We start from the raw sequence: 53,524 nt of genomic DNA on the forward strand, positions 1-53,524 counted from the left end.
CATAAATCCAAAAATCTAATAGTTCAAGATAGGTCAAATATGGAGAAAATATTGACCCATAACATTTATCTATTATTAAATCCTATCCATGTTTTACATCTAATAATCTGCCTATCACACAAAATAAATGCTGAAGTTAATGAAACTTTATTTTCTCTCTCTAATTCATTGATGCATTAAAGTTTCATTAATTTTAACATTTATTTTATGTTACAGCGGGCAAATTGTGGATTTTTTTTTTTTTGAAGAAAAGACTGCCTTCTCATTGATTAATTCAAACCAGCTGGAACATATTGCTCCAACTGTAAAAGTTCAGAAATACATGCAGGTGGCTCATGTAGCCACAACTTATTCATAAAATTCTGAGTTGCTAATTTTGATAAAATATGGGCTCCTTGATTACCCTCCCCGCGAACAAAAGACATTTACCATTGTTGGAGAGACTGTAATTCTTGCTTTATATCATCCACCATCATCCCCAGGTTGCTCCAATCCGGGTCTGAAGAGTTAATGGCCTTAATTACCCCCTGTGCATCCCCCTCAAAATGAAGGCAATCAAGTCCCAAATTTTTGCAAAACTGGACCGCCATAAGCGCTGCCTGTGCCTCCGCCTTTAGAGAATTCAAACTGCCCACATAGGTTTTGCTCAAAGCTGCGATGACTAGACCCTGCTCATCCCTCACCAATACACCAAAACCCATCCAGCCTTTTCCAGATGCCAAAGAAGCTTCCCAATTTACTTTTTTCCAGCCCAATTGTGGATGTTGCCATCTTACCATAATTCCTTCATTGGGGTTGTCATGCGCCCCTGCTCCCAACTCGGTAGCTGCAGCAAAGTCTTCTATAGCCACCTTTGTTCGTTGAACCAGTAACGTGGGATGGGTCATAGAACCACCGTGCACCACGTCATTTCTTCGAAGCCACAACCGATGAGCTAGGCCAATAAATTGCTTGATTTCAGCTTCTGCACAAAGATTAAAAATATCCTCAACCAATTGGAGAAAAGATGAGGCATCTGTAGAACTTTTCTTCTGCAATTTTTGGCACCCCATACTCCAAGCATCCATAGCAGAAGGACACTCCCATAAAATATGTAAAGTCGTTTCTGGAGCAGTCCCACATAATGAGCATAATGAATCCTCAACAATTTTCCGCTTGTGTAAATTACTCCGAGTAGGCAAAATCTCATGACATGCCCTCCATAAAAAATTCTTTTCGACATTAGGAATTTTTTGCGCCCACAACTTGCTCCACACTGTACTATGTCCCACCTGTAATGAGCATGAAGCACCATTCTAAGCATCAATTTCCAGCTGCAGATGATAGGCACTTTTGACAGAAAAAATTCCATTTTTCGTGCCTCGCCATGTACACCTATCTTCTCTATTAGATAAACCAACTAGCACCGACTAAATGAGATCAATCTCTTCCTTTGTAAAGAGGTTGGCCAGCAGGGTAGAATCCCACCACCGAGAATCTTCGTTGATGAGTTCACTAATAGTAGCAATCGTGCTGTAACAAAATTGGCCGGGACTGCGCCATATACGTAGACGGCCTAGGAATCCATTTGTCCTTCCAAATTTGGATCTTTTTCCCGTCGCCCACCCTCCATATTAATCCGGCTTTCAATAAGTCACATGAGCTAAAAATACTCCGCCAAGCATACGAAGGTTGTGAACCAATAGAAGCCTCAAGAATATTGCCGTTTGGATAAAATTTACCTGGCATAATTTTTGAAAGAAAGTTGTTTGGGTTTTGCCAAAGTCTCCAACTCTGCTTGGCTAGAAGCGCTTTATTAAAACTCTGGAAGTCACTATATCCCATTCCACCCAATTTTTTTGTTGTCCCCAAACGATTCTAACTCATCCAATGCACCCCGAACTCCTTATTTGGTTTATTCCACCAGAATTTTTGCATAAGTGAATTAATTTCCGAACATAGAGCCTTCGGAAGGAGAAAAACACTCATGCAATAAGTTGGAATAGCTTGGATCACCGCTTTCAACAGGATTTCCTTCCCAGCTTGTGACAAAAATTTTAGGGGAAAATGCAGTTTACCCCCCTGAAGTTTCAGGGGTTTTTCAATTTTAACCCTAAAGTTCAAAAATTGGCAATCTACCTCCCTGAAGTTTAAAAAATTATCAATTTAAACCTTCCGTTATTAATTTCCGTTAAATTGGACGGAATTTTTTTTTTAAAAAAAGAGCCTGAGGGTAATGATGTAATTTCATAGATTTCCGTCCATTTAGACGGAAAAATTAAACGGATGGTTTAAATTGCCAATTTTTGAAACTTCAGGGAGGTAAATTGCCAATTTTTGAACTTTGGGGTTAAAATTGAAAAATCCTTAAAACTTCAGGGGGGGTAAACTGCATTTTCCCCTATCTTTCTGTCTTGCAATCTCTTCCAAACCCTATCAATAATCCTCCTAAAAGCAGCTGTACGAGATTTTTCAACCAAAGCTGATAGACCCAAATAAGTATCATAACATTGAATGGAAGGTATTCCGGCCACCTCAAGAATCCTCCATTTATCCACCAAAGAAGTATTCCGGCTAAAGAAAATAGTTGTCTTGTTGCAATTTAGGCACTGTCCCGATGCTTCTTCATATTTTTTTAAAAGACCCGTCAAATTCTCCCATTGTAAGATGTTAGCCCTACAAAATAATAAACTGTCATCTGCAAAAAATAAATGGCTTATACGAGGACCTTGTTTTGAAGTAGGGACCCCTGTTAAAGAACCATCTCGATTAGCCCGTGACAACATAGAGCTCAACACCTCTGCACAAATAAGGAATAAGTAAGGAGAAATCGGATCCCCCTGCCGTAAACCCCTCGTCGGATATATATGGCCACATGGAGTACCATTCACCACCACTGCATATTGGATAGACGTCACACACATCTTAATTAACTTTATCCCCCTTATATCAAACCCCATCCGCTTCATTGTTTCCTCCAAAAAATACCATTCCACCCGATCATACGCCTTACTCATATCCAATTTAACTGCCATAAAACTTTTCTTACCATTCATACTAGAATGCATGGTATGAAGAGCTTCATAAGCGGCTAAAACATTATCAGTTATGAGCCTCTCCGGAATAAACGCACTTTGAGTGGGTGAAATAATATGTGATAAATCTTCTTCAGTCTATTAGCAAGGACCTTTGAGATTAGTTTGTATAAAACATTACACAAACTAATAGGTCTAAACTCAGTAACACATGTCGAATTCTTCACCTTAGGAATTAATGCAATATGCGTCATATTTAAAAAAGATGGCATAATTCCAGAATTAAGAGTATCAAGAACAGCCTGACAAACCTCATCACCCGCCGTTTCTCAATGAGTTTGGAAGAACCCCGCAGAGAAACCATCCGGACCCAGTGCTTTAAGCGGTGCCATTTGGTACAATGCTTGTTCGACCTCCTCTCTAAAAACGGCTTCAGCAACTCGTCATTCATAGAGAGCAAAACTTGTCCTTCAAATTGCTGCAAGCATGGCTCCAAATCTCCTGCAAGACCAGCTGAAAACAAACCTGAAAAATAGTCAACAAAGGCCTGCCCAACCTCCTCCGTAGACTCCCATAAGACACCTTGCTCATCTTTAATTGAAAAAATCTGATTGGATTTTTTTCGGTGGTTTGCACAAGATGGTAAAACTTGGTATTCCGGTCGCCATTCTTCAGCCACTCGGCCTTAGCATGCTTTTTCCACCTTAAGTCTTCTTAGGTCAGCAAATTGTTTAGCTCTTGCTGCACTTTTTTAACTTCGCCATTTGCTGCCACGCCTTCCTCTCCATGCAACTCATTTAATTTTTTGGAAAGCTGCTGAATAGAAGTCTGTAGAAGACCACGGCCTACTTGTTGCCATTTCCAGGATGCACGTTTACATCGTAATAACTTAATGTTAATGCTCTCCCATCCAGTACACTGACGCAAATGCATATGCCATGTTTGCTCGATACAATCAATATAGCCCCTGTCAAGAGCCCATGACGCTTCATACCCGAATTTCCTGCCTCCCGTGCTGCCATTTTTTTGTCCAATTAAAAATAGCATTAACACTGCATGGTCCGAATTAACCGTATGATCCACCAATACCTCAGTAGCTGGAAATAAATTGCACCAAGTCGAATTTGCTACCCCTCTATCTAATCTCTCCTTCGTATAATCTTGCCCTTCTCGACCATTATTCCATGTATATTTAGGGCCGCGATATCCAAGGTTAGACAAGTCACATTCATTCAAAACAGATTGGAATTTTTTCATTTGGCCGCTAGACCTCCCACTGCAGCCCCATTTTTCTGATAAGGATACAATTTCGTTAAAATCTCCTATACAAAGCCATGGAGTCGGAGAAAGATTGCCCAACACCTTAAGTAATTCCCAAGCCTCTTGACGTTTTGCTACATCCGGATGTCCATAGAAACCTGTAAATTTCCAAGGAACATCGGAATATGTAGTTTGGATAACGCCATTGATGTGTCTTTGGCTAAAGTTTTGAATATCCACCATTATCTCTTCACCCCAAAACAAGGCCATACCCCCACTTTTCCCCACACTATCAACTACAAACATACTTGGAAAACCCAATTTATATCTTACCATCTCCATTTTTTCTTTTCGCATTTTAGTCTCCATAAGGAAAACCATCCATGGGCGCTTCTCCTTCACCATCTGGCAAAGGTCACGAATTATCCAGAAGTTCCCAAGCCCCCAACAATTCCAACTAATGATCATCATTGCGGTCGGCCAAGCTGCTCCGCAGCTTCTGCCATCCCCGAACCGTTAAGATTTTCTGTCATTGAAGCTAATTTATGTCCGCAAAATTCAAAACCAAGGCTTTGAACCACTCCCCATATTTCCTTCTGCTTCCATTGGCCTTGCTTTGGAGGTGACAGACTCCTCTCAAGCCTATCTTCCTCATCTCTAAATTTCCTCTTTACACTCGCCTCCTTCGTACCCTTCTCCGCTTGCATGGTTTTTGCCACATCTGCCAAAAGGGGTCCCATGTACGTTGAGTGTGAGTCTGCACGTGACATAGGACTAGGAGAAAGACCAGATTGTCCTTCATTATCAGCTAATCCCTTCCGTTTTTTGACCCCCTTGAAGACTCCACTGCCACCTCATGCTCCCCATTAAAATTCCCCCCAGCTGCCTTTCCTTTTGAAGAAGATTTGGCTGCATTAAATTCTTGTGAATCATCTCTCCTTTCATGCTCTCCAGCCCACCCATCACTCCTATCATAAAATCCATCCTTGCTTTGTTTAGGAAAAAAATCTCTCCCTTTATGACTCCCACGTTGCCCTCCATGCATCATGCCATAACTCTCATTTCTTTCCATCCGAGCATTGGGCCGTTTAGGGTTTGGGCATGATCCAGAGGAATCGCCGCCCATCTCCTTCTTCAGATCATCATCATCGACGCCATTATGCCGACCTCCTCCTACGGCCAGACGTTCATAATTTGCCTGCCCTGTCCACCCTGTTCGACCTCCCCTCTCAAATCGTCGTGTCGGCGATGATGCCCTCAGCACAATCCATACTCTAGGGAATTCTCTTGAAAACGCATCTTACTCTTAAAAGGACACCTTGTTTTATCATGGTCAAGAATTCCGCAATAGAAACAAAATTTTGGAAGGCGTTCATATTGAAATGCAATCCATTTTGATTTTCCTTGCACCTTCAGCATTCTCCCCCGTGCCAGAGGTTTCGCCAAATCAAGTAAAATTCTAACACAAAGGAATGCTCCCCATCCAATACCATCCACTCCCGTATCAACCATCTCCACTTCACCAACTGTGGATCCAATACATCGTCCAGTAGTCTGGTTCATACATGCCAAAGGAAGATTAACCATTCGCACCCAAAATGCAGCTTTCTCAAAAGTATATTCCAATGGTGAACTCAGCCCGTCAAAATCTTCAAGGAGAAAAAGGCTTCCTTAAAAAAACCAAGGTCTACCTTCCAAGATCCTCTTTTTATCCCCCAAATTTGTGAATACCACCAAAAACAAATTCTCTCCCAAAACTTGGAATGAAAGTGTTCCCGATGGTTTCCACCAACTCTGTAGGGTCATTTTAATGGTTTCCTTGCTAATCATCCGATCCGTGACTAGTTTCCCCAACACACAAAATTTCTCCCACTCTACTCCATCAAGCAGTTCTTCATCTGGCGTCTCCAAATCAAGGCTCTCTTCCTCAGTTAAAGAGAGATTCATCCACATTTTCGATAGATCCTCCATCACAGATTCTGCAACAAAAACGCTTATTTCTTCCAAATGACTCAAGTCATGGAATACTATCCTTCTCTACTAGGGTCTAGAGAGAAAACTCACATGTGGGTCTAGGATTTAATAATAAGATTAAGTAACTGTGAAAAGTAGCATTACTCATGCACGCTACATGAGCGTGCAGGCACATGCACTTGTTAGAGGCGCATAGATTGTAATCAAACATTGAAAAGAACAATGATTTACTGTATATGAGACTATATGCATGGAATGCCACTTATTTTCTAAAAGCTCTATTTGTTAAAATTTGCATTTTGTGTTAATTTTCTCTTCTTAAAATAAAAACATTAAGAAATAATTCAAACATAAAACATTCATAAAAACATAAAAACAATTTTCACATTTATATTGCATCAGAACACATTAACAATCAAAACCTAATTTGTCCTTTCATATATATATACATATATATATATATATATATATATATATATATATATATATATATTTCATGGTAGTAGAATCCGAATTTCTTGTTTTGGGTTTAGTTGTTCTTCATTGCAGTACAAATTTGTGAAATTATCCTTTCCCCATGAACTATCACTCAATTATCATATACCCCTTTCAATTACTAACTTTATATTACGACTCCATCAAACTACCATTTCGTTATCAAAACCTTCATTCCATCAGTCAATGTCGTTTAGTCTAAGTTAGTAAACTACTATTAATGAGGTTAAGAATTTAATATGTATTTTAAATGTTTATAGACACTTGACAGTTAACATTATTTTACATTGATTGGATGATATTTCCTCCAGACTGGTTTGGAGGAAATTTCCGTCCTTAAAGTATTTAACATGTATGGTCTTTGCTTCCTTTCCCTCATGCTTTCCAAGATACAAATTAATGGAGGGTAAATGCCTATCCAAAAAAGGTCCTCCGGACTCAGGGCCTGCCCAATGTATTTGAGGGCTTTAGGCGAAATTTGTAAGTGAGGCCTTATTTTATTTAATATTTAAATATATATTAAATAATATTTATTTTAATATTTTTATTTAAAAATAATTCTTCTTGTTTTTTTGGATGTAAAATTACTGATTAAGGTTTTATATTCAAGATTTTCTAAAATAAAATAAAATCACACTGACGCAGAAACAGCTTCCTGGATGCCTAATGCTAGTGTTTCTTGGATGGCTAAAGCATCCGTCTTGGCAACTAAGATTTTAGCATTCTGGTGAGTGACAATATTTTGAGTAATGGCAGCAGCCATCACTCCATTCTCCATGATCGAATTGGTCACTTTAACTAGATTACTAACGACATCAGATGTTGGCTGTCGAATGTGTAGAAGGTTGTCCAATGTTAATAGCAGCAAAAACAAAAAATCAAAGAAAAATAAAAAAATAAAGCGGCAAAAATTGGAAGAAAAAGAATAAAAGAAAAAGAAAAAGAATAGGAATAGGAATAAGAATAAGGGTAAGAACCAATTTCGTAATCATTTTTTATAACAATTTATCTTAGACCATTAACTAATCACATGGGAGTAGGACAATATATATATATATATATATATATATATATATATATATATATATATATATATTGTTTTACTTTTAGACCACCAATCTTAGACCACTGATCTTGAGGCGTAGCAAAACGTGAATGTACATGGCCATTGGATGTTTAACATAGGCCATTGAATTGTAGTAGAGCACCAACTACAATTGCATTTATTATGTGTTTTGTACGCACAGTTATGCATCTGTTTCAACAGCTATTATTGAATCATGGATTCACTAGATTTAATCAACACTTGAGATTTCTGCATCGAGTGGTGTGGAGCAAATCTTATGCAACTACACTTGCACATGATTATATGCAAAGTTTGTTTGTTCGATAGTGTGATACAACTGTAATGCAATTTTATCAAATAACAATTATATGGTGTGTGAATTGGCCATGGGATCATTCTTGTTGGTATGATCAACGTCTTAAATTGAAACTTATAATTGATGATCGATGCAAGAGTCAAGATAACACATGGTCATTTATGTTTCTACATAAGCTTGTAGAGGAATTGAGGCCTTATTAAATTGAGGCCTTTTTTAAATTATTTATTTACCATGATTAGATGCCTTAACTTTTTATGGAAAAAAATTTTTGGGCCTTATTAAAAAAAATTTCACAACAAATTTTTTTTTGGGCCTTATTAAAAAAAAATTCACCAAATTTTTGTTTTTTTTTGGAACTTATTAAAAAGTTTTTTTGAGCCTTACTAAATCGAGAGCCTTAGGCAACGGCTTAAGTCGCCTAGCCTTTAGGCCGGCCAGTCCGGACTTCACCACAAGCATCCTTAAAATTATGAGAGCTGCTGCCATACGGTTGTGGCAGAAAACATGGGTTTTCTGCCCACCAATCACAACATGACACATCAACATTTTAAGAAAAATGCAAAAACTTAAAATGAGAACAAAACACCAAAACAAAAAAAAATGAGGACAAAAATGAGGAACCACCAGCCCCATCTGGGTTAGGGGTGGCAAAATGGGTACCCATACACGACCCGATTACGACCCGCGGGTACCCGTTACACGATTAGCCTATACCCAGACACGACCCGTTTAGCTAAACGGGTAATCGGGTTTGACACGATTATGACACGAAAATAACCGGGTAACCCGACACGACCCGTTTTACCCGTTTAAAATAACCAGGTCTAAACGGGTAGACACGACCCGACACGACCCGATTACCCTAAACTATAAAATTTTTTTTTTAAAAAAAAATTAAAATTCAAAATTGTAATAATAATACTAATACATCAATATAGTCAATGCAAAAAATTGAGTTCTAAGAGATTAAAGGCTTTAATAAAGGATAAGGAAAAAAAAAAAAAATTTGGAAAGTGACCGTAATTGACAAATTGTACTCCAAAATAAATTACTAAACTCATAATTTCACCTAAACTTAAAAGTTAAAAGTTAAAACAAGTAAGTTCATTTATTAAAATAGTCCACTTATAATTTAGTCCCACATGTAACAAAAGTGTTAAAAAATTAATTTGAACAAATATACAAATTCTCAGACATTTTTTTTAGCATCCAACCCTGGGCCAAGACTCAATATTTTTGAATTCCATGAGAGTCATAGAAGACCAAGACCCTTATTTAATTGTGCAAATACATTTATCAAAATGTGTAATATAATAGAATAGTTATAATTTGAGAGACCAAGTGAGAGGGAGTCAGGAGAGAGTTAGGTTACAGAATAGTGAGAAATTGAGAATACACTAATGCAGGGAGTCAGGGACTGATTTTTTTGTTCAAAAATCAAAATGGTAAACAGGTAAGGTAAAGTAAGACTAGTAAGTTAAGTAAGTGAGTCAAAGACTCAAAGTGTAAAACTGACGTGAGCTGTGGGCAGTGGGCTGTGAGCCTGTGAGCTGTGAGTCAGTCAGTCCTCACGTGAAAAAAATCAGAAAAAAAACCGGGTCGGCACCCAGCGGGTCCAAAAAAAAAAAAAAAAAAAACCGGGTCTGGCGGGTCGACCCGCGGACCCGCCAGACCCGACGGGTCGACCCGTCAGACACGAAATTTTCGGGTCTTAATCGGGTAGACCCGATTACGACTCGAACCCGATTAGCCCAAACCCAATACCTATTTTTTCGTGTCGTGTTCGTGTCGGGTTCGCGGGTCGTGTCAAAATTGCCGGCCCTAATCTGGGTGGCCGGCGTGGCCACCCTCAGGCCACGGGGTGGCCGCGCGGCCACTCCCAGGCCACGGGGTGGCCCGCGCGGCCACCCCCAGGCCACCCCAGATCTGGCTGGGGTGGGCCCGCGCGGCCACTCCCAGGCCACAGGGTGGCCGCGCCGTGGTGGCTGGTGTGGTTACGGGCCACCCCTAAGGGGCGGAAGCGGAAGCGGCGTTTTTTGGGCAGCGGCTTCAGGCGGAGGTGGGCGGCAGGTCAATGTGGGAGGAATAATATGGTGTTTTGTTCTTATTTTGAGTTTATGTGCTAAGCTAAGGTGTCAGCTTGTGAGTGGTGGGCAAAAAACCCTCTCTTTTTGCCTTGACCGAATTGAAGTTATTCTCTAAAATTATATCTAGATTTATTCCAATCATTTGAAGATGACATCTCAGCATTTGAGGAAAGATCTTCCTTGTACGGAAGCATGAGCTATCAAACACATAATGCATAAATATCTGCCTTTTGGACAACATCATAAATAGAGAATTTTACTCCCCAAAAAAAAAAAAAAAATTATATTGCTTGATTCATACTTCATATATATTCACATACTATACAAGATCAGATGCTATATGGAGTCATTATCAACCGTGTAATTACTTGCAGCCTACTCCACTAAATATAAACTTTTCCTTGGAAGTAATGTATTTTGTATGGCCCCAAATGCTTAACATGAAAAATATAGATTGGGTGTAAGTATTGTATTACCCATTTGCCTACGCATTTAACATGTTTGTAAGCAATATCATCAATAAATAAACACACTATATTAATTCCTTAGCAATAATATTTGTCAGGCCCTGTGCCATCCAACACAGTACTGTCAGGTACATTTTCTATACTATATATTACCTCAAAGAGTTGCCTCTATCCTGTTTGATCCAATATATATATATATGAAGTTAGAACAAGAAATTTTCTGATAATTCCTTGAGTTTGAGGGGATATTTGAATATATCTTGATAATTTCCTTGTTTACCTAATATATGATCAGATAGTTATTTATTCCCTAATTGTGTCGTTTCAATTTTTTTTTTCTGTATATAATATTTTAAATTAATTTTCTTAATGCATTTCCAATTCTAGCCATAACCTGTACATAGTTATAACACACAACCTAAGACAAAACCTCCCAACTAAAAGGTAATACTCCTTACCAATCCATCCTAGTCATGTGAAAATATTCTGGCAATCAATTCGTGAATTTAATGTCAAATCATCATGAATTTGATAGGCAGAATATACCTTTATTAGAATAATTTTATTTTATGATTATTATTACTTTTTAAATGTATAGAATATGATTACTTTCATGGTCTTTTTGCAGGTTCTATTTCTTGGTCCAGAGTGGTTTTTCAGGTATGTGTTCATGTTGGATAATTTTTTCATCCGATTTCAGATAATGGGTTTAACTCTTTCATTTCCAAACACAAAATAAGCAGGAAAATCCGAAAAAGATATATATCGTTTGTGTTCCTTTTAAACGTACATAAGTGATTGCTTGTATATCTTGTATGTGCAATCTATCACCCCTTCTAATCCTATCTATACTTTGCGAATATGGAAAGAGGGTAAGATTACAATTGTGAATATTTGTATATAAGTTCTGTTTGGTCGAGATGGATTCCCTCATATTAGGCTATCCAAATTTTATTGAAATTTAGGCAGTTTAAGAAAAGAAGTTTCATAACCTGCATATTCCAAGCAGCCTAGGGTGCATGCCCACTTTCATGGGCCACTAAAGCAGGTCGACCTTGCAGTCATCCTATGTGCCTAATTTTAGGAGATCCTAATATATCTTTTTTACTCCCAAAAAAAAAATAAAAAAATAAAAATAAAAATGTAAGGTGCATTTTATTCAGTAGAACAAACCTATTCCTTCCAAACTCATTAGAAATTAGATCTTGGAAATTCCTTTATCAAAGGGGAAAATAACAATTCTCTCACAAAGTTATAGAGATCAAATGTGGAAGATATATATGCTGACTCCTTGCAAGGGAGGATGTTGTAGTAGGGCCCCTTTCTTTTGTATTGATTGGACTTAATAGCCCTATATTGATATCATATTTGACTTTAGGCTTTAGCCCTTGAAAAACTAGTTTCTGGGTACGTTATTCTTCTTATTCTTATTCTTTCTCTTTATCTGCCTCAAGATATTCAATAAATAGACTTGTTTAATTTTAGGCCTGGAAATGAACTCATCCTATTATTCCCGACCTCATCTTTTGTTGGTCTTCACCAAATCACCTTATTTCAATTTTCTGGTTGGAAAACCACCTAATTTTAAAACCCACAATATATATAGCTTGCGCCACCATCCCACAGAATGGGTCACTTTCGATCGTTTCTATCCCTAAACATTCCCCAAGGGTCACACAACACAAAGGGGTTTTTTATTTTTTATTTTTTATTTTTTAATTTTTTGTCTCTATAATATGTCTTATCTATTAATTTTTTTATTCCAATTTATTTATAAAAATAAATACAATTATTTGTCTATAGTACGGACGGCAGAAAAGTAATAATTATCAAAATAATAAAAGAATAAAGTCCAAGCTGCATCACCGTATGCCATATGGAGAACGGAGGTTCTCTATGCCTGGTTTTGTTTGGTATCCGACACTTCAAATCGTAATATTTTTTTAGTACTTAGGATTTCACGTTTTTATTTTTTATTTTATCTAGGTTTCAATTCGTATCATATGATACATGTCTTACGTTTTTATTTTTTATTTTATCTAAGTTTCAATTCGTATCATATGATACATGTCTTACGGAGTTTAGTACATCTATCACTATTCTATCGGTCAAACTAACAGATTGCTATAAGGATGATTTTGGCTAACCCTCTGTGACCTATCTGGGGGTGGCTTAAAAATGTTCTTATTGCATTATTATTTTTTTTTTTTTATAGTGCTTAGGGATGATTTGGCCCTCCTTAATGGCCAAAAATAAAGTGGCAAGCCGAAAGCATTTAAAACAGGTCACGTAATACGGAAATAGCTACTTAGTTAGCTAGTTTATTCTAAAGGAGTCCTTATATCCTTCTAGAAGCGTGGCTTTTCAGAGAGCTTTTGAAGTTCTGTAATGCGTATATGATTCTTAATTCTAGGTTCGTTTCTTTTTTTCTTTGAAAAATGGTGCGAAGAGGAAAAACAAATGGGAATCGAATCAGCTTTGCGGCGATTCAAACTGCTTAAAGGCTTGAAAGAAATTCCCACTACTGCATGCTTTTGTCTTTTATTTATTGCCCCTAGAGCTCTGTCCAAAGACAACATAAAAATCACCGATCGAACAAATGGCCAGCTGGTTCATCTATAAGAGAGTAATGAACATCGTAATATACGACCAACAATCAACTTCCCACTTTTTATGTCCTGCATGCAATTGATCTGACCGTTGAACTATTGAGATTGCAGCAATTCCATTACTTTCTACCTTCAAGTTTCAACTAATATCTACAACTATAATTTATCAGTCTCCTAGCGTATATCCAATATTTCAAGGTACCCATCTCAATCTATTTCACATTTAACATGATTTTCAAAACATGATTGAGGTTTCACACTTTTTTCTAATTAAGTTTGACATGTTTGATTGTAATTAAATTATTCTTATCTTCATTTGCCTAAATTCCTTTTATAAATATGAAATATTTGTAATGTAACCTTATTAAGTAAGAGCAAAATGGTAGTTTTAGAGCAATTACTCAATGGTGAATGTATGTATCTAATATCAAACCACCCGAAAATCCTTTGTTTTTGTGTTTTTTTTTTTCTCTTTAATTTTTCTTCGCCGGTTAACACCGATTTTCGATCCCTAATGGCCTCGTGGACTCCAATTTTTGTTTTCTTCCTTTTTACGGCAGTGCCTCTCTCCTGAGACTCCTCATTGCCATTTAGTAACCTTTTTCCTCAAATCTCTGTCTTTTGAGTGTATCAAGCTTTTAGCAACATCAATCGAAAACTCATTAGTTGATTTACAAAACCCCGCAAAAATCAACCAAATCAAAAGTCTCACATGCCTCCACACTCCTCCTCGTCTCGCCACACCTTCATCATTTTCTGTTGTAGACGACAAGTCGCTTAGGTGCTTCAACATATTTGGTATATATATATATATAATCTAGAATTGATAAAAATTGTAGGATCCAAATGAAACTAGGAATTTAATATAAGGGTCCTTTGTAGGATCTAATTCTCGTGACAACATCTAGAATTGATATAATTCTCCTTAATTCACTTTGAATTTGCAGGAATGTCTAAGCCCAATCTTCTGTCTCAATGCCTATTTCTATTGCTCCTAGCACACATCTGCCATGTCTCCCATGCTGATGTTGGCACAGCTGCCCGCTACAGACCCCCATATTTGCGTAAGTACTGAATACAAAATATATATTGGCTCCAAAAATTACTTCCATTCAAAATCTTATCAAACATATGCACCATCATTTTTTTTTTTTCTTTTTCTTTCTTGGGTTATGATCATATATATACAGCCACGGCGTGTTTCGGAAGCGATGCCGACCAATTCCCATCAAGCAACCTGTTTGGGGCGGCTGGCGAGGGGATATGGGACAACGGTGCCGCCTGCGGGAGACAGTATTTGGTGCGATGCATAAGCGCGCGTGTTCCTCGGACTTGCATTCCAGGGCAAATCATTCAAATAAGGATCGTTGATCGTGCACTTTCTTCGGTTTCTAGGCCTTCCAGGGATGATACTACCATTGTTCTTTCTACAACTGCTTTTGGGACAATTGCCAACCCTTCTGCTCCTTTCATTAACGTCGAATTCTTACAGTGAGTCTCTCTCTTTAATTTGTCTTTCTTCAACGTTGAATTCAAATCAGAATTCTTGTACAGAAATTCTTGCATTAATTTCCCTTCCACTGACAAATTTGCATGTGTTCGAATGTGCAGGGTTTGAAGTGGACATACAATTACAGGAAGAAATTTTTCTGCATAATTCATAATTATGTACAGCTGAATTGTATTTGGTCCTGTTGGTCTTATTACTAGATAATTATAATTCAAAGGCAACATATATAATCATCTGGTATGCACGTGGCTTGTTTGCTGTGGATGGATCGGATGGCCTGTAATTGATTTAAGGATCCCACATGGAAAGCAAATCTTGATGATCATCATTATCTTGTATACCTCTTGTTTATCTCCAAATAAGATATGTGTAAATTTATCGTTGGATAGGTGTGATATACATGTGAATCTTATAAATTCAATGGTAGTCGATAGATTTGTTAAAAAGATGAACAAGATCATGTGCAAGAAATTGACATCAAACACATCATATTCTATTCATTTTATATTATAATTATCGAATAAAAATTAAAAAAAATATTGCAGTCTACAATCAATTAAATAACTATAATTTCTTATAAAATACCAATAAAAAGAGCAAACCCTGTTTGGCAACCGACTCTTTTTTTTTTTTTTTTTTTTTTTTTTTTTTTTTTTCTGGTTTTGATTTTTTTTTTCTCGTTTCTATCCAAAAAAGTCACTCATTGTTTCACATTTACAAACAAATTTCTTCATTTTTTACTCATTGAAAATTCAAAACTCATTTTACAAACATCAACCCACATTTATGTCATATCAATCTATTTTCTTTCTCATTTCTATTGGACTGACCTATTTGCTTATGATAGTCTCGTAGGGATTACAAAATTTTTTATACAATTAGGGCTTCTAGGTTGAGTCGTGATTGGGACCACGCCTGGCGTGCATCAACAGTGATGCACGCCAGGCACAAAATTTTTTTTTTTTTTTTTTTTTCAAAAAAATTAAAATAATAAAATAATAATAAAATAATAAAAAAAAAAAATTTTGTGCCTGGCGTGCATCACTGTTGATGCACGCCAGGCGTGGTCAATATCTTTACCCAGGTTTAAAGGGTAAAGATCAACAGCACGCGGCGTGCATTGCACGCCCGTGCTGTTGATCTTAAAAAAAAAAAAAAAAAAAAAAAAAATTTTGCACTGGGCGTGCCACGCCCAGGCGTGCTGCCAATCAGTGCTCAGGTTTAAATGGGTAAGGCCAAAAGATTTATTGGGTGGCAAAAAAAATTAATGAGTAGAGCCAACATTTTTATTGGGTAGGGCCAAAATATTTTGTTGGTAGGGGCCCTAGAGGCAAGCAACCCAATAATTAGCTTGCCTTGAATTTGAAAAAAAAAAAAAAAAAATCATAAAAAAAACACTAACCCAAACATGAATTTTGGATTTATATTCAATTTAATTAACATTTTTAAACACGTTTTTTCAATTTTGTTTTCTATTTTCAAAAATAATAAAACGTAATCTAAAAACTGGTTTTTTTTTTTCACAATTTTAAAAACAACAAAAAAAATTACAAAAGAGTCGGACACCCGAACAAACCCATAAAATTTGTTAGTGAATTAGCGGTTTTACATCCCTAACGCTCACCACCCATTTCTTCAAATTCAAATCCTCTCCAGATCATTTGAACTGGAAACGAGCGGATTCTTAATTTATAGTTGAAGAACATTTTTGTTTAAAAAAATTATAAAATAACAAAAATACCCATCAACAATAAAGAACCGGCTGGTTAGAAAGAATCTTGTTCCGCGGTTGACCCGTACCACGCCTACTTACAACCACTCTTTATTTCGTTGAAAATAAATAAATCCAACTAATTACCCACCATGTAGTAATGTAACGTGACTTTCGTTGTTAGACTGTTTTTAAGCCAGAATCTGATTCTGTGAATTAAGATTATCATCATTAATTATGTGGACCCTACCAGATTTAGTATTTATTTTGTTATCTCATTTTTATTGCAGTTTCTTATTTTGGATTACCTTTATTCTACTATAAATACACAGTGATTTCTTTTTTCTTTTTACTAATTACAGTTTACTTTTATTTCAAGAGAATCCTTCAACTCCCCTTCCTTCGGAGGAATGTCTAATCCGGGGCTCTTCTCGCAATGCCTGTTTGTATTGCTCCTACTACTGCAGCTCCTTCATGTCTCCCATGCAGATGTTGGCACAGCTGCCCACTACAGACCCCCATATTTACGTAAGTGCCACTCACGAGATAATATGGCTTCAAAAATAACTTCCATGGCTGCAATTTTCAAGTTCTTTGGAGAATATCTTATAACTATTTTACAATATTGAAGTTACAAAAACAAAAAAAACAAAAAAAATGGGAAAACTTTATTATTAGGACAACTTTATTATTTTTCATTCATGATCTTTCATTGCTTTTGTAATTATACTTTTAAACTTTAAAAAATATCAATTTAGTATTTCAACTTCTTAGAAGTTTGCAATGCCAATCATTTTGTTCAAATTCAACTTTAAATTCCCACAATACCATTGTCCAAATTCAATGTATTTTTGTAATTTTATACATAGTATCTTATTGCTTTAAAGTTGAATTTTGACAGGAATTGACACTTTTTAAAGTTTAAAGGTATAATTGCAAAAGTAATAAAAAAATTTATGGATGGTAAGTGAAGGTTTTCCAAAAATAAAAAATAAAAAATTCAAAGGTTAGTTAGGGACTATCATATTAACATTGTGTGATAGTTATGTGATAAAAATATGATTTTTAATATTACTCTTATTTAAAATAGACCATAAATTTTCTTTGTTTTTGGAAACGTCAATTAGAGCACTAGCAGTAGCTTTCCTAAATCTCATTTCCTTATTTAAATGCAGGAAAAACTCCTAAAAAAAAATCACTTGAAATAGACTTCCTTGGTGTTCCTTTAGTTTATGAGTAATGCTACAAGTCCATCTTGTGTTACTCTTGTATCCCTCAAAAAATGATGTGACTTTTAACATCACCATTGAGCTTGTGATTGATCATGTATTGGATTTTGATCAAATTGTAATTTTAAGAGTCATATCATTTTTTGAGGGACACAAGGGTGCCACAATAGAAACTTCTAGAATTATGGTCCGTTTGGGAGTGTTATTTCAATAAGCGCGATTTTAAAAATCACATTTTAAAAAAGGGAAATTATATCTAAAATCCTTAGGTAAACGCGCTTTTTTTAAAAACTCCCTGTGTATTTTTTTTTGGAAATTTAATCCTTGGGTAACTCGAAACTACTAGAAACTCCCTACCGTCAATTTTTGTTAACTTCTGTTAGTCTACTCAAAACTCACCGTTTTATCTGATTAAAATATTCTTTTTTTATTAATTTAATTTTTTTTAAAAAAATAAAAATAAAAAAAATTTGAAGGGTGGCCAGGGGTGGCACGGCCACCCCCCCCCCCCCAACCCGCGTGCCACCCCTGGCCACCTCCCCCCCCAAACCCCTAACCCCCAAGGGGGTGGGTCGCGGCCACCCCTTGGGGGTTTGGGGTGGCCTCTCCACCCATGGGGTGGCCACAAGCCACCCCAAGCCACCCCAGGGGTGGTTCGCCCACCCCTGGGGTGGCTTGCGGCCACCCCATAGGGGTTGGGGGGGGTGGCCAGGGGTGGCCGTGCCACCCCTGGCCACCCTTCAATTTTTTTTTTTTAAGATTGAATTTTTTAAATTAAATTAATAAAAAAATAATATTTTAATTAGATAAAACGGTGAGTTTTGAGTAGACTAACGGAAGTTAACAAAAATTGACAGTAGAGAGTTTTCTAGTAGTTTCGAGTTATTCAGGAACTAAATTTAAAAAAAAAAATACCCAGAAGTTTTTTAAAAAAGCGCGTTTACCTAAGGATTTTAGATATAATTTCCCTTTAAAAAATTGCGTTTTTAAAACGTGTGTTTTTGAAATTGTTACTTTTTAAAATCGCATAAACGTTTGGTAAAACATGTCAATAAATACTTTTTTTTATCAATTGAGTGTTTGAATAACATTAACATATAATTGCGGTTTCATGGCCAAATAAGTAGATATTGGGCCAAATATTGTTTTAAGCGAAATCATGATTTTGATTTAAATTTGCACTTTTTCAAATAAACACCCTCTAGTCAGCTTATAAAAATCGCGGATTTTTTTACTATTTTAAAATTTACATTTTTAAAATCGCAATCTCAAACACTCTAAAAGTGTGATTTGGTTTAAAAACGCAGATTATTTTTTTAAAAACGCACTCCCAAACGGACCTTTACTCATAGGGTAGCAGTTTTGGTTCTCTTAACATTATTATAATATAAAAATGATATCTCTTTCCTCTATCATTTATTAAAAATAATATTTAAATAGTTTCTCTTTCGTCTCCCTTTTTCCTTATCTTTAATTTGAACAATATTTAAATAGTATAGGAAATTGATAAGGGAAGCTATTATTTGAATATCAAAAAAAAAAAAATAGTTTAAGTCCCTACATTTAAGGAAAATCTAAAGGAAGCTGTTGCTTGTGGCTTTTACCTCTAAACTACCAAGTATTTTTTAATGTCTTTCCTAAACTTTAAAAATTTGCAACGCGAGACCTTTCAATTACCTCTCATTGTCTTTTTACGCTTTTAGCCATTTTCAGTTATCCTTACCGTCCCTAATCTTTGATCACTTTTGCAAGCATACCTTAAACTTGAAAAAGTATCAATTTAGTGTATTCATCTTCTTTTTATTTATTTTTTTTATTTTATATATATATATATATATTTTTTTTTAATTTCAACCTTCCGTTAGGATTTTCGGTTAAACCATATCTAAGAGGAGTCAAAATTTCCAAAATATCAAAACTTCTTTTTAGTAAAAAGAAAAAAAGAAAAAAAAAAGAAAAAAGAAAAAAAGAAAAAACAAGTTGTAAAGATTTAAGTGTCGGTCAGTATTTAATGGAATTTGCCAAAATACCCACGCATATATATTAATTTAGAGGAAGTAAGTGATTTTTTTTTTTTTCTTCCTTATTTGCCTAAATTCCTTACTTGGGTAATGATCATATATACATGCAGCCACGGCGTGTTTCGGAAGCAATGCCGACCAATTCCCATCGAGCAACCTGTTTGGAGCAGCCGGCGAGGGGATATGGGACAACGGCGCCGCCTGTGGGAGACAGTACTTGGTCCGGTGCATAAGCGCGCGTGTTCCTGGAACTTGCATTCCAGGGCAGACCATTCAAATAAAGATCGTTGATCGTGCATTTTCTTCAGTTTCTAGGCCTTCCAGGGCTGATACTACCATTGTTCTTTCTACAACTGCTTTTGGGACAATAGCCAAGTCTTCTGCTCCATTCGTTAACATTGAATTCCAACTGTGAGTCTCTTTCTTTAATTTGTCTTTCTTCTTTTCCTATTTTATTATTATTATTTCTTGGGAAACTTTACTTACCCCACAAACTTACGTGCCTTTTGCAGATACTCTTATTATTCAAAATCTCTCACTTTGGTGTATCCAATTTTTGTTTTCTTTCACTTTCCCCTTCCGTTAAGATTTCATAGGAAATCTTAACGGAATGGTGTGAAATTTCTAAAATACCTTCGATTTTTATTAAGAAATAATTTTTTATTAAAAAAACAAAAAAGAAAAGAAAAAGACCCATCATGGGTCACAAAGACTCACCCATTTGTGACCCTCTTCGACGGTCACTTTTATTTTTTTTTAATATAATCATTATAATAATAATAATTTTATTTATAAATAAGGGTAAATTTGAAATTTTTAAAAATTGTAGGTGTATAAAGGTATTTTAATCATTTTACCGTTTGATTTAGCTCCAATATCTAACAGTAGAGGGTATTTGGAACAAAACGAAAGTTAAATACACCAAATTAAGTGATTTTGAACAATAGAGAGTGTCTGCAAAAAGCGCATAACGACATAAGTTTGTAGGGGTAAGTGAAGTTTTCCCTATTTTTTTTAATAAACATTTTTGAGTGTTAAGTTTCCACTCTTTCATTGTCTCTATATATGTTGATGACAATGTCTGAAAATGCAATAAGAAAATTAAGACAGTGAAAGCGATGATCACATGAGCATAAGCATTTGTATTAATTGCATGAGATAATTGGTGCTTAAAATCCAGTTTAGAACTTTAGATATTTAAATAAAATGATTTAAATTTAATGTTAATTTTAAAAATCATATCACATTTGAACGAATACATAGAAGACAAGAGTCCTCTTTCTAGCATATAATGATAGAGAATAACTTTTATAAGGTCTTGGTATAAACCAAGTCATTTGTGCCCTCCAATAATAAGTTGACATATCAGCCTAAAACAACAAAGGAGTACTTTATTATGAAGACACGATCAAACCTCTTTTATCACTTATGGACAAAAAACCCTCATCATTTACCTATTAGCTCTCACCTCTCTCTAAAGAAAAACCTCATTGCCGCAATCCACGTCGAACGTCAACCCAGCAAGAAGCTAGAACACCCATTACACCTCAATCTACCCCACCAAGAAGCCAAATATAAGGCAAACAAGAACAATCAAACCAAAACAGTCTGATCAATACCCTAGTGCAAATCGCAATATTTACATAATTCCTTCAAAAAAATCCTTTACCTTTAATACAAAAGGAGAGAGGAGAGAGGAGAGCAGATTTGCTCTACCCACAATGCATTTTCCAGAAATCTTTGCAAACTGGGTACTTCCAACCTCTAGTTTTCATGAGTTCTTTGATCTATCTCCTCTCTTTCACTAAAACAATTTTTTTTTTTTTCTCCGTCCTCCAAACCCATAACTACTTTAGTTACAAGGGTTTATTTTTCACCTCTGTAACTATTTGAGAACATTGGGTCCATTTTCATCTGGTCTTTTATTATTATTATTATTTTAAATAATCTTAACTATTTTCATTGATGTTTGGTGTTTTGTCTTGGATATTGATTCAAATAAAAATGAGGGAGAGAGATGGATAGTTGTGGCAAGAAGGTGAGAGATAATACGTAAAAGAGGAGGGTTTTTTTGTTCATAAGTGATAAAAGAGGTCCAATATGGTGTTTTCACAATAAGGTCATATGTTGTTCCAAGCTAATGTGTCAACTTATTATTGGAGGACACAAATGACTTGGTTTGTGCCAAGACCTTATAAAAGTTATTCTCATAATGATATTAGTTGATTGGTGATAAGCTTATACATATATATTGTCGTAGAAAATTTATGTTTTCAAATAGCAGGAAATAGGGATGCTTTTTTTTTTTTTTGAGAACACATAATTTTAAATACTAAATTACAATTTTTCCAAACGCTTAATTACGTTTTTAAAATATCACGCTTTCAAATCACACCTTTCAAAATCGCAAGTCCAAACGGACCCTAGGTCACATTACATAAAAGTATTTGAACAGTTTATAATTTCCTTATTGTAGTATAATTTTCTCAATAAAGATGAATGAAAGTATATATATGAGAATCCTATATGATGATGATACTTCTAAAGGGAATGGAGACTGATATCTTTGTTCGAATGTGCAGGGTTTGAAGAGGACATGCAATATTGATTTATCAAGTGATGGGGCTCAGCCTTATTTTGAGGGGATAGTCAATTTGTTTAATTACTTGATAAGGTCGATATTTTTCTGCATGATTAGTAATTATGTTTAGTTGCGCGCAGTGTAATTGGCTCTGTCCATCTTTCTAATTATTGAATTCAAATAATAAACATATATATTTTTGAGTAATTTATCATTCCTCTAGCAACAGTTGTTGTTGAACTAATTTGAGTTAATCCAAACATGCACATACATCACAGTTGAAATTAGAAGTATATATGCGGATGCGGTTATTTGTAATATTTGAATTCGCATTTGCAAATTGCGGATATCATTTTTAGATATTGGCATCATGTTTTTAAGGGAAATTACAATTTACTCTCCGAAGTTGTGCACATTTTTTTATTATACATTCAATGTTTAAAAATTGACAATATATCCCACAAAGTTTTTTTTTTTGAAATATACATGATTTTTTCAGATACAGAAAATTCTAAAATACCCCTTCATGTTTTTCTTAAAAAAAAAAAAAGTTGGCCACTTGTGGATGGCTCAGTCACCCCCAACTCACCGAAATGAGGGTGGTGAGCCACCCCATGGCGCCCTAATGGGGTATGGTTCTTCGAGTTTCATCCTAATCATTCAAATCACAAAAATATTTACAGCCACCAAAGTTCTGGATTGAAGTGGATGAGGTTTGTTTGGTGATCATTGTAGTAAAAGGCCAAAAGTACCTGGAACTATTGTGGTAGGAGGTGAACGGGTCATTTTCGGAGGTTACAAATTGAGTCTCCATAATTACAAAGGTTTTATAAGTAAGATCAAATATAAAATACAATATTTAGTAGTTATTTTTAGAGAAATGATCAAAATCATTTTTCATCTTATTTTTCACCAATTTTCGTGTAGTGAATAGATGAATCTGTCATTAAATTTATATGGGGCTCACATGAGTTTACAAATTCAATTACTGATCCATTGAATCTGCAAAAAGAGATGATTGAAAGAATGATGTGTAACATGCTTATGATACCATTTGTAATAATTTGGACTGCTACTACTATAATTGTAGTTTCCTGATATCTCTCGTAATGGGCCTCGCGGGCCTATTCCTTCTGTAGGCCCAATTTCTAACCCAAATCATGAATTTGATGTCAATTGGTGAACTGGATTGCTCATTTATACTGCAAAATACCCCTAATTAATAGAATACCTTTTTCTTTTTCTTTTTTTTTTTCCTTTTTTTTGTTTGTAGACTTTTTGGATTATACTCATATATTCCTTCATTGGAAAGGCATGAGACATGCCGTTGCACTACTTTTTATTGTTTAATAAGTATTTGGTGTAATGGATGTATAGATACATTACCCATTGCCTCTCTCCATATGGTTATGAGCAAAGTTTAACAAATATGTTGCCTTCTATATATAATGCATCAAATAAAACCAAAAAACCTTTCCTTGTAATTATTTATCTTCTCTACCTTGCTACTGTGAAGCACCTTCATGTTTATTTTGCAGGCTGTATATTCCTTCACCCAGAGCTGTTTTTCAGGTATGTGTTAATTAAGATCCTATATAAATTTCAAAATAGTTGGAAATAGCTTCTTTCATCTCTCACTACAAGAAATTTGCTCATTAGCGGCGACCCAAAGTCGCCGCTAATGAGCAAAACGTCGCCGCTATTGATCAATAGCGGCGACACTTGGCCGCTATTCAGTTGCTGGTATTAATCCGCCACTGATGATCAATAGCGGCAACATTTCGGGTCGCCGCTATTGATGGGTCAATAGCGGCGACTTTTAGTCGCCGCTAATGACTTTTTTTGTTGCCGCAAAAAAAGCTTGAAATGGGCCGAGTGTCGCCGCTGATGATGGTCAATAGCGGCGACCATCTGGGTGGCTGCTATTGACTATCAATAGCGGCCACCTTCTAGGTCGCTGCTATTGATAATCAATAGCGGCGACGTTATAGGTCGCTGCTATTGACTATCAATAGCGGCGACCTAGATGTCGCCGCTACTGACTATCAATAGCGGCAACCTAGATGTCGCCGCTACTTAGTATCAATAGCGGCGACCTGGTAGGTCGCCGCTATTGATAGTCAGTAGCGGCGACATCTAGGTCGCCGCTATTGATAATCGTAAAAAAATAAAAAAATCATTAGCGGCGAAAAAAAAAAAAAAAAAAGGACCTGCTTATAATAGATGTTATTATATAACAGTTATGAGAATTACATCAAGCCTATTTATAGTCAAATCGCTCGAGATAACTAAAGTTAATTGGTGCAAGCATTGCATATATATGAAAGGATAAGTGGATTCAAGGATTCACTTCTTATCATGAAACAAAAAGTGAAAAGAGGGAAACAACAACATAAAATAATGACATGTTGGGGACGTCCGGACAATAAGGTTATAATCAAAAGTAAACTCATGCCAAGTCAATCAAACTAAACCACCCAATCCAAGGCTTGCCTTTGAATTGTGGACCCTAAGAGCAACAAACCTTACATATATTGAAGGGTTTGAGTCCTCACCTATGAGCACAAACTATGTCCAAAAAATAATAAAGGACTTCATCTCATCAAGCAAAGGAATAATAGGTAAACCATTAAAACAAGTTGGTGCAAGCATTGCATATGGAAGGACAAGTGGATTCAAGGATTCACTTCTTATCATGAAACAAAAAGTGAAAGAGGGAAACAACAACACAAAATAATGACATGTTGGGGACGTCCGGACAATAAGGTTATAATCAAAAGTAAACTCATGCCAAGTCAATCAAACTAAACCACCCAATCCAAGGCTTGCCTTTGAATTGTGGACCCTAAGAGCAACAAACCTTACATATATTGAAGGGTTTGAGTCTTCACCTATGAGCACAAACTATGTCCAAAAAATAATAAAGGACTTCATCTCATCAAGCAAAGGAATAATAGGTAAACCATTAAAACAAGTTGGTGCAAGCATTGCATATGGAAGGACAAGTGGATTCAAGGATTCACTTCTTATCATGAAACAAAAAATGAAAAGAGGGAAACAGGAAGTAAGCGCTGTAAGAAAACATGACAATCATGGCTTTTCATTCCCGATATCCTGCCAGGAAGCTTGTTCACACATCGACCAATGTTAGACGCATACCCATCAGGAAATTTTACACATTTCAGCCACTCACATAACTGGTTCTTCTCATCTCTTGTCAAAGTGTACGCCGCAACTGGCATCTTGGTGGTTGCACCATTTGTCTGCAAGTGCAATTCTTTACGTATACCCATCTCACGTAAATCTCTTCGTGCGTTGGCTGTGTCCTTTGTCTTCCCAGGAATATTCATCAATGTACCCAAGATACTATCACATATGTTCTTCTCAATGTGCATGACATCTAAATTGTGTCGTAATTTCAATGTTGACCAATAAGGCAACTTAAAGAAAATACTTTTCTTCCTCCAATTCGACACATTTATATCACCACCACTTGTGCGATGCTTTCTCTTGTTCCCAATATGTTTCCCAAACTGCACATGTTCAACATGTATTAGTTGTTGCAACAGTTGATCTCTGGACATTTCTTCAGGTTCCAATCTATGCTCCTCTGTACCATCGAACAATTCTCTTTCTTGTCGCCACACATGGTCTTGAGGAAGCCACCTACGATGACACATGTAACACTCTTTAGACCCATACTTCAACCTATAAGACATTGTATCCTTGTTACATACCGGACATGCCAGTTTTCCCTTCGTAGAATAACCAGACAAGTTTCCATACGCAGGAAAATCGTTTATGGTCCATAGTAACGCTGCATGCAACTGAAATGTCTCTTTAGTCAAAGAATCGTAAGTGGTTACACCTTCATTCCATAATTCATGCAAATCATCAACCAAAGGCCGCAAATACACATCAATGTCGTTTCCAGGTGCAGTGCGACCAGGGATAATTAAGGACAATATCATATTTGGATCCTTCATACACATCCATGGAGGTAAATTGTACGGCATTAATACTACTGGCCATATGCTATATGTGGTACTCATATTACCAAATGGGTTGAAACCATCACTTGCCAAACCAAGTCGCACGTTGCGGGAATCACGAGCAAACCATTCATGTTCTTTATCAAACTCTTTCCATGCAAGACCATCGGCTGGGTGTCCTAGAGTGTTGCCGTCATCTTTTCGTTCATCTTTGTGCCACCTCATATTTTTGGCCATATCTTTCGATATGAACAATCGTTGCAACCTCGGTTTTATTGGGAAATACCGCAAGACCTTTTGAGGAATTTTCTTGCCGCTACCCTTAACACAACTCCATCTTGAAGTGTTGCATGTTGGGCATTGTACTTTATCAGCATGTTCCTTCCAAAAAAGCACACAATCATTCTGGCATGCATGTATAGACTCATAACCAAAACTCAAGTCCCGGCAATATCGCTTTGCTGCTCGGTAGGAGCATGGCAAAGTCTCTCCATCAGGAAGGGCCTCCTTTATCAACTTAATAATCATATCGAATGCCTTGTTACTTATGTTGCAAATCGTCTTTATATTAAGCATCTTCAAAATAAAAGCTACTTTTGTAAATTTATCACAGCCTGGATAAAGTTCACCCATGCCATCTTCCCATAATCGACCAAAACCAGTTCTATGTTCGTGATTGTCAGTTGTTGGACGCCGACTAGTAGAGGATTCACCTATGTTGGCTTCCAAAAATGTCCCCATTTGAACATCGCCTAACAATTCTTGGATCTCATCAACCTCCTCTATCCTCGCATTTGTATTAGTGTGTAAGTTGGCAGTCACATTTATATTACACGGATCTTCTTCCCCATGAAATATCCATCGAGTGTATGTGCGATCAATTCCATGTAGATACAAGTGACTCTCCACCAATTCAATATGATGAAAATATCGATTTGCACAATCACGACATGGACACCTCATAATACCATTTACATCCACACATGGACGCGCCATTGTAAAGAATTCTTCAAGTCCTTTTAGATATCGATCTGAACATCGAATAGGTTCTTGCATCCAACTCTTATCCATCTCAATGTCACTATCACAAGTTACTATTTCCCTACATTTAATCACAAGCGTGTTTAGAGAAGATAAACGTTACCTCTATAATATGAAACTATTCAACTTGGAACTATTTACCAACATCTAAGATACATAAGGGTTATGACATTAAATCATTGGATGTCATCTTGTGCAAGAAACTGACATCTTTTATTTGTAGTTGTAAAAGATGTCATCTTCTTTCATGCGTGACATATATATAATTTGTAGTTTATGGAATGGTTTGATATTAAAGGACAAAGCCCATATAAAACGGATATTTGTAATTTTATAATTACAAATGGTTTCATTCTATAAATTTTACCTCTGTCTTCATTGAGGCTTAAAAAAGATGTTAGTTTCTGCAATGAAACTGACATCTTTGTGGCGTTGATCACCATACACGTTTACATGTTTTAATTTTTAATTTTTTTTTTTTACCTTTTTATAATCTACCTTTTCATCCATTTTGCTCAAACTTTTATTCTATAAATATATCCACCTAATCCATACGGAATATCTGATAATTATGCTTTGTTTCATTAAAGTCATTTGCTTTAAATGCTTACTGATATCATTGAATGTCACATCACCCCCATCCAAATCCAAAAGCCTCGTTTGTTTCAATACTAATATAAAGAGAATGGATCTTAATCAAACCTATTTTTTTTGAAATTGAAGCCAAGAATGGTGATAAATTCAAATTAAGTTGTTCATAAATTCAAATCCTCCTCTCAATATTAATTAACCTAAGTTGATATATTGTTTCAGCTTGAACAACAGGCAAATCAATGCAACACATGTACAAGTTAGAAAAAGTGTTTGGACTTATTCTGTAGCAAAGGATTAATTTAGTGACAAAGCAACCAGTATATTTAATTAATTAATGAAAGGGATAAAGTAATTAACTTAAAAATTAAAAAGAAAAAATAAAGAAAGGTATAAAGCGATAAACATGTACAGAGTTCTTTTGCCTCGATATATAGTCATGATTATTTTGTACAGTAATTATATAATAATTTAACAACTATAGTACTATTAATAGAAATAAAACTGAAATAGGAGGGGGCCGGTGGGGATCCTTACAAACACCTAAAACAATATTAGAAATAAATGAAAAATGAATAAAATATAATCCGGTCTCATAGTAGCTTGACCAAAAGGCTAAGGAGAGGTCGTTTTGATAGCAGTACAAAACACATTACAAACTATCTAGCAATAGAATAATCTTTCAGTCAATTGATTTTTTTTTTTTTTAATGAATAGGAACTTTATTAGCACCCAAACACATTACAAACTATCCAGCAAACGCTGAACAACAAAGATACAACCAACAATATCAAGAAACAAAAATCAAACACTAATAAACACAGACACACAAAATAAGAATATTTTATATAGTCCTTTAATATTTTGAAATTTAAAATAAGATGAATCCCAGATTATCATTGTATAGTCCTTTAATATTTTGAAATTTAGTCATCTGTTTTCAGATGACTAAATTTAGTCCTTTAATATAGTCATCTGGAATTTGCTGATTGCAAATATTTTAGTAATTTAGTAAATATTTTCAAATACAGATCGACGATTATTAATTTAGTCCTTTAATATAGTCATCTGGAATTTGCTGATTGCAAATATTTTTTTAGCATAGCAGTTTTTATAAAGGAATTTGAGAAAATAATCCTGATTTTGTAGACTTCGAGTAGAACAACAGACTGGAAAGTCGGGTCCTATAGCATACTGCTAAGAATAGATCATGTGAAGGTGTTCAGAAGCATTTCCAGGAGTGGTGAACCAACTAATTGGAATACTTTGCCATCAAACAGCAGAGGTTCTTATTTGCAACAACCTTCCCGAGTAGTAAAATTCCCACATTTGAAAAAGGGAAATCTACCTCAAATCTACAAATTCCATCAAAATCACAACTTGGAATGTAAAACTAAGACAAACCCACATAATAAAACCAACCAATAACACCCAATAACCCCCACCAAGAACCAGCTACAGACAAACTACACAAACAAAAATCACAAGGAAACAGCACTTGAATTTGCAGAATCCCACTAAATTTTCCAGCAAAACTGCCCCAAATCTACCAGTAGATTTAAGAGAACCACGCATATGCCTTCAAAAACCAAGTCCAAAACCCATCAAAAACCTAAAACCACTCCATTAACATATACCCACTTTCTAATAATGACCAAAATTTAATCCCACAGGCCACAGCCCCAAAAAAAATCCCCCTACCAGACACCTAAATTAGGTCAACCCCTCTAATCTTCTGCCCCCAAAAACCACCCAGCTGTTCACAGACAAACCCAAAAAGTTGCTAAAATTTTTCCACCCTTAAACCCACCAAGAAGATTCCCAAATTCAAACCCTCAAGAAACACAAGGCATCAAGATTCAAAGCCACTCATTACCATTAAAGAAAAAGGATTCAGATGACTATATTTGCAATCAGCAAATATTTTCAGATGACTATATTTGGTAATAATCGTCGATCTGTTTTCAGATGAATCCCAGATTATCATTGTATAGTCCTTTAATATTTTGAAATTTAAAATAAGAATCAAATGAACCTGCATCATTTTTGAAGAGCAACAAAAGTAGTGATCAAACTCCTAAAGAAAAAGTGAATGTTGTCCGGGAGGCAAGCATTTAGGAGAAACTCATACCGGAGAGAGGTACGCCGGAGAGAGATCGAGCTACCGGAGAGAATTGAGTGCGCCGGAGAGAGAGCTGCCGGAGAGAGTTGAGTGCGCCGGAAAGAGAGCTGCCGGAGAGAGAGAAACGTTCGCCGGAGAGAGAGAAACGTTCGCCGGAGAGAGAGAGAGAGAGAGAGAGAGAGAGAGTGAGAGTGAGAGAGTACTGATGGGGAGGTCTGAAAAATGAAAAATACAGCTGAAAATAAAACAGAGCTTTCTAAAAACAGAGCTGATCGATGAGGGATTTTGATCCAAAAAAAAAATAAAAAATAAAACATGTCTGAAAATTTAAGAAATCGCGCCAATATAAATAGCTGGCGCCAATTTTTTATGCGCACTCATTAGCGGCGACCTTAGTCGCTGCTAATGAGCTCAATTATTTTTTTTATTTTTTATTTTTTATTTTTTTAAATTATACTTACAATTTTGGGTAAAGTCCATGTACCCCCCTCAAACTACCACCCAATTGACAATGTCCCCCCCCAAACTTTTAATTGTAACAATGTCCCTTCCAAACTACCAAAACATTGACAATGTCCCCCCCAAAGCTAGCAATAAGACAAAAATGCCCCTATAGATTTCTCAATAAGACAAAAATATCTCTATAAATTTTTAAAAAAAATTGATTTTTTTTAAAAACGAAAATTTTAATTTAAAAATAATATTTAACTATTTTTTAATTTAGTTTTAAAAAACAAAAAATTTCATTTTATTAAGCGAAAATTTTATTTTTTTAAACATAAATTTTTATTTAAATAAAATTATAGAACAAGAATAAAATAAAATAAAAAAACGAAAATTTTCAATATTTATAAAAATAAAAAAATCAAAATCAAAATTTTTAAAATTTTTTTCTTATAAAATTGATTTAAAAAAAAAAAAAAATTGGCCAAGTTTGGATTTTTTTTTGTTAGTTTTAGATTTTTTCTAAAAGTTTTAGTATTTTTGTTTATATTTTACTATAGGTAATTTCGTCATTGGGGGGAACATTGACAATTTTTGGTAGTTTGGGGGGGACATTGTCACAATTGAAAGTTTAGGGGGGACATTGTCAATTGAGTGGTAGTTTAAGGGGGTTATGTGGACTTTCTCCTACAATTTTTTAATTTTTATTTATTTATTTATTTAGAGTTTTTTTTAAAAAAATTTCTCTTGTAATATGTTTTTATTATTATAATATTAACTAAAAATTTCCGTTTAATAATTTTTTATGATAAAGATCATTAAGTTGATATTTATCTTATAATTAATTATAAAATAATACAAAATTCAAAAAGAATATAAAATCAATATAACTAAGGCACTAAGATAATGTACAAAGCTTACATGCAGTTCAATTGAGTATTCGATTGAACCTTTAATTGTATCCAGTTTGATCTATCAATTGATTATATCACAATCAATCAAACTAATTCATTAAGATCGATCGGATGTTTGATCGAATATTTAATCATATCACGATCAATCGAACTAATTCATTAAGAGTGATCGGATGCTTGATCGATCATTTGATCATATCACGATCAATATAATTAATTTAGTAGGATCGATCGGATGTTTAATCGATAATTTGATCCTATCATGATCAATTGAATTAATTCAGTAGGATCGATCGGACATTTGATTCTATCTCGATCGATCGGACATTTGATTCTATCTCGATCAATCGAACTAATTCATTATGATCAATCAGATGTTTGACCGAACATTTGATCCTATCACGATCAATCGAACTAATTCATTATGATCGATCGTTTGATCCTATCATGATCAATTGAACTAATTCATTATGATCGATCGGAGGATTCGATCAAATGTTTGATCCTATCACGATCAATCGAACTAATTCATTAGGATCAATCGGATGTTCGATCAATCATTTGTTCTTATCACGATCAATCGAACTAATTCACTAGGATCGATTGGATGCTTGATCAAACATTTGATCCCATCACGATCAATCGAACTAATTCATAGGATCGATGTTTGATTGATCATTTGATCATATCACGATCAATTGAACTAATTCACCTGGATCGATCGGATGTTTGATCAATCATTTGATCCTATCACGATCAATCGAATTAATTCACCAAGATCGGTCAATTGTTCGATCAAACGTTTAAATAAGAATAAGAAATAGAAAACTTCAATAATAATTAATAGGAGAATTTGTTTTCTTTAAAAGAAAAAAATAAATATTGATTTTTTATATAAAATAAGAATAGAAAAATAGAAAAAATTCACCAATAATTAATATAAAAGAAATAATGACATATTATCGGAGGATTCGAGGTGAATTTTTGGTAAATAATTTTTTCTATTATATATGTAGGATCAATAGCATCGCCCCAATATATATATATATATATATATATATATATATATATATATATATATATATATATATATATATATATATTTTTGTGGTGTCAATAGCGGCCATCCCTATAGTCGCCGCTATTGAGGGGTCATTAGCGGCCACTAAAAATGTCGCCGCTAATGACCCATTAATAGCGGCAACTTTTGGGTCGCCGCTAATTAATTTAAATTACTTTTTCCCGTGTCAATAGCGGCCATTCCTATAGTCGCCGCTATTGAGGAGTCATTAGCGGCCACTAAAAACGTCGCCGCTAATGACCCATTAATAGCGGCAACTTTTGGGTCGCCGCTAATTAATTGAAATTACTTTTTCCCGTGTCAATAGCGGCCATTCCTATAGTCGCCGCTATTGAGGAGTCATTAGCGGCCACTAAAAACGTCGCCGCTAATGACCCATTAATAGCGGCAACTTTTGGGTCGCCGCTAATTAATTGAAATTACTTTTTTCCGTGTCAATAGTGGCCATTCCTATAGTCGCCGCTATTGAGGAGTCATTAGCGGCCACTAAAGACGTCGCCGCTAATGACCCATTAATAGCGGCAACTTTTGGGTCGCCGCTAATTAATTGAAATTACTTTTTCCCGTGTCAATAGCGGCCATTCCTATAGTCGCCGCTATTGAGGAGTCATTAGCGGCCACTAAAAACGTCGCCGCTAATGACCTATTAATAGCGGCAACTTTTGGGTCACCGCTAATTAATTGAAATTACTTTTTTCCGTGTCAATAGCGGCAACTTTTTTAGTCGCCGCTACTGACCCATTAATAGCGGCGACTTTTGGGTCGCCGCTAATTAATTTTAATTACTTTTTTCCTCTGTCAATAGCGGCAACTGTAGAGTCACCGCTAATGACCACTTATTAGCGGCGACTGTTCAGGGTCGCCGCTGTTGACTCTCATCAGCGGCGACCCTAACGTCGCCGCTGTTTGGTGTATTATTAGCGGCGATAAGGGTGGCCGCTAATGTTGTTTAATAGCGGCGACCCCGCAGAGTCGCCGCTAATGATGCTTAATAGCGGCGACTTATAGTCGCCGTTATTGTTGTTGCTGCTAAATAAATTTTTTTTTGGTTTTTAGTGTCGACTATTAGCGGCGACCCACATGTCGCCGCTATTAATGGATCATTAGCGGCAACTAAAAAAAGTCGCTGGTAATGACCCCTCAATAGCGGCGACTTTTGGGTCGCCGCTATTTGTTTGGTCGCTAAAGACCATATTGCTTGTAGTCTCTCTCTCTCTCTCTCTCTCTCTCTCTATATATATATATATATATATATATATATATATATATGGAATAGCGAGTAAAATCATGGGCTTAATCTGTGTTTAAGTTCTCATAATTAGAAGTAGAAAGTTTTTTTTTTGGAGGGAGTGATAGCATTCTATCGCATGCAGAGCCTGAGGATCAAATTTGGATGATATGCTATAATTAACTTTTTTAAAGGGAAGAATCTTGTTTTTAGTCTTCTTTCTTTTGTATTAGTTTGAGTCTATATTTATATGCCATTTTAATTAACACTTAAACACTCGTTGAAAAAAAAAAAAAAAAAAAACACAGAAAAATAAATATTATTATGAAAAGAAGATAGTATTGATTGAAACCTACATATTTGGTGATCATTTAATAATCTTCTAGAAGCCTTATCTTAATTACGTGGTTTTTTTTTTTTTTTTTTTTTTTTAAAAAAAAGATGAATATTGGACCAGGTCTTATATGTAGTAAGTACTCTATAATTTTTTTTGTATATGATGTTACAACATATTACGTACTATAATTGCCTATTATTTTATATATGATAATTACAATACAATACTATACTTATCCATCAAGTAATTTTCAGACTGATTAAAATATGAGGAAAACCGAAAATCAATCAAGATGAAATGACTTTATTATTATTTTTTTTCATGTGCAAACAACTTCAACTTAATAAATGTAAGAGCAATTAATCATAATAAATTAATCATGGCCACACAAGTGAGTGCATCACCGTCCATGTGGTCAACGGCGGTTCTCTGTACTCCCTGTGGGGGCTGGCCGACGGCGATGAATGCTTAAGAGTTGGGACAATAAAAAGGGCATGGAAAGTCGGCCGCCGATTTGGCAGTTTGTAGATTGTTTTTATGCATGTTCCATCAAGTCGTCTGGTTGTGTTAATGTTCTTTGATGGATTTGACTAATATGTATATGTATGTGGAGGCCATTTCTTAATTGGCTGCGCCCGGGAGACGGAGTATCATCACTTATTAGAGCACAGTTCTCAGTGATAAAGCGAGTAAGGCTAGAAGTCATTCTTGTATCACTCTAAAAATGATGTAACTTTTAAAATCATCATTGAACTTATGATTGATTATTATTGAATTTTGATCAAATTGTGATTTTAAAAGCTACATCATTCATGGAGTGACACAAGAATGACTTCTAAAATTACTCATTACGAGGCTCCTCACTTTTCTCTTGAGTGCAGGCCAGGTATAACAGTGTCAGTATGGAGGGATCAGGGAGGGAGGAATGGTATAAGCCACATGGCCTCCCCCCAATTCCTAAGAACAAAAAAATTTTAAGGTAAAAAAAAATTATAAGATAATTTTCATTTTTTTCAGCCAACCAACCCCTAGAAGTAAAATTTATTGACTCCTAACCCTTACTCATAATCGTTTCTAACTCCGTCTCTAAGTATCGGCGATATTTTAGTTAGTATTAGATTGAGTTAATGGTGGGTGACATGACCGCCATTTCGAGGTGGCTGAACCACCGCAAGAGGTGGTTCGTCACCCACTCCTTTTTTGGCTTAAGAAAAAGAAAAAGAAAAAGAAAAAGAAAAAATCAGAATCAATTCAATAAAAGGGGCTCTTCATTCACATGTATTTTCAGAAGGAGACACTCAAAGTCTTTGGAAACAATTAATACATGTATAGAAATCGACAACTCGATCGGTCAACTGAAACCTAATAAAATTAATATCATATTTATTTTCACACGATTTTTTTGTCAATTAGCACCTTGTCGTCGGCCGGTGACATGCATCATCAACTGCTATATATATATATACCTTCCTGTTTCTAAGAGAACCCCCTCTCAGCATTTTCCTCAAAATTAAAATTCCCTGATCACTTTCTTTGCAGGAATCATGTCTAACTCTCACAGGCTATTTCTATTCCTCCTAGTACAGATCTTGCATGTCTCCTATGCTGACGTTGGCACAGCTTCCCACTACAGACCCCCATATTTACGTAAGTGCCACTAACTATAAAATGTGCCTCCAAAAATAACTTCCATAACTGTAATTCAAAAACTTTGAAACTTAATTACCCTCATTCTAATTTTTATCCTTTTTTTCTCGGGTTATATATGATCATATATACATGATGCAGCCACTGCGTGTTACGGAAGTGATGCGGCACAGTTCCCATCTAGCAACCTATTCGGAGCGGCTGGGGAGGGGATATGGGACAACGGTGCTGCCTGCGGGAGACAGTATATGGTCCGGTGCATAAGCGCGGCTGTCCCTGGAACTTGCATGGCAGGCCAGACCATTCAAATAAGGATCGTTGATCGTGCACTTGATTCGGTGTCTAGGCCTTCCAGGGATGGTACTTCCATGGTTCTTTCCACGACTGCTTTTGGGACTATTGCCAACCCTTCGGCTGCATCTATTAACATAGAATTCCAACTGTGAGTCTCTTCTTTTTTTCTTTTTTTCTTTTTTTTTTTTTTTGGTGGGTTATTGTGATATCAGTTGATTGATGGTAAACTTCTCCATGCTTAATTAAATCAAATTACGGAATAGTATTTTGTCCAGTGAGATGGAAACATGCAGTTGCATTATTTCTTTACATGCTAGTGTAATTTTTCAGAAGAAGATGAATGAACATATATGAGAAACATATGATATATTATCATGACGATATACTTCAAAAGGGAGCGAAGTGGGGGTTTGTTGTTCTTCGTTAATGTTAAAAGTATATAAAACTATAAAGAGAGAAAGCATTAAATAAAGTCACAAATAAATTAATTAAGGTGGTTCGGCTTGTAGTTTACCTCTACCCATTAAAGCCTTTTTGGCTACATTTTTTTTTTTTAATCACTTGAGAGAAATTGTACAATAAAATGACCTATTTATAGTTGAATAAAGTCAGAAATACAATAATTACAAAATCAATATGTAACATATGAGAATTATAAGAATAATTAAAAAGTGAAAGCTACATATATAATCAATATGTACATTATAAGAGTGAATAATACATTAATTTAATTCAAAACAACTATTGTACGTTGTTTTTGGATGTCTCAATATTTAGACTGAGATTTTTTGTTTGGATATGCAGGGTTTGAAGGGGATATACTTTATTGATTTGTCAAGTGATGGAGCTCATGAACATCATTTTTCTTCTAGAATTTTGATAGGAAAGTCAACGTGTTTGGTTGATTAGGCCTATATTTTAGTCCATGATATATATATATATATATATATATATATATATATATATATATATATATATATATATATATATTTATGAAGTTGAATTGTATGATCAGTTCTCTTTATTCTTCTAGAGAATCGAACTTATATATCGTGCAAATTGAAACAATACTTTTCCTCTCTGCAATGTTATCAAAAAAAAAAAAACAAAAAGAAAAAAACAAGAGAGTCCTGATCGCTCAAGGCTCAAGTTGCCATACAAGTTAATTTCTGGAAGGAGGATCCCCTTAATCAGGGCGCTCAATTTTATTGAAATTCGGATACCTACCAAGGAGTTGTAGAAGTGCAAAGAGATATATGTTATTTTTATAGATTGAGTTGTTCTTTCAACTTAACTCAAATCACAACTCAAATAGTATAACTGTGAGATTGAGAGATTCATTATTATTTATAATAACAAGTTTTACATAACAACCATCTAGGGCGGTGGTTGAATGACTCAGTAAAATCTTTAAACTGGTTAGGTACGTAGCTACAATTGGAGCCCCTGAAGCTAAAAAAAACTCTCAATTTAATATATAATATTTAATGAAAAATTTTAATGCAAGGACGATTGCGAAAGTAATGAAAATTTAGGAGAGTTTAGTAAAGTTTCCTCTTTTTTTTTTTTAATATATACTAATTTAATTTCCTTGTTTCCTACGTGTGTATTTGGCAGGGCTTATATAGGATTTGTTTGGCAATACTTCTTAAAATGTGTTTTTTACTTCTTCTTTTTGAGGTGCGATATAAAAGTAAAAATAGTTTCAAGTATTTTATAATTGTTTTAATGTTTCAAGTTATTTGTTAATATTTTAACTTTTTCGCTAAAAAAAAACCTAAAAAACGGTGCCACATGCTCTATAATCCTTTTGCGCATATCTCCTCGACGAGTAATTTTAGAAGTTGCCTCTTGTGAATGTCCTTCTAAAAATGAGGTGTTTTTTAAAATCATCATTTGATTAAAATTCAATAATAATCAATCACAAGTCCAGTAATAATTTTAAGAACCATATCATTCTTAGAGGGATAAAAGAGAGACACACTCTTCCTTAACGTCTACGAAGGACTCGTCTATAAACATCCTATTACGTGCATATTGGATTATTACTGGAAAAATGAAAGACAAAATAAACAGATCCAGAGAAGGCATGATTGAAGCCGCTGATTGTGATAATACAAACAAAACAAAGACTATAAGTTCACTTACACTCTAGAAAGAACCCTCAGCATTTTCCTCAAAAATTCCCTCCCTTTCTCTGCAGGAATGGCTAACTCTCACTGGCTGTTTCTATTGCTCCTCGTACAGACCTATCATGTCTCCCATGCTGATGTTGGCACAGCTGCTCACTACAGGCCCCCATATTTACGTAAGTGCCACTACATAAAATGTGGCTCCAAAAATAACTTCCATAACTGTAATTTGAAAACTTTGAAAGATATTGTTTTCCTTTGCTTGAGTTATGATCATATATTCTGATATACAGCTACTGCGTGTTACGGAAGCGATGCGGCACAGTTTCCGTCTAGCAACCTGTTCGGGGCGGCCGGGGAGGGGATATGGGACAATGGCGCCGCCTGCGGAAGACAGTATTTGGTGCGGTGCATAAGCGCGCGTGTCCCTAGAACATGCATTCCCGGGCAGACCATTCAAATAAGGATTGTTGATCGTGCGCTTGATTCGGTGTCTAGGCCTTCCAGGCATGGTACTTCCATTGTTCTTTCTACAACTGCATTTGGGACAATCGCCCACGCTTCGGCTGCGTCCATTAACATAGAATTCCAACTGTGAGTCTCTTTGTCTTTCTTCACTGTTTTTTTTTTTTATTGGCTTTCGGCGCCCTTGTTGGGGATTTTCTTTTGAGCATTATTGTTTCTTTTCTACACTTCCATTGTCTCTATGTAAGACTGTATGTGTTCCTGCAGACGACATTGTTTGAAAATGCTATTATGCGATGCTGAGAGCACTAAACTCTAGTAGAGTAGGCTTAAGCATATTGTGATACAAACATAAGGCGGTAGAATTTACCCTTAAAAATCAGCTTGCAATGGAAAAATATATATACACGTACATATTAAGATTGCACTTAAACATCGTGCAACACTTAGGATCGTAATATACAACCACACTCTATAGCCGATGTCTTTGGTGGTCCACTCTATCGACACTGACCAGATATTACCATTTCTCTTTTAATGGTTTCGGCCACTCAATGAGTACTTCACACTATGCACACACATGGTACAAAGACATTTTAATCGGTCTATAAGTAACCCCCTTCGTAACTTGACTACAAAGTGATCACAACCCCATTTGATATCATACTTGACGAGTTGTGTTTGATCCCATAGTAGCCGTCTTTGATACCGAATTATACAAATCTTGAAGAGAAGTCAACCTTTAAAACCAGCTTGCAATTATAAGGAAAGAATGTTCAGGAGCTTAATTAAATACACATGATTAAAATTTTACTTATGAAACAATTGAGATTGTAATGGATTGGTAATAAGGTTCTCCATGCTTAATTAAGTCAAAATAGCAATAACATTTTTGTCCAATGAGACTGAAACATGCAGTTGTAATTTCCTTATGCTAGTATAATTTTCAGAAGAGAGATGAATAAACATATATGAGAAACATATGATATGACGATATTTCAAAAGGGTGCGTGGGAATGGGGTTAATTTCTTGTTCTTTTTGACACTCAGAGATTTTGTTTGCATATGCAGGGTTTGAAGGGGTTATACTTTATTGATTTATCAAGTGATGGAGCTGAACATCAGTTTTCCACTTCTATAATATTTTTGACGGAAAAGTCAATGTGTTTGGTTGATTAGGCCTATATTTTTCTCCATAGTTAGTAATAATATGTATAAGTCGAATTGAATGATCGGTTGATCTGTTTATTCTTCTAGAGAATTGAACTTTATATCATGCTAGCTAGTTGAAACAATGCGTTTACCTCTCTATAGAATTTTATCTACATCCATTTTTACCTTCCATACCAAACTCTTAATGAAAAATAAAATAAAATAAAAGTCAACATCTCTTAAGGCTCTAAGTTGCAGTACGTAAGTCTCTAAGTTGCAGTACGTAAGTCTCCACCACCCCCCCGGGGGGCGCGCGGGGCCCCCCTTTCTTCTAAGTAAGAAGGGAAAGGCTTTACATGATTAAAACAAACAAAAAGGGGAAGGCACCCCAACAACAGAGCTCAAATGATAACTGCAATACAATTACATTAATAAAGTCTAGATCCAGTCCAAAAGAACTAAACAGCAAGCAATGGTGATTACCCCTCCCCCCCCCCTCCTTTTTTTTCTAAGAAAGAAGGGAAAGACTTTACATGATTAAAACAAACAAAAAGGGGAAGGCACCCCAACAACAGAGCTCAAATGATAATTGCAGTACAATTACAATAATAAAGTCTAGATCCAGTCCAAAAGAATTAAACAGCAAGCAATGGTTATTACCCCCCTCCTCCCCTTTTTTCTAAGCAAGAAGGGAAAGGCTTTACATGATTAAAACAAACAAAAAGGGGAAGGCACCCCAACAACAAAGCTCAAATGATAACTGCAGTACAATTACAATAATAAAGTCTAGATTCAGTCCAAAAGAACTAAACAGCAAGCAATGGTGATTACAAATGGAACCAAAAGGACCAAGTGATTTAAAGTCCAATATTCGCCCCTTGAGGATTTATTGAATTCAGATACTCTAAAAAAAAAAAAAAAAAGAGTTGCGAGACCCCCTTATCCCAAGTGTTTGAAAGTGCAGATCTAGAGTTTACCTACCCAAAAAATTAAGTGGTCTTACAACTGGGTAAGGATTTATGACAATTGCCTAATTACCATAATATATATTACTAACAATTTGAATAAATAATGTGAGATATTCCTATCCAAAACAAGTGATCTTACAATTCGATAAGGATCCACAATAATTATCTGCCCGAATTATGTACCAACAATTTGGGCAAGTAATGCAAGATATCTCATATAGACCCATCTGATATGAGTAGGTGGCTACACCTTCAAAATTTATTTGGACATGTGAGTGCCATATGAAGTCTCTCACATTAAATGGTTACTGCTTTTCTTTTCTTTTTTTCTTTTTTTTGGGATACAATTCAAACACTAATTACACAAGGAGGCCAGGACTTAGACAGTAGGAATCACAAGCTCTCATTCAAGCTTGGTTGAGTTATAGCTTGACCCAAACTCATTAGAATATCAACGGGACCCAGTGTGGTTGTACATTAATCAAACATTAGAATTTTTATTGCGGGAGTCAAACTCATGCATTTATGTTTACCAAACAACTTAACAATTATCTTAAGGCCACTTAACCACCGCCCATAATTGGATCAAGTGTACGTATTGGATTATTAGCAGGAGAATGAGGATAAAATAAACAGATATCCAAGGAATTAAGGCATATGATTGAAGCCACAGATTGTGATAATACAAACAAAAATCAAGAGTAGAACATGCACCAACACACTAACAGCGATGTGCATCGCAATTCAACACCATGAACATGGAGCCATGTTACTCAGATGGGTTTGCCTTCAAACCAGTCCCAACATTTGCGGCTGTGATGATGATAATTAGGGTTTCCTGTTTGGAATTTTTTGTATTTGTCCATTTTTGGTGGGCTCGATGCAACTTTTTTTCTTTGTTCCTTTGTGCATCCATGGATTGATACATCTTTTATCTCTTCGAGTTTTATCTTTTCTAACGAAACGGGGTAATGGAAAGAAATCGAACCCTTAATTGAGAGTTTTTAAATTTTATGAGATTAATATCAAAACGAGTAAAAATTCAAGGAAGGAAATCCACTAAAAGAAGAGTAATGCTACTTTTATTGCAGAATTATTTTACCATACTGACGTGACAGTGTCAATTCGATTATTGGATTATGGCTGAAGTGGCAGTGCAAACTAGCACTTGAATTTTTTTTATTAACAAGAGTTGATTCAAAGATTAATTAACATGATAACATTATTGTGAAATAAAAGTATGATTTGTAGCATTACTCACGAAAAAAAGAAGAATCAAGTTCAAGTGGTCCAATTTGTTGAGTTGAAATCTTAAAACGATGGCCTTTTCACTTCCTCTGGGGTTAGTTGGACTGGAGCATCAGCAAATGGGTTAATGTGTGGCAAACACAGCCCAAGTTGAAGTTATAGGCCTTTCTGATTCTCTTTTTTGGGCATTACAAAAATAACAATCATACTAATTAATTAATATATTGGGCGAATGGGCCCATTGGACTAAGCCCAAACTCAAAGCTATTATTATATTTTTTTTCTATTTTTCTACTCGTCTAGCCCTAATCTTCATCGTCTCTCTCAATCTCTACGAAATCTGGCAGAGAAGCTCGATCTCTCTTTGGTGATTCATTCTTTGCTTTGAGAGCGGAAAAGATGTCAGGGAAAGGCGCAAAGGGGTTGATAATGGGCAAAACCCCTGCCCTAAACAAGGACAAGAAGAAGCCCACCACGCGCTCCTCTCGAGCTGGTCTTCAGGTCCTTCCTCTCGCTCTCTCTATCTATTTTTTTTTCCCAATTCCTTATGCTTTATGATTGGTTTTGGATCTCTGGGTTTCTCTGTTCCAATATTGGATTTTTTTTTTCAGAACTTATGTAATAATGTATGCTCTGTGCATGCGAATTTTTTTTTTTTGTGTAATTTTATCGATTTTGGAAGGTTTTTTTTAATGGGGCTTAATCGCCGGTTTCTGGGTTTATAGATTTCTTCTTCTTTCATACGATTTTTTTTTTTTTTTTTTTGTGAAAAAACTAAAATTTATTTGGCTGCCGGGAATATGTAACCGAATTAAATTCAATCACTAGGTCATAGATTTTACACTATTTAGGGCATGAGAGGCCCCCACTGAACTCTTATAAAGTTGAAGTGGAAAGTGAGCTTGGAATGATGCATTAGAAACTATGAGTGTGAATGTTAGTTATTTCTTTCATTGGTCTGAGTGAGTTGATGGCTACATACTTTAGATGTCCTTTTCTAGGGGATGATGGCTCATAAATTTAGTGAATGTGCACTTGATGTTTCATAATCGTTCACCTCAAAATGACAAGAAATTAGGCAAGGGGTACTTTGCTTCTGTTCTCTAATCATGTGTCTTAATGTAAGATTTATGAGGACAGCCATGTGTTCCTGATTATCTACATTGGATGTTAAGAATAGCAGGAACCAGCATATTCTTCCCTTAATTAGGTGGTGGGATGCTATACATGTGCAACAATCGTGCTCTTTCTGGTCTTGAAACATGCTAGCTGTGTTAAGGGTTCCTTAGTTTTACACTGAGATGTAACACATAGGCTACTTTTCTATGGGGTTAATTTTTTCCATATAGCCTTTAAGCAATAGAAGTAGCATGCATTGGAGTTGTTACACTAAGTTGTAGTTATTCCCTTTATGGTGAGATTAGGATTGTCAAGCCAAGCCCCATTCCTCAGGCTGTAATTGGTTCAAAGGACTTGACATTTTTTATGATGTTATGCAGTTCAAACATTAGTTTACCCTTAGATCATGAAATGAAACAATGAATCTGGTGGAGCTTGTGGAGTTTGTGAGCCTTCAAAGAAAGATGATTAAATGTGTTTTTCAACAAAGTATTGTATAGGTGTCAGAGGTTATTACGATAGTGTTTATCAGGTCTTCTTTATATGCAACTGATTAGGGGTTTGTGAACATATTAAATAGTTTACAGGAACTGACCGGTGCTGTCTTTATTTATTATGTTGTCACCATGATTAGCATCTGCTTAGAACCTGCACGCAATGTTGTATATTGTCCATTAAATATAAATTTGTGTTGTTATTTTCCTAGAGACGAGACATTTTATGCTGGTTGAATGCTTATTATTTAGAGAACTTTAATGCTGAGCTTACTTGAGTCATTAGAGTAACTTTGCAACAAGGACTAGAATTATGTAGCATGTTGGTTAATGTTACTAATTCTCCTTTTCTCAACTTTCTGGCCTATGCTTTTTTCGTTTTTCGTTTTTTCTATATGCTTGTATTTGGAGTTTAAAACCAGTTTCTAGGTTCTTTTTATTCGTCAGGAATTTCTTCATACAAATGGGACCTATGACGATATTTCTCAAATTAAAACTTTTATGTGGAACCAGAATTTAGTGCTATCCCTTGATGATGAATGTTGTCTTTAATGCCTCTTGGTTTTCATGGTCCTTACGACCCATAGATCCTTTGGCCCTAAAACACCAATTTGACGGATGTCTAAATTAGCTGAAGCAGAAGGCTTGTTATTGGTCATGAATGTAAGATGTCAATTTGGATCCTACCCCTTGATATAGGACCAACTTCAGTAATTGTGCCCCATACCGATTAGGATTGGCCTGACTGGACCATATGAAACTGAAGGCCCACTGACAGTTTTACTTGGCTTTCAGTTCTGGGGTTGGAATGAAAGCCCAAGTTTCGACTTTCATTGGGTCAGTAGTCAGTTTTAGGGGTGTTGGGTTTCCAAACCCAAACAACCTGAGTGTATATATATAATTGGGTTGATGCGGAATGGAGCAACAAGAGTTAATTGGGTCCTTTTAATTTTATTTAGGTTTTAATTGCGTTATTAGTTTATGCTTTATTTAATTTTTATGAGTTAAATTATTATTGTAATTCAATAAAAGAACATCTTCATTGTCCTAGGTTATGTTAGGTAAGTCAATAAAATTATATTATGTAAGTTAATAAATGGGTGGTGCTCTAAGGTTAGAGTTAGGGTTTAGTCTTTAGTCTATTTAAACAAAATTTTCTATTGTATTTGCAGCCTATGACGAATTGAAAAATTGGATTGACTGTCGTAATCTATCTCCTCCCTCTTTTCACGTTTCTTCATCTATTTGGTGTTATTTCTTATCCTATTTTGGCTAGTTTCTTCTTTTCTTCAGCTTATTTTCTCACTGTTTCTCCTCTCTTTTCACTCTCTTCTCCCCTCTTCTGTGCTTCTTTTTTTTGTCAACTTATTTATTCTCTCTTCTCCTTGGCTTATTTTTCTCTATTTCTCTCTCTATTTTCACTCTCTTTTCAATATCATGTTTGTCCTGCATCAACTTTGGTATCAGAGCCTAGACCGATTGTTTTCCATAAAATCTTCCAATACACCACCATGCTATACCATCACATCAAACACCATGACAACCATCACTCAAACACAGCCACTGACTACCATAACAAACATCCCTACTGCCTCCCACAGTACACCTGTGAATGTGAAACCGAACCACTTCCATACAAACCAAACCTATCGGGTCTGAGACTGAAAATAATAATAGAGGTCCTTTTTGTTGTGTGGTTAAAATAAAATTGACGCTTGGTTCACTCTAGAGACTTGGGGGTGACTACACATAATAATATTTATTTATTTATTTATAAAAAAAAAAAGGAATTTAAGGGATTAATCCTTAAGTCAATATGCCAAAACAAATCACAACTCAAATGTCTTTCTATTTTCTTTTTTCTTTTTTTTTTGTCCTTTTTTTTTTTTTCATAAATTCTTTGAAAAGGTGAAATAGATCCTTCTGGTTGTTCTCCGTCCAAAATTGTGCCTTCTGTTAGTGCAACATTAGCATCTTTGCCAAACCACATTAAAATAATGATTTTTTTAATAAATTAATAATCTTATTAAAAAATCAAATCTTAAAAAAAAAAAATTTAAACGGAGGGATGACCTGCCAAGCCATCCCCCAACACCCATGGGGTGGCTCACAGGCCACCCCCATGGGTGATTGGGGGTGGTAGCCTCACCGCTGGCCTCCCCTTCATTTTTTTTTTTCTTTTTTAATTTTGGTTTTTGTTTCTAAAGATTTGATTTTTTAATTAAATTATTATTTTAATGTGGTGTGGCAAAAATGTTGACGTGGCACTATTAGATGGAAAACCAACAAAAGAATTTATTGCACCTTTTCAATAAACTTTGGCTATTAGTATTGGAAAAATAAAATAAAATTGAAGTGTTTTCTCTAAAATTGACTAGGGATTTATCTCTAAAATTTTCCAAAAAAAAAAAATCTGAGCGTGTTTTTTCAAGTTTCCAAAATTCCAAAACTTGAGGTTGAGTTTTCTTCAACCAAAGGAGAATGATGTGGAATGTAGCAGCAAGAGTTAATTGGGTTCTTTAATTTTATTTAGGTTTTAATTGGGTGATTACTATATGTTTTATTTAATTTTTTATGAGTCAGTTATTATTGTAATTCAATATAAGGACATTGTCGATATCCTAGGTTATGTTAGGTAAGTCAATAAAATTATATTAAGTTAATAAATGGGTGTTGCCCTAGGGTTGGGGTTTATTCTTTAGTCTATTTAATTTTCTATTGTATTTGCAACGTATGATGAATTGAAAAATTGGATTAACAGTTGTAATTTATCTCCTCCCACTTTTTACGTTTCTTCCTCTCTTCGGTGCTATTTCTTCTCCTCTTTGGCTAGTCTCTTCTCTTCTTCAGCTTATTTTCTCTTTGCTTTTCTTCTCTTTTCACTCTCTTCCCCTCTTCGGTGCTTGTTCTCTCTTCATCAACTTATTTCCCTCTCTTTATCAACTTATGTATTTTCTCTTCTCTTTAGCTTATTTTTCTCTCCGTTTCTCCTCTTTATTTTCACTCTCTTTTCAATATCGTGTTTGTCATACATCAATTGATGCAGGACAAACCAGATATTGAAATAATAGTGAAAAGAGAGGAGCCCAAGAAGAGAAGAGAAAATAAGCTGAAGAAGAAAAGAAATAAGCCAAAGAGGAAAAGAAGGACCGAAGAGAGAAGGAAACGTGAAAAGAGGGAGGAGATGGATCCAAATTTTCAATTCATCATAAGCTGCAAATACAATAGAGAATTATGTTTGAATAGACTAAACCCTAGAGCAACACCCATTTATTAACTTACCTAATATAATTTTATTGACTTACCTAACATCATTTAGAACAGTGGCAATATCCTTCTATTTAATAACAATAATAATTAACTCATAAAAATTAAATAAAACTAATAACTCGATTAAAACCTAAATAAAGGACCCAACTCTTGTTGTTGCATTTCGCCCTGGTTGAAGAATACTTGACCTTGAGTTCTGGAATTTTCTTGAAAATACATGCTCATAATTTTTTTTACGTTTTTTTTAGTCCCGGCCCACTCCCAAGTCTTGAGAAGAATCCAACAAAGATGCATAAGCAACCCAACCTCGGTCTGAAATGGAAGCGTCAATTTTTTTTTTTTTTTTTTTTTGAACCACACAACAAACGGCCCTCTATTATTCTTTTTGGCCTCGCACCCAAAACCTCTCTCCCTTGAAAACTTCAGGCATAAAAGAAACACTAGAATTAGATGATGCAGCACAGGTGAGGCTCAGGCAGAGCTTGTGGGTTGTTGCTGCGGAGTGGTTGGCTAACACCGGAGAAGACCGGCAAGGCAAAGCGGTGGGATGTGAAGCGCGGCCTGGTCGGCGCCTTTTGGGCAACAGGCTGACGAATGTGGTCAACAGGTGGTGGTGCAATTGTTTGGGACTAGCAGCGCACGGTGTTGGAAGGATTCTTGTGGGTTGGTGGCACGATTGTTCTTGTTTGATTTTCTTTGGGTTCCATTTGGGTGTTTTGTCTTACTAGGATTTTTGGTAACGTGGTTGTTGGGGTTTGAGTATCACCAGTGGTTGGTTGGCCCTGATGGGTGAAGTGTGCCGTGTTGCTTCGAAAGTTGGGGTAAGTTTAGGCTCTGATGCCAAAGCTGATGCGGGAGAAACCCAATAGTGAAAAGAGAGGAGAAAATAACCCAATAGTGAAAAAATATGTTTAAGTAGGCTATAGTCTAGACCCTAACCCTAGGGCAACGCCCATTTATTAACTTACCTAATAAAATTTTATTGACGTACCTTACATAATCTAGCACAACGACAATGTCCTTTTATTGATTTACAATAATAATGGACTTAAAAATTAAATAAAACATAAAACAAATAACTCAATCAAAACTTAAATAAAATGAAAGGACCTAATTAACTCTACTGCTGCATTTCACATCATCTTGGTTTGTTGCCACCATTGGTCTCAATCCGTCGCAGTCTCTTTCTCACCAATTATATTTTTGCATTCTCCATGGTGTCTTCGGTCTTCTTCACTTTCTCTCTTGTTCAGCCCAACTGACCAAGCCAACCAAGGTGTTGGCCTTGGGGTTGGCTCGGTTCTGTGAAAAAATCTGGGGTTCCAACCCCTTTGCTTCGGCAGTTGGGGATTGGCCATTTCCGACTAGATATGCTTGTCTTACGCACGTAAATATTTTGTGAATTTGTAGGTATAAGATGATTATATAGCTAGACCAGGAATCGATAAAGGGGATTTTATTTGGTTTCATATTCTGCCTGGTCTGAAATGTAGAAGTCCTGAATGGCTTCATACCTGCCTAGATAGTTTGGAGGTTTCGCCTTTTTCCTAATAAAATCCCTGATTAAACCTGATGGATGTTATCCACAATTAATGCAATATCTTTGTATTATCTGTTTTTATGTAAATGTTATGTTTCTACATTAAGTTTGTTGAGTTGTACTCATTGTACTTGTAATTTCTCTATTGACTTGAGCTTGTACATGTGAACATGCAGTTCCCTGTTGGTCGAATTCACCGTCTCCTCAAGTCAAGGGTGATGGCCCATGGAAGAGTTGGTGCAACAGCTGCTGTGTACTCTGCTGCCATATTGGAATACCTGACTGCAGAAGTATTGGAGCTGGCCGGTAATGCAAGCAAAGATCTGAAGGTTAAGCGCATAACACCTCGGCATCTGCAGCTCGCCATTCGTGGTGATGAAGAACTAGACACGCTCATCAAAGGAACGATAGCCGGTGGTGGTGTGATTCCTCACATTCACAAGTCGCTCATCAACAAGTCTGCCAAGGATTGAGACTATATCCATATATTGGTAGGATGAGCTTTTGCTGTGTACATTTTGTGATATCGTGATAATTGATAATTTTTATTGGTTGATGTTGGGCCTTTTTCAGGGTTTCCGATTGTTGGCCCCCCTTCTGCAGTAATTACACTTTGTAGGTTTTGGGGACATTTCGCAATGCTTGTGTTATAATACTGCAGTCCGAATGAATATATCATTTTTTTTTTAGGTATGTTACATTTTGTGATATGGTGATCTTTAGTTTTTGGGTTTTTAATTTTTATGATTAGATCCTTAGATTAATTTTTTTTTCCCTGATTTCAAATAGCTCTCTCCGTCAATTTAATGTTTAATCAATTAATTAATATCAAAGAGGCATTGGGGAAGGGGTAGGAACGAACATAGAAAAATTGAAAAACTAAGACGAATAACAAAAAAACTAATTTACAAATACTGCTGGAGATGCTCTTAGTTCTTAGAGACGTTTTCATCTTCAGAGAGAAAAAGTACATTAGGCCTTTCTTGACTAAGAGGAAAAATAACACTAAATATTTTATAATGCTGCAAATATCAAAGATTCATAATGCCGCAGAAAAGTAAAGTGGCATGTTTTATAATGTATTTTTAAAAAATGTTTTCTATTTTAGGTTTTGAAAAGGTGAAAATTGAGAAGTGTTTTTTATGGGGTCACATTTGAAAAAGTGTTTTTTTGTGAGACCACAGAAAAATTCATTTGATAAATTGGAAAGTGTTTTTGTGTTAATGTTTTCAAAAAAACCATGCTATCATGTCTCAAGGTGAGGGCAAGTGGTTTTCAGCCACTTTTCTTCGACTCAAACGACGTCTTTGGCCTTCTCAATATGCTTTGGCCTTCTTCTATGCTTGTTTCTTCGAGTTTGTGTTGGTGGATTTTGGTCGAACTTTTGTTTTATTGCTAAATTTGGTTGAATTGGCATTTATGAGTGAGGTTGGTTTTATGGTTTTTGATGTGGAATGATTTCAATTTATGTTTTTGAACCTAAAGATTGATTGTTTGTTCCTGTTTGAGAAAAATGGTGAATATTATGAGTTAATGGAGATTTTGCAATGTGAAATGTAGTTTTGCATTGGTATTTGTCCCTAATCTTTTGTCAAAACAAAAATACTCAAATTGGGACCCTTTCTGATTTCGAGCTAAACTCGACCAAGGCAAGGTCTTTGCGAGCACAATTCAAATGGGACTTCAAAACTAGGCTCGAGTTTGAGACGAGTTCAAACCTATATATGTCACATTCGAGTTGAATCCAAACCTGCAATACTCGGCTCGGCTTAACTACAACCCTATTTATACACATCAACGGTTTTAAGGAATTTTTTTTTGCAAAGAGTTGCGAACGAAGTAAAAAGAGGAAAACCCTTTTGGTTTTCAATAGGGGGTGGCATTGTGAACTTTTTGAGGGATAATGCAAAGGAAATGTGTCTTTGCTTGATGTTATTTACTCTTAGAGCAGTCCCTTCAGTTCCTAAAACTTCTAGTGAATTTTATACAAGTAATGTTCTTATTGAATCAGCAAGTTCCCATTACTACTTTTCAAAATCCTTTAAAAGGCTCCAAAAAAATTGGAGTCCAAGAACAAATTATTTTAAAGGTAAAGTCACAACAGAGGATTTTTTTTCATGTTGTGGCTGATGTGTCCAAATTTTAAGTTTTGGGTTGACATGTTAATGACATGGCATATCCAACACTACATGTGATTGATGTAACCTAATGAGGGGATAGTTTGGAAATGTGTCTTCTTTTTATTAGACATGATGTGGCCTAATGGTCACTTGTCACTAATTTCCGTTAAAAGGTTAACATAGGGGAATAAATGGAGTTATTAATATCCGGGTGAATCTTAAGAAGTGACTTTATTGATAACTTTTAAACTTTAAAGAACAATTTAATAAAACGTAAAACCTCGAAGACAATGGGGAAATTTTTTTTCCTTATTTTAATCGTAGTAAAAAAAAAAATAGAACTAAGTTATTCCCTCGTAGACATGGCATCTTTCTTGTGAATGCAAAAGCACAATGCACAATTTCAATAGGCAACTAATGAAAACGTGATTTTTAAAAATGTAATTAAACCGTTTAGTAAAATCGAATTCAGCCTTTAAAATTGCAATTTGATATTTAATCGTGCGCTTTAAAAATGCGCTCATTTACCTATAATTTAAAAACGTAAATTTTTCCACGTTTTCAAGCTGTCAATTTTTTCAATTGCATTCCAAATCTAGATATTTTTTGCGATTAGATTTTATCAGATTTGGCATTTGTTATTATGTTGCAAGCTTTCATTATCGCAAGATAATACCAATGACCTATTTATCACTTGGAGACTCACACGAATAAGATGGATGACAATGACATTTACATGTTTGTTTTGTTTTTTTCAAGCCCTTTTCCTTTGGTAGGTTCCGATGCCATTTCTAAGATGCCTGAGCCAACAGCAAGAATGAAGGGAGAAAAGAAACCAGGAAATTCATGATCCGACGGAAACAAGGGTAACTGAGTCCCATGGAAGTGTCAAAATTGGCCTAGGCTATTCATCCAAACAAAAACTAAAACAAAACAAAACAAAATTGGCCTAAGTTACATATAGGGGCGGCAATTCGTGTTTGCATGTCGATTTCAGGTCATATCAAGACATGGATATAAGACTATATAGGTCAAATTTAACTTGACCTATCTCAACCATAACCTTTTAATTTTGCATAGGATTCGTATAGGACTCACAGGCAGAGACAGAATGAGGGAGGCCGGTATAGGGCAAAAAATAAAATTGGGCCATACCCACAATTGTTTTGGCCTCATCCACTAAATTTTTTGGCCCTAGTGCCCCTACCCAAAAATATCTTTTGGGCCATACCCATTAAAACTCAAAAAGGGATTACTCATTCTCAAATTTTTTGGCCCTGTACCTATTAAAAATTGTTGTAACCCTACTTTTGGCCCTAACCCATTAAGGTGGTTACCCATAAAGTTTATCTTTCTTGAACATTTTGTTGTACATCTTGTACCTTTCTAACCCTAAACAAGTACAAGTCTACCATCAAGAACCTTAAAATTTGAAATTTGGAGCTTACTTTTCTATGCTGATTTAATTTTTCAAATGAAAAATAATTGAAAATGTGCAATTTGCAACAAAGAAGCGGTGCAAGATAATTTGTTTTTATCTTAATATACTATAAGATAATTTGTTTTAATCGTAAACACGGCTTGAACTCACAATGTTCTTGTCTCATAGTTGTTGCTTCTTCTTCATGTGAATTTCAATCTAGGTGTTTAATTTATTTATTTATTTCTTCTAATTTATGCCTTAGTGTACAACTATCACTTTGGAAATTTCCTTGACCCATTGAACCATCACCTTAGATTGTAAATATATATATATTAAATTCATGCCTTGCTGCCCAAACCCAACCCCACCCCCCCCCCCCCCCCCCCCCTTGTTTTTTTTTCTAAGCTTATGCCTTGGCCCCAACCTATTATACTTTCTGGCTTTGTCTCCGTTCGCTGTTTTTGTAAAAAATTGATAGCCATTATGTCGCATGTAGAGTTCAAGTCGTATTAAGACATAGGTAATATATGTCAACCATAATTCGACCCATTTAATTAAATAGGTCAGACTCACTAACTCTAACCCTCTAATTTCGTGTTGGGCTCGTATTGAGTTTAAAGGTCGTACAAAAAATTGTCAGCCCTAATTGCATATTAGAAGCGTTAAATGTATAGACAAGTGAGGATCATGATAGCAATTTCCCAGTACTCATGGTCAATGTCACAGATAAAACTTGGATAATAATATGAAGATACATTGCCTTCTATAGTGATTATCCCAGTTTACATCATATGAAACAAACAACCTCCTCCTAGCTTTCTCCTATCTCCAAACAAGTAGTGAATGAAATAGGCAGAAAGTCAAAAATCAAAACCCCAGTTTCTGACTAAATTGACCTCCATCTGGTATCACACAGCAAACCATAACTAGCATCCTTAATATCAAACCAAACAGCAACAGCTACCAGCAACCACATGGAGCTAAACCTAAAGAAAGATTTAGTAAAGCTACAGCATTTGTACAATCTTTCCGCCAAAAAACATCATATCCCAGATCCCCAGGGAAAGAAATAACAAGGTTTTACCACTCAAAGAGCAAAGGACCCATCATCACGAACATACTACCACCACAAAGGATGCAACAACTTGAAATCAGATGGCTGAGACCTTAGGAACATTCACTGGAAACTGGTCGATCTCATCCATCCATGGGTTCTTCTCCTTCGCCGGATATATAGTCCGTAGCGCCTTCCAAACTGCACTGTTACATTTGAACCCAGACCCAAATGCTATCTGCCACATTCTGTCTCCCTTCTTCATCCTCCCCTTGGCTTCTGTATAAGCCAATTCATACCAAAGAGAGCTGCTGGAGGTGTTGCCAAAACGGTGAAGCGTCATCCTTGAAGGTTCCATATGCCAATCTGAAAGCTTCAGGTTCTTCTCCAATTCATCCAGCACAGCTCTTCCTCCGGCATGAATGCAGAAATGCTCAAAAGCCAGTTTAAAATCTGGGATATAAGGCTTCAACTTCATCTTGAAAAGTTTCCTCCCAACCAATGT

The 53,524-nt window shown here is 35.6% G+C and overlaps 8 protein-coding genes across 14 annotated transcripts in view; 5 read left to right on the plus strand and 3 right to left on the minus strand.

Moving 5' to 3' along the window:
* Positions 1 to 425: 425 nt before the first annotated feature.
* LOC132190731 (uncharacterized) lies at positions 426 to 1,067 on the minus strand. Its single transcript, XM_059605783.2, has one exon. The coding sequence runs from the start codon at positions 1,065 to 1,067 to the stop codon at positions 426 to 428; it is 642 nt and encodes a 213-aa protein (XP_059461766.2).
* A 9,698-nt stretch (positions 1,068 to 10,765) lies between these two features.
* Positions 10,766 to 15,184, plus strand: LOC132190345 (EG45-like domain containing protein). 3 transcript variants are annotated; one of them, XM_059605310.2, is made up of 5 exons: positions 10,766 to 10,810; positions 11,311 to 11,342; positions 14,239 to 14,355; positions 14,482 to 14,782; positions 14,903 to 15,184. In XM_059605310.2, the coding sequence occupies exons 3-5, from the start codon at positions 14,241 to 14,243 to the stop codon at positions 14,907 to 14,909; spliced, it is 423 nt and encodes a 140-aa protein (XP_059461293.2). In that variant the 5' UTR covers positions 10,766 to 10,810; positions 11,311 to 11,342; positions 14,239 to 14,240; the 3' UTR covers positions 14,910 to 15,184. The 3 variants fall into 3 exon arrangements, with proteins under 3 accessions (XP_059461293.2, XP_059461294.2, XP_059461295.2); XM_059605311.2 differs by lacking the exon at positions 10,766 to 10,810 and adding an exon at positions 11,077 to 11,126; XM_059605312.2 differs by lacking the exons at positions 10,766 to 10,810; positions 11,311 to 11,342 and adding an exon at positions 13,290 to 13,489.
* Positions 15,185 to 16,882: 1,698 nt separating this feature from the next.
* On the plus strand, positions 16,883 to 22,475 carry LOC132190344 (EG45-like domain containing protein). 2 transcript variants are annotated; one of them, XM_059605305.2, is made up of 3 exons: positions 16,883 to 17,040; positions 19,873 to 20,173; positions 22,345 to 22,475. In XM_059605305.2, exons 1-3 carry the CDS (start codon positions 16,923 to 16,925, stop codon positions 22,349 to 22,351), a joined length of 426 nt encoding a protein of 141 aa, XP_059461288.2. In that variant the 5' UTR covers positions 16,883 to 16,922; the 3' UTR covers positions 22,352 to 22,475. The 2 variants fall into 2 exon arrangements, with proteins under 2 accessions (XP_059461288.2, XP_088366764.1); XM_088510638.1 differs by lacking the exon at positions 22,345 to 22,475 and having other exon boundaries at positions 19,873 to 20,177.
* Positions 22,476 to 25,372: 2,897 nt separating this feature from the next.
* On the minus strand, positions 25,373 to 27,406 carry LOC132174158 (uncharacterized). The gene has a single exon (XM_059585851.2). The coding sequence runs from the start codon at positions 27,404 to 27,406 to the stop codon at positions 25,373 to 25,375; it is 2,034 nt and encodes a 677-aa protein (XP_059441834.2).
* Positions 27,407 to 30,600: 3,194 nt separating this feature from the next.
* Positions 30,601 to 36,186, plus strand: LOC132190732 (EG45-like domain containing protein). Its single transcript, XM_088510641.1, has 3 exons — positions 30,601 to 30,621; positions 35,647 to 35,740; positions 35,882 to 36,186. The coding sequence occupies exons 1-3, from the start codon at positions 30,601 to 30,603 to the stop codon at positions 36,184 to 36,186; spliced, it is 420 nt and encodes a 139-aa protein (XP_088366767.1).
* Positions 36,187 to 38,221: 2,035 nt separating this feature from the next.
* LOC132190670 (EG45-like domain containing protein) lies at positions 38,222 to 39,876 on the plus strand. 2 transcript variants are annotated; one of them, XM_059605708.2, is made up of 3 exons: positions 38,222 to 38,342; positions 38,460 to 38,760; positions 39,703 to 39,876. In XM_059605708.2, the coding sequence occupies exons 1-3, from the start codon at positions 38,240 to 38,242 to the stop codon at positions 39,707 to 39,709; spliced, it is 411 nt and encodes a 136-aa protein (XP_059461691.2). In that variant the 5' UTR covers positions 38,222 to 38,239; the 3' UTR covers positions 39,710 to 39,876. The 2 variants fall into 2 exon arrangements, with proteins under 2 accessions (XP_059461691.2, XP_088366770.1); XM_088510644.1 differs by lacking the exon at positions 39,703 to 39,876 and having other exon boundaries at positions 38,460 to 38,764.
* A 2,430-nt stretch (positions 39,877 to 42,306) lies between these two features.
* LOC132189111 (putative histone H2A variant 3) lies at positions 42,307 to 49,109 on the plus strand. Of its 2 annotated transcripts, XM_059603643.2 has the most exons (3): positions 42,307 to 42,500; positions 48,599 to 48,913; positions 48,996 to 49,109. In XM_059603643.2, exons 1-2 carry the CDS (start codon positions 42,399 to 42,401, stop codon positions 48,893 to 48,895), a joined length of 399 nt encoding a protein of 132 aa, XP_059459626.1. In that variant the 5' UTR covers positions 42,307 to 42,398; the 3' UTR covers positions 48,896 to 48,913; positions 48,996 to 49,109. The 2 variants fall into 2 exon arrangements, with proteins under 2 accessions (XP_059459626.1, XP_059459625.1); XM_059603642.2 differs by having other exon boundaries at positions 48,599 to 49,109.
* Positions 49,110 to 52,653: 3,544 nt separating this feature from the next.
* LOC132189110 (3-ketoacyl-CoA synthase 11) overlaps positions 52,654 to 53,524 on the minus strand; it is a 2,818-nt gene continuing 1,947 nt past the window's right edge. For both annotated transcript variants that reach the window (XM_059603638.2, XM_088510479.1), the window contains exon 2: positions 52,654 to 53,524. This exon is cut by the window's right edge. In XM_059603638.2, the coding sequence (XP_059459621.2) occupies positions 53,117 to 53,524 (408 nt within the window). In that variant the 3' untranslated portion in view covers positions 52,654 to 53,116.

The sequence above is a fragment of the Corylus avellana genome, chromosome 9 (assembly GCF_965113065.1).
Source record: "Corylus avellana chromosome 9, dhCorAvel1.hap1.2, whole genome shotgun sequence".
NCBI classification, from domain to species: Eukaryota; Viridiplantae; Streptophyta; class Magnoliopsida; order Fagales; family Betulaceae; genus Corylus; species Corylus avellana.

What these genes read in the sequence shown, in the direction of transcription:
- LOC132190731 (XM_059605783.2), bottom strand. Translation starts at nt 1,067, where the DNA reads ATGGATGCTTGGAGTATGGGGTGCCAAAAATTGCAGAAGAAAAGTTCT.
- LOC132190345 (XM_059605310.2), top strand. Translation starts at nt 14,241, where the DNA reads ATGTCTAAGCCCAATCTTCTGTCTCAATGCCTATTTCTATTGCTCCTA. An exon ending in CTACAGACCCCCATATTTGC is followed by an intron (nt 14,356 to 14,481) that starts GTAAGTACTGAA and finishes ATATATATACAG; the next exon opens with CCACGGCGTGTTTCGGAAGC.
- LOC132190344 (XM_059605305.2), top strand. Translation starts at nt 16,923, where the DNA reads ATGTCTAATCCGGGGCTCTTCTCGCAATGCCTGTTTGTATTGCTCCTA. An exon ending in CTACAGACCCCCATATTTAC is followed by an intron (nt 17,041 to 19,872) that starts GTAAGTGCCACT and finishes ATATACATGCAG; the next exon opens with CCACGGCGTGTTTCGGAAGC.
- LOC132174158 (XM_059585851.2), bottom strand. Translation starts at nt 27,406, where the DNA reads ATGGATAAGAGTTGGATGCAAGAACCTATTCGATGTTCAGATCGATAT.
- LOC132190732 (XM_088510641.1), top strand. Translation starts at nt 30,601, where the DNA reads ATGTCCCCCCCCAAACTTTTA. An exon ending in TGTCCCCCCCCAAACTTTTA is followed by an intron (nt 30,622 to 35,646) that starts ATTGTAACAATG and finishes ATCATGTCTAAC; the next exon opens with TCTCACAGGCTATTTCTATT. An exon ending in CTACAGACCCCCATATTTAC is followed by an intron (nt 35,741 to 35,881) that starts GTAAGTGCCACT and finishes TACATGATGCAG; the next exon opens with CCACTGCGTGTTACGGAAGT.
- LOC132190670 (XM_059605708.2), top strand. Translation starts at nt 38,240, where the DNA reads ATGGCTAACTCTCACTGGCTGTTTCTATTGCTCCTCGTACAGACCTAT. An exon ending in CTACAGGCCCCCATATTTAC is followed by an intron (nt 38,343 to 38,459) that starts GTAAGTGCCACT and finishes TCTGATATACAG; the next exon opens with CTACTGCGTGTTACGGAAGC.
- LOC132189111 (XM_059603642.2), top strand. Translation starts at nt 42,399, where the DNA reads ATGTCAGGGAAAGGCGCAAAGGGGTTGATAATGGGCAAAACCCCTGCC. An exon ending in CCTCTCGAGCTGGTCTTCAG is followed by an intron (nt 42,501 to 48,598) that starts GTCCTTCCTCTC and finishes GTGAACATGCAG; the next exon opens with TTCCCTGTTGGTCGAATTCA.